The 71,107-nt window shown below is 33.9% G+C and overlaps 7 protein-coding genes and 2 non-coding genes across 10 annotated transcripts; 3 read left to right on the top strand and 6 right to left on the bottom strand.

Moving 5' to 3' along the window:
* Positions 1-1,154: 1,154 nt before the first annotated feature.
* On the bottom strand, positions 1,155-10,023 carry LOC107018025 (putative membrane-bound O-acyltransferase C24H6.01c). Its single transcript, XM_015218365.2, has 19 exons — positions 9,770-10,023; positions 9,621-9,676; positions 9,326-9,504; positions 9,186-9,234; positions 7,622-7,722; positions 7,444-7,508; positions 5,643-5,713; positions 4,625-4,684; positions 4,417-4,530; positions 3,889-4,013; positions 3,749-3,800; positions 3,199-3,261; positions 2,946-3,055; positions 2,773-2,865; positions 2,602-2,683; positions 2,400-2,477; positions 1,762-1,837; positions 1,638-1,687; positions 1,155-1,503 (listed from the first exon to the last, which is right to left on the bottom strand). Exons 1-19 carry the CDS (start codon positions 9,858-9,860, stop codon positions 1,453-1,455), a joined length of 1,566 nt encoding a protein of 521 aa, XP_015073851.1. The 5' UTR covers positions 9,861-10,023; the 3' UTR covers positions 1,155-1,452.
* A 2,046-nt stretch (positions 10,024-12,069) lies between these two features.
* LOC107018026 lies at positions 12,070-16,725 on the bottom strand. The gene is made up of 8 exons (XM_015218366.2): positions 16,346-16,725; positions 15,244-15,773; positions 15,057-15,129; positions 13,978-14,058; positions 13,828-13,891; positions 13,169-13,256; positions 12,681-12,765; positions 12,070-12,455 (listed from the first exon to the last, which is right to left on the bottom strand). Exons 1-8 carry the CDS (start codon positions 16,535-16,537, stop codon positions 12,372-12,374), a joined length of 1,197 nt encoding a protein of 398 aa, XP_015073852.1. The 5' UTR covers positions 16,538-16,725; the 3' UTR covers positions 12,070-12,371.
* Positions 16,726-16,814: 89 nt separating this feature from the next.
* TRNAR-ACG lies at positions 16,815-16,887 on the top strand. Its single transcript has one exon. It is a non-coding gene; the product is annotated as a tRNA-Arg (tRNA).
* Positions 16,888-20,230: 3,343 nt separating this feature from the next.
* LOC107018370 (annexin D2-like) lies at positions 20,231-24,122 on the top strand. Its single transcript, XM_015218834.2, has 5 exons — positions 20,231-20,515; positions 21,825-21,970; positions 22,180-22,398; positions 23,167-23,379; positions 23,610-24,122. Exons 1-5 carry the CDS (start codon positions 20,440-20,442, stop codon positions 23,904-23,906), a joined length of 951 nt encoding a protein of 316 aa, XP_015074320.1. The 5' UTR covers positions 20,231-20,439; the 3' UTR covers positions 23,907-24,122.
* A 745-nt stretch (positions 24,123-24,867) lies between these two features.
* On the bottom strand, positions 24,868-28,083 carry LOC107015613. The gene is made up of 5 exons (XM_015215940.2): positions 27,878-28,083; positions 27,729-27,802; positions 25,853-25,988; positions 25,415-25,729; positions 24,868-25,327 (listed from the first exon to the last, which is right to left on the bottom strand). The coding sequence occupies exons 1-5, from the start codon at positions 28,010-28,012 to the stop codon at positions 25,055-25,057; spliced, it is 933 nt and encodes a 310-aa protein (XP_015071426.1). The 5' UTR covers positions 28,013-28,083; the 3' UTR covers positions 24,868-25,054.
* A 4,034-nt stretch (positions 28,084-32,117) lies between these two features.
* Positions 32,118-32,981, bottom strand: LOC107017388. Its single transcript, XM_015217630.2, has one exon. It carries the CDS (start codon positions 32,872-32,874, stop codon positions 32,257-32,259), a length of 618 nt encoding a protein of 205 aa, XP_015073116.1. The 5' UTR covers positions 32,875-32,981; the 3' UTR covers positions 32,118-32,256.
* A 1,458-nt stretch (positions 32,982-34,439) lies between these two features.
* Positions 34,440-35,235, bottom strand: LOC107017409. Its single transcript, XM_015217648.2, has one exon. The coding sequence runs from the start codon at positions 35,203-35,205 to the stop codon at positions 34,597-34,599; it is 609 nt and encodes a 202-aa protein (XP_015073134.1). The 5' UTR covers positions 35,206-35,235; the 3' UTR covers positions 34,440-34,596.
* An 8,283-nt stretch (positions 35,236-43,518) lies between these two features.
* On the top strand, positions 43,519-43,590 carry TRNAW-CCA. Its single transcript has one exon. It is a non-coding gene; the product is annotated as a tRNA-Trp (tRNA).
* Positions 43,591-45,747: 2,157 nt separating this feature from the next.
* LOC107017707 (ABC transporter D family member 1) lies at positions 45,748-69,729 on the bottom strand. 2 transcript variants are annotated; one of them, XM_015217939.2, is made up of 27 exons: positions 69,579-69,729; positions 67,588-67,757; positions 66,529-66,645; positions 65,235-65,514; positions 63,090-63,314; positions 62,550-62,747; positions 61,938-62,392; positions 60,935-61,070; positions 60,777-60,855; positions 58,028-58,266; positions 57,594-57,898; positions 57,399-57,510; positions 57,155-57,313; positions 56,501-56,600; positions 56,299-56,407; positions 55,354-55,444; positions 54,632-54,756; positions 54,403-54,552; positions 54,254-54,326; positions 50,873-51,053; positions 50,621-50,779; positions 49,265-49,408; positions 48,963-49,190; positions 46,682-46,842; positions 46,525-46,577; positions 46,345-46,423; positions 45,748-46,248 (listed from the first exon to the last, which is right to left on the bottom strand). In XM_015217939.2, exons 3-27 carry the CDS (start codon positions 66,588-66,590, stop codon positions 46,117-46,119), a joined length of 4,035 nt encoding a protein of 1,344 aa, XP_015073425.1. In that variant the 5' UTR covers positions 66,591-66,645; positions 67,588-67,757; positions 69,579-69,729; the 3' UTR covers positions 45,748-46,116. The 2 variants fall into 2 exon arrangements, with proteins under 2 accessions (XP_015073425.1, XP_015073426.1); XM_015217940.2 differs by lacking the exon at positions 69,579-69,729 and adding an exon at positions 69,354-69,489.
* Between the last annotated feature and the right edge of the window lie 1,378 nt (positions 69,730-71,107).

The raw sequence follows: 71,107 nt of genomic DNA, 5'->3' as shown, positions 1-71,107 counted from the left end.
ATTAAGAAATCATAAATAAGAAGATAATTTTACTAACTCATTCCTAAAAAAATTCTTAAAAATTTTACAAACAAATCTGAACACTTTTAAAAAGAAATATTTGCAAGGGTAATATAGGAAAATTTGGATTAATGCTTTTTTGATTTAGTAATGTGGACAACTAATATGAGATAAGTATTTTTAATAAGATGATCAATTGATACGAGACGAAGGGAAGGATGGTATTGTACTATAAATTCAATTTAGGACAATGTACTCTGAGCAATATATTTATTACCCGTGAAAGCATTATGCCATGTAAATTTAAGTACTTATTCGAATTGAACAAGTTTTGTAGAGTCCCACAAAATTTCAATGTGACCTTGAAATATGACATTCAACTGATAACCCAAACCAGTCAAAATGATAGAGAGTAGGATTAGGCACTCCAGCCTAACCTACTCTACAAACTACAAGACACATGAAATTAACTCACAAAAAAAGTTAGCTTTAATTCTAATACTAGGAAGTTGCACTTTGTATAGTTGGTAAGGGCCTTGTGAATCTTTGGAAAGCTCTTGAAATGTAGACACACACACATTGTATGAAGAGGCATACTTAGGGTATCAGCAACTTAGTTAGCCTCTCTAAAGCAATGTCTAGCAGTATTGTTTCTGTCAGGTTGTTAGTGTTGCAGTTCACAGAAACTGTGTATGCTATTATTATATCCCCTTTCCAATGCCAGCTTCATGAATGTTAACTTCCATATGTGGAAAAGCTTATATATCTATTATATATTAGTAGCTCGCTTTGTTTAAGAGGGATTAAAAATGATGGTGGTGTTATTACTTGCTAGATCCATTTTGTTTACCAAAGTCGTGAGAGTGTCAATCTTTTGTGAATTTTCTTGCCATCCTAGTACATGTGTCTTTTCATTATTCTCAAGATTTTACCCTTTGACATTCTATATATGTTGGTTTTAACTGGCCAAGGATCTCTATTGAGTACTTCTCTATTGACACTTGTTGCAGTACGCGAGGCTAGAGGTCTATCTGAGATTGAAGAAGATGTTAATGACTTGTATATAGAAGACCTAGACAATGCACTTAAAACAAGGCCACACTTGCAGACGTGAATGTTTGAAGTTATCAAGTTTCATGTGCCAGTTTCTGACCTTTTGCCCAAAGCAAGTAAACATGGTGCACTTCTATTATTATACCAAATCCAACTACAAAGTAACCTTCCAAATGGGCTCATAGTCAACTGCAATTAGTGTGGGATAAAAAGAACAGGAACAAAAAAAACTCTTAACTAGTTATAGAGGTGTAGTTGGTTGAGGGATTAATTCAAGGTGAAAATGAATTCCTCAAAAGTGACCAACTACTATCTACTGATGGGGGTCTTCTCATGAGATGCTAATGGATTTTGTATCATGTTGTTTCTGTTGTGTTTGCCCAGGAATGAACCTGTGTGTCATCTGCTGTGGATGTGTTTTTTCTTGGCATCAGAGATATAAAACATGAGCTGCATTATCAGATTCAGATCATGATTAATACGCAGCCAGGATTCAAAACTACACTGCACTCTTAAATTCAAATCATAATTAACATGCATTGAGAAATTCAAAAGTAAATCATTGGAAATATCTAGAGAGTCACCTTAGTTCCAACGTAAAACGTAATAAACATGCCACCAAGAGTAGGTAGTCCTGAAAAAATGGAAAATTTCATCATTCTAGTGGTAATACGAATGTCCAGGAAAAAATTATAAACCATGCAGTACCTTCTTTCTGGAGAAATTTAGAGAGCAACCAATTGATCCCCGATGATCCAATGACAAAACCAACAAGATTGGCAACCTTATACAAGAAAAAAAGTGTTATTAAGAAATAAATCTATCTTCCACCTCAAGTGTTTCTAATTGTATTCAGCAACACACAGTCCAATGAAATTGCAGAGCGTTCAGCTGCTTTATTCTCCCACAATAGAATGATCAATCTGAAGTTTGAATTATCTCAGGACTTTCCAGAAGGCAACGTGTATCTTTGTTGCTAGGCATTCCATACCGAATGCACTTTATGCACAATAATCTCGTGATCATACGTGGGCACAGGACAAAAAGCGACTTAACAATATCTTCAGCTATTCAATTGATTGTATGCAGCAAAAGCCAAAAAGTTGGTCCTATTTCTTTTATTTAGTCTAAATTTAATCATCCATTGAAAAACTTTATCATTCTGAAGCACCAGTAATGTTTCTTCTATTTTTTTCTCTCTGTCATACATCAAGTTGACCCTCTTTTAGTACTTCAGAAACCTTAACTTACCATTGACTTGGTTAAATACATAATATAACGATAGGATAACTTTAGTATGATAAATACATAAAGATAAGCAATCCATTATTTTCTTAGCAGCATACCATGAGACAAGTGATGGTGACAGCCCCGGCAACAGCACTAAGTTCACGATACAGAAACTTCCCAAAGGAACTTTCCACCTAGTGAGTACAAATTAGGTCAGTAACATGACACAACAACAAAAGATAATTTACTTGTTGGGTAAAATTATTCAGTTAACTGTATAAAAGAAAATGAGTTGAATCAACACTCAAATGGAAGTACCTTCAAATTATTTGTTGTTGACTTTACAATCATTTCTGGTATAAAGAATATGCAGGTCAACCATGCCCAAGAAAGAAGTTTCCTGAAGCCAAATGACCAACAAGTACCCAAATGAGGACAAAGTTTGATACAATAGTACAAGTGGAGGTTGACGAAATTCAGGAGCAGTACCACTCTAGATCATGCCATACAGCAACAAATGTGAAGATAACCCACACATTTAACAGCTTCGTCTGAGTACCCCCAAGAGGAATATACATATATCTAAATGTAGAGACATCACATAAAAATTTTGGGTCAGTGCAAGATCACACAGATAAAGCTAGATGAGATTGAAAAAGCACCTAACAAGCCATTTGTTAAACGAGGCATGCCAGTTTCTCCAAAAGCTTTCCAAGTTGTGGCAATTATTTATACATCTAGGCATATTCTCAGGGGCCTCAATACCATTGATCTACAAACAAACACATATTAACACGCTAAGAAACCCAAACAAATAAAGCATCATCCTCTAAAAATGAAAGAGAACCAAAAGGAGCATAAGCTACAGAAAGTAATGAAAGTAATGGAGAAAAGGCACAATGTCAACAAAATTACCAGTGACCAGAAGCGAAAGTAGCGCCAAAGTAGAAAAAACTTGAGCCACATGAAGTTCAATACCTGTTTTGTCATGAAGATCATTACATGAATTGTGCATCCTATTTTCTGGAAAACAGCAATCCAAAGGATCGTCTTATATCAAGGAGAATGCAATAAATGGCAAAGAGTGGCATAACATAAAAGTTGTGTGGGATGGATGGTGTCTGAATTACAGAGACTCATTGAGCGGATAACACTTATTCAAACAAACATTGGCAAAGAATTGAACATACAGGATCTGAACTGTAAAAGTCAATGAAGCAACACATCACAAATTGAAGTTCTACATATCATGAGTTAGAGTAAGTCTATCCTTTCAGAGTATTACCACTCAATAGAGACTTTCTTCCTCACTTCAAGAGGGAACTGACACTAACTTCTCCATATGTACGAGAAATAATTTTAAGTGTTTTCATTTACATTTTCCTCTATGAATTAAACAGAATAAGCACTTACTAAGGCAGTCAAAGACTTAAGTAGCTTAAAAATTCTAAATACAAACACTTACTCCATACCCGATGATGAAGATGTCCAAAGGAGATAAGTATTTCCATGTGCCACTGCAAATTTACAGATAAATCAGTCACCCAGAAAAACATCATAGCTTAATTAAAGGCAACCAGAGTGGTCTAAATTACATAACCTCACCTAATGGCAAATGCATTGTAGTAAAAGAAATGTGTCATTGATTCCATAAGCATCAGGCTGAAAATCCAACGAAGTCCATACCACACCACTTTTTTCAATGAGTGCGTCTTCTGGGGAGTATCAAGCTGCAATGACAAGGCATCAAGTAACAATAAGATTTGTGCACAGTGGTGCTCTTTATAAAAGAAGGTTATAGTGCTGGAACAAAACAAGTGGCTGATTCAAAATTTTACTCAAAATATTGTCTGGGGCAAGCAGGTATTTGACAAATATCATAGACAGTAAGAAGTAAAAACAGATTCAAGATCTAGCAGAAAAGACCGTGACTGTAATCACAATATGTCAACAGTTCTTATCAGTTCCACCTTCTGCTATATCTCACTGATGAGAACTACCAATGACCCTTAATATAGAGGAGAATGAAGACGATGCAGTTTTTGCACATCTTATTAACACCGTAGAAGAGTATCTACAGCACAATTATAAAGACGTAAACAAGGAAAATTATAACTACAGAATCATGATTACCTGTGAAGCAAATGCGTTGAAGCTAACAATTGGTCCAGCAATATATAGAGGTGCATAAATCAGATAACACAAGTATATAGTGAAGGAGAATTTGTCATTCTCAAGACTTCTCTCCTGCCAAAGGAGGATGAGGAATGTAAGAAGACCATAAGAAGTTTGTAGAGATGTGACCAAATATTTGAATCCAGAATTCAAATCACCAACTAACCTGCAATAGCTGGTAGCATGTTCTACCTGAAGAACAATTATTGCAACGTTGGATGTGCTTCTGCAATTATCACAAGTACTAAATATCACAAGAGATGAACGAGATCTTTTTTTTTGGTGATTACTTGCATGAAGTGGTAATCTTGCTATAGAGCAATCAAGAAAATGAACTAAAACACAGAGAATCAATTACCAGATTTCACTACTTCACTTGACATGAATATTTATGAAGAGGTGCTTTCGGAATAAAGATTCTTCAATAAATGATGTCCAAGGATGCAGTACTAAAGGAAAGCATGATTCTTTAGCAACAAGGACACAAAGAAGTTAAGCATTTTCAGTAGATACCTAAGCATCTTTGTATTGTCAAGTGATACCTGGATTAAAGTTTCTCAGATCAGCAATTGCTAGTATTACTTGCCATAAGTTAGCACATATGAGTTCTTTTAAGCATACATGCCAAGCATACAGTAAGTTTGCGGTGTCTTTATTACTTATCAGAGTGTAAAGTACAGTTGGAGAAGGATTCATATGATAGTTCCGTAAAGTACATTCCACCAAAGAAAATGACTTCCTTTCCTGTATCAAATTATATATGGAGGGTGTCCAAGCAAAGTACCAAAAAGAAATCCTGATTCCCAAAGGCATCTAGAATGATCAACTGAAAGATGTTTTGAGAACAAAGTGCAACCAACTAAACTGACAAGGTACGATCCTACGTTTTGTACATATGAATTAGCCAGAGATTGACTCCCATCTAAATGATTAATGAGATCTAACTATATATCTTTTCCATTTCAAGGTAGAAAGGTATTGTCAACAGATGAGATCTAACTATATGTGCAGCTTTTCATTTATGAGAATCAACAGATGTTGGCCCATGAAAGAATGCCTTTGATTAGAGAAGTGTCTCAGAATAAAAAATGTTCGACTTCAAGGACTAGTGAATTTAGCCAAAGTGGAGGAGATCTCTAAGGTTGATATCAAAAAGATTAAAATAGTTCAGGTAGCAAACTTACCTCTTTGTCAAACCGATTCGAGTAATATGCCCAATGGTAGTCATATCCAAAGCTAATCATTCGCAGGATAACTGAAAAAGATAGATTTTGGTTAAAGAGCATAGTACATTCACTTGCTTTGTTTTCATGGTTGCAGTTGTAACCAACAGGTATAAAGTTCTACTGTTTAGAAGAAGAAAACAAACTTAAACTTGTTTCCGCAAAAACAAAATCAGATTTCAGTATGGACGTATGATCAACATCAACTTTGTCTTCAGAAGAGTGAGCATGCAGAGCACCTTGGTTTCTAAAGTAAAGCACATATGAGGTCCATCCTTTGGTAATTAACTAGGCAAAATCTTAAAATTCTGGCGAAGTAACAAAAAAATTCCACTTTGGCAGGCAATGAGATGTTGATCCAGTAGCTCTGATGTGGTAGGGGCCTAAGTTGCGCAAACTCTTCACTTTTGATGTCGCACCTGTGTCAAAATCTCAAAAAAAAATACTTTTTGAGAATTTGACACGCACCGGTTGACATTTTTGAAGAGTCTGAGCAACATAGGTTGGGCCCTATGGAAGGAGAAGAATAGGAGAGGTTTATGATGGTGTAGATATTGATTTTGTTCATATGAGGTATAGTTTCTAGTTTCATTTTAGCGCACCCACAAGGTCCCACATTATATTGAAGATTAGATGTACTTTGTAAAGAATCATATTTTACTGTAGGTTTTCTATCTTTTGGTACATAAATTGTACGTGAGGATTCCTCTTATTATTAAAAAGTTTATCTTATGTTTCAGTGGCAAAATGTTGCAACCAAGAGAACTGTGTAGCACAGATACTTCTAAAATGTTGTTTGTTCATGTGAAAGATGATGATGATTGATAATAAGTTCAACAGACAATAACTAGTTGTACTTCTCTCATTATTTTACTGTCAAATTTGTCTCTAAGCATGATATGCGTTAGTGACCTAGTATTTCCTTTTGGCTCTAGTTAGTGACCAAAATTGATCAAGATTTGACTTTTTGGCTATGTTGCTCAGACTCTCCGAAATGCAACCACACCCGTGTTGGATTCTCAAAACATCACTACTTTTGGAGAATCAACACGCAAACGCCGATACTTTTAGAAAGTCGGAGCAACATAGCTTTTTGGTGTACCCATGAGGTTCTTATGTGTATAGATGATTGAGTTTATTTTTGGGGAGAACCATAGTTTGGAATAGCTTACTCTACTTTTTGGGTATACCACTTGTATATGGGGCTTTCCCCATCATTAATTTCTCTCTACTCCATCAAAAAATTAAGAAGATCCTGACTCTTTATAAGTGGGCCCAAATATTGATATGAAGTAACCTTTTTAATGAATTTGTGCTTCGACTCGTTTTCCAATAACCAAGAGATCCCCAAGGTCCTGTGGGGCATGGTTTGGGCTTGCCCCTCTACTTTTCTCCACTTAAATACCAAGTTTTGTTTCATGAAAGGGTTCGAACCCATGATGTATGTGCCCATGCATCACACTTCACAGGCTGCGCACTTACAACTAGATCAATTTTCTGGGGGGAATGAATTTTTACTTCTACTAAAACAAGATAGGATTCATTCATAAAAGCTTCTCCTTCACTTGTACATTTCTTAGCGAATACCATACCAACACATAGATTCCAAATTCCACAAAAAAATCTCTTTTATAAAAATGGGCAATGTTTTAGTCAGCCCATTGATAGTTTATACTGAAAAAAAGGGGAAGAAACTAGTAGATTGGAATAAGACTCAAGGATTCAGCCAAGTTGAATCCCAATTACAAGACAGATTCTTTACCAAAATTGAAGCAGATGTGCCACCTAAAAGTGCCTCGGTAATTGTCCAAATATGCCCAATTTTGCCTACAACACAGACATAGAATCATGAAAACATTTGCCTGAATAAGGAACTCTGTAAGAAATAGAAATTTTTTTCACAATAGAATGCAACCTACAATTGAGGAAATACAACTTACCCAAAAAGGGAAAATGGATACCCTTCATAAACACGGTTACATATGAGGAATGTAAGATTAAAGATCCAAAGCAGAAAAACAAATTTTGTTCTCCCGCATATCTGCAGATACAGAAGCACGTATAAGACCAGAATCACAAAATTCTTTGGTTATGGAGAACCGTTTAGACACATTGTGAACAATGATGGCATACACAGTATAAAAAATACATCTGCAAGAATGACTTTTTACCCATTAAAGAGGGAAAGAGACAGGACCAATGAATAAACCTCGGTAATCTGCATACAGCACTCCAAATAACATAAACATCTTCGTCATTGTGAAAGCCTCAATTTAGCTTTATATATTCATCATAAAAGTAGTGGCATAACCATCTTACATTTTCCGTATCAAGATAAGATGTGATAGTCAGCTACCTCTTGTGAAAAGCTAAACCCAATCCAACCAAATAAAGTTAACTAGTTTCCTGATTTTAGAGAAGTTTCCATAATTCTATCTCCCCCTACTAAAATGAGAATTCACCTTCCTAACAATGTTAAGTTTACCTGAAACTGAAGTTAGATATCTATTGCATGTTCTGAAGTCATATAAGACCCAAATAAGCTTATGAATGCTAAGGTTTCCCCAAATTATTTTACAACAACAAATGCAATTCACATTTTCTTTCATTAACAGTTTAAATATTCATCTCAATAATTGGCTAACACCAATGCATATTCATGGCTGGAGCAAGTAACGATTTTACAAATTTATAGAGTATAGCTGCAATGCCACGTCTATACATCATTCAATATCAACTTTTGACTTGACCTCCTTTATACGTATATAAAATTATACCGCCACTACAAATATCTCCATCAAATTTATCAGTATATTGTTAAGCTGATCCACTAAAGAGATATCAGCTAACCTTGACACAGTGAAGCTCTCAAGAAAAAATATTGACATGGCATAACATTCCAGATCATTGAATGCAACAGAACTTCAATGATCACTTCAATAATTAAATCAAGCAACTGGAGCAGTTAACAACAAGAGCACGGACACCAGGAGAGTAAGAAAATACGTAGAACTTTATTACCCCTTAACCGCCTGATTAGTACTCTTGTTGTGTCACTTGTCTGAACTAAGAAATTGACCAAACAAGATTCCTCTAGCACAGCCTAGTCCTCTAATTTCCTTACCTTCCCTCCAGTTTTTTCTTTTTTAACCCCTTAATTCATGAGGTGGCAAAGTAGTTGGAGGAATTGGGTTTCGGAGAAACTATTCAGCATATATACATATTTCTAGCAACAAATGAAAACATCAGCAGTTTAATTCCAAATATCTTAGAGCAACTGTATTTGAAACCAAAAATGTCATTAGTGATATTTCATTCTACAAGTCTTAGATACAACAAAGCATGCCACTCATTATGCTGTTCTCATGCCGACATTTAGAATAGGAAAAGGTACGATTGCACACAAGCTACTTCATGATGTTCGAAATTTCATGGCATATTCTTGCAAAAGGACTGCAAAGGTAAACAAAAATAAGAACTCAACTAAAGTTCCATGATACCAACCTTTACTAGGAGAAAATTAGCTGAAGCTATAAACAAGATGTATAACACGCTGCACCCAAATCGAAGAGTGAGTAAGAAACCAGAGCTCCATAATTAAAAAGAAAATCACTTTCAACCTCTTAAATAATGGGGGTGCATACCAAGCTCCATGGAGATATGTCAAATAAACCAAAGAAACCATCAGCCAAACAACCGCCATTCCCTTTGCTTTTAGACCATATTTTCTACATGAGGTAGCTACTAGAGTGAAGATACCAAACACTAACGTAAGAATCATCAAATTCCCCCGAAAATTTCTCCACTGAGCATCAGATACATCCTAATAACAACCAAATGATGTTTTAGATTAACAGTCACAGGCGCAAATATATTGGTATTGAAGCAAAAAAAGAAAAGGGTTTCATATAAATTGGGAATTGAACAATTTAAGCATACATTGAATCGATGAAAGATCCAACCAGATCGAAGTCCATAAAGTTTGGGGTAATGATCTGCAAATATGTTACAAGTTAACAAATAACCCATAAATTAAAAAGCATAAACACATATAGACATGGGTGTAAAGAGAAGAAGAAGAAGAATACCGCGGGCAATTTGAAGAGATCGATGAATAATGAAAAGGTAAAATGAAAGGGCATAGACAATGAGAAGAGTAAGCTCCACCGAGCTTGTCATGATGACTTCACACACTCAACAATGGCGATGAACTTGTTTGTTGATGAAGTGGAAAACTAATTCACGCATTTTGACAAACAGTTAACTGCCTACAAAATTCACATCAAATCAACAAATGGCGTTGAAAGTAGGAACAATGCGGTGTTCAGATGAATTTGATGAGTATTTAGCTTATATCGACAAAAAAAAAACATTTTTTTTCAGAAATCAAAATAAAAAGAATTATAACTTTCACATATAACAAATAAAAAGTTTATATTTGTATGCTATATTAAAGTTTGCATAATTATGCTCCATAGCAAACATAGAAACTGTATAATTCACTATACATATACAGTTGAAGCAAATTGTATAAAACGAAGTGTATAAAACAAGAAAGAGAAAGACACTTGGGCAGAGAACTGTATAAAAACGAAGTGTATAAAACGAATTGTATTATTATAAGTGTATAGAACGATTATATGCAATTTGAATTTGTATAAAATGAGAAAGAGAGAAAGACAAAAAAGACTTGACAAGGAATATACAATTGAATCGAATTGTATAAAACGAGAAAGAGAGAAATTAGATACAATTTAAAAATTGTATAAAACGAAAAAGAGAGAAAGGCAAAAAAAATTGGGCAGGGGGAGTATTTTTATTGTATAATTATAAGTGTATAGGACGAAAATATATGTATTTGCATGTATATATATAATTTTCTCACGCTTTATACAAACAGAAACGCAATTCATACATTTTGCTCCTGTTTGTATAAGTGAGAAAGGCGAGGGTGACAAGCGAGATTTGAGAAAGTGGCGAGCGAGATCTGGAAGAGGGAAGAGAGGGGAACAAAAATATATGTATTTATACAATTTTCTCTGCTTTATACAATTAGAAACAATTTTTATACAGTTGTGTTTGTATAAAAAGTGAGAAAGCGAGCGAGAAATTGGAAGAGAGTGGCGAGCGAGATATTTGGGAGAGAGACGCCTGACAATTTTTTGCAAACATTCACTATGGAGCACAATTAAATCAAATCCTACCTACTCCATTTATTTTAGATTATTAGTTTGGTATTATATATAATTTTCCCTTATAAAAACTTGTTGCATTAAAATTTAATTTTAACTTGATATATAGCACTAAAAAAACAATGATTTGACAAAATTATTTAACTATATTATTTTCATTAATTAATGTTTAATATTAAATTTTAAAAAAATAAGTAATTAATATTTAAAATATAACATAAATAAATAAAATTATTTTTTTTAATATGTTAAAAGTAACAAATAAAAGTTTATTTTAAAATAAAAGATAGATAAAAATGAACATAAATATTATTCCTAATAGTAATTATTTTTTTGAAAATATATTGAATAAAATCTTTCAGAGAGAGATCATATTTAGAGTAAAGATCTTTTTACTTCAACGGATTGGTTCAAGAGTCATTAACGTAGTTAACCGGTAGGTTAGGATTTTATACGAATTAAGAATGTATGTTGATATTGAGGCTTGTACATTGCGCTGCTGCTATCCTGGGCACAGGATAAAACTCTCGCTCTCGTGCAATAGTTCGCAAACCAATAGAAGAGGTAATCCACACTAAGCAAGTCTGGTACGAGCTCGACCAAGAAGGCAAACCCTTTGCTTTCACTGATAAGGAATTTCGAACTTGAAACCTCCGAACATGGAAGTTCCAAGCTCAAATCACTGAGCCACCCCGAAGGGTTGAGGCTTGTAGACGTATATGGTGGATTTAGTAAGTCAAATTACATTGCCTACCTTGGTAATGGTGGTTGTTCCTGATTTTACCAAATTTCGTCCTACTGAATTGACTTCTGCATATTTGCAATGATCATATGTTATACATTTTACTCATCTCTCGTGTAGCATCATGGTTTGATCAGACATTCACACAGTTTACCCTGTTCTCACACCAAACTGTAGACCAAATTGGATTTGTTATGTAGCATCATGGTTGATCAACCATTCACACAGTTTAGCCCTGTTCTCACACCAAACTGTAAATCAAATTGGATTAGTCATGAGACGCGACATTTGAACCAACGCCAGGAGGTGGGTTTTGTCTCTACCAAAAATACGACTGTCGAAAAGAGGAAATCAAGGCATGAAATGGAAAGGTCAATGAGTCTTCGCAATGTAAATAGACAACACCAAACACCTGCTCAACAAGTCTACTGAAATCTTAATTTCACCAACAACGGAAAAAAAGTAATCATTAGCAGCATCAGAGCATGTTAAGCATCAGTTTCTGGAGAACAGTTTAATGAATATTTTCATTTAGCTCTCACGTTCATTCTCATTTACCGAAGCAAAGAGAATTTTATCAAGATGGTTCACTGTACATGTAAAGAAACACACATATACAAGTGTAAAATTGTTGCTGAACATGTGAAAACATATGTACAAAACCTATCCTGCATTCCATGTGGTGCTATGCGCAACCATGGGCACCAAACAGAAACAATCATTTAGACTGGAAGGCAAGCATCTTTAACACTGTGTTTACCAGCGGCAAATTCCAGGTGTCTCTGTTCGCAAAATCGAAACCATCTCTTCATACTTGGAAGCATATACAAAGCCCCATAACTGCATGTGATATGATAAATGGATATCACATTAAAAATTAATTTCTCATGTTAAATGCATATTGCACCCTTGAAAGGTAAATTTCATAGAGCTAAGTTCAAACAAACTGCCCTGACAGATACACACATGTAACTATAATATATAGAGAGAGTGAAGAGACAGACAAGGCAGACCACAAAACGTGCATGCGTGCGAACACATACAGAGATGCAGTTGCGAGACTACCTCAACTTCCTTAACTTCAAAGTCTTCAGTATGTGCCAAACAAGAATTTCCATAAGTTTCTGATGTTGCACTTGAACCTGTTAGCCTGGAAAAGTGAAGTTTGTTGAGCTAATTTATCCGAGTCAAAGATATCTTTAACATACTCAATAGAATTTGATTTCCCCTTGTTTTTTAATCTATGGGCAATAGAGGCAATAAATTGGAATCATAAGATCTGATTCTACAGAAAATATATTAAAAGGTGATATTCATGATGACGATGATGATAGCTGTGAACTTGAGATTAAGAAGATCTTTTTAAAATCCTGTCATGGCAACCAAAAATGGGACAGGAAAAAGGTAACCCCCAAGGCGGTGTGTGGCATCTGATTTTCCTCTTATTTCTCCTTTTATTGGAGGACATTATGATACTAGGAAGGAAGCAGTCAAAAGCATACACATATAAAGCAATGATAAAAGGATCATAATGAAGGGGAAAGAAATCTTACAGATCCCCGTCTAAGTAGAGAGCAAAATGGCCACCGCCTCCCAAAGCTAAATACTCCGTGGAACAGACAGTAAAATAGCGATTGACACCTACATAGGCGACAGTGTCAATGTCACGTCACAAGTAATTGATTTGAGTTCTAAACAGTTCCAAGGCTTATGGAAAACATTATCATAAAAGGCAAAAGGAACCGAAAAATCAAAGTCAGAAGCAGAAACAGTCAACAATCATGCCGGGATTGGAATAATAGTGATTTCAGAGAGAATAAATGACTAATTTCTGGAAAACAATAAATTCTTGATCATTATATCTTTGGTATCCACCACGAAATCTATTTTTCAAAGTTTGTATTGGTTATACTACTATCACCAGCTAAAATTTTCATCATCATAAGATGACAGTAAATCAGGTAAACAACAGGTAAACAACGTATTAAAAATGTTTCGAACCCAAGATTTCCCATAAGAGGACCACTGTTTTAATTCTCTTCCTGACCATCAATACCACAAATAGAAGAGGATATGGACATGCTGAACCAGACCACTCCCGTCCCCATGTATTAAAAAATAAATTTGTTAGCGACAGCAGAAAAAACAAAGAATGGAAATTTGTTCTACAAACTTTAAACGTCTGGTAGAAGTTCAAGGACAAGAGAGATACCTGTGGGACGAAATATGACAGGTTGGCCAGATACATTTGAGAAAACAAATGAATTGTTTGTACCCTGTTAAATACCAAAATCAAATCAAGATGACAAATGGAAACTCAAAGGCAGAGGTGACATGTTTTAAGTATTCTGCTCAGAATCACCTGATATCTTCTCTTCGTTGTTGGCTTTAAAGGTGCATCAACTAGCCCACCAAACACAGCACCATTATGGTCCCCCACAACCTATAAGATTTGGACAATATGAGAGAAACACAACTAGAGTCTCATGCCAGATCAAATAATCTGCAAGTCTCTAAGTCTTAATGACTGTCCACCACTCACATTGATAAAAAAACAAAAGACACCAGACACCGACACCAATGCTTTTAACTTCAATAATGCATAGAGATAGAGCACTTGGACTCATACAAAAAGAGCAACCAGCAAGAAATCAAAATCGAAAGTGACAATACTTTGACTTTATCAATGCCTCGCATCAAATTTCAGAGGCATTTCCATCTCAAGATCTATCATTTACTTTCTCAAATCATAACGAAGCCAGGAATCTTACGAGAACAACATACCTAGTGTGGGGAGGGTGGTGGGTACATTGTATGCAGCCTTGCCCCTACCTAGTGAAGATAGAAAGGCTGTTTCCATAGACACTCGGTTCAAGAAACGCATATCAAAAACAAGGGCAGAAAGGAAATACCAAACCCAGAAAACTTAGTTCCAGAAATATCAGAAGGAACAAATTACTATACAATGAGTTTATCAGCCAAGAGAAGCATTGGTTAGATCTGTTATGAAACGATGACAAATTGTCTTTTTAGTAAGAGGTATATAATATAGCTGACCTATACTCGGTTTCTGAAAATATGATTTGGACTGCAACAGCAACACTAATAAGTTAGGGCATCAAAAGATAGCAAAACTCTGAAGTATTTGAACATATATTAAAACAGCTGGGTCTTATTCCACATACAACAAAGCACAGGGATTCTACTCTTTTTTAAGTTCAACAGATACTGATAAAAGTGAAGGAGATTATCTGGTGGTTTCTTCAGGAAGTGATATACACACACATACAGACAACAAAATAATAGTTCTTATTCATCTAGACCATAAGCAATCAAAGAATTGTTCAAAATGTAAATTAAAACAGCTCTTCAATGTGGAACTCCTGTTACATAATTCTTAATGAGCAATGCATATCTCTTTACAAGTCTTCAGTTAATTACCAGCAGACTGATGCCAGGCCAGAGTAGGCTTCTCCTGTATAAAGTCGAGAGTGATATTCCATTCTTCCATGTACTGGCAAAACAGAATTGAGAAGTTAGAATCCACTATAAAATTGGAAATAGGAGAGAAAATAAGCATAGAGCTGCTCAGAGAGCATTCAAATTTAATAAAACTCAGGATCCCTGCCTGTATAACAAGACCCACTTCCTGTCCTGCACAAGCACAGGCAGTGCAGCATAAAGAGAAATTCGCGCCTTCTCAGTGAGGAGAACTGAAGGCTCAGAAGTTCCTGGAAGATTGTTCAGAAGAGGTTTCTTATTCATATCTTCCAAAGGTATTTGATTATCTCCGGAAACTTTAGAATTACTTCCATCATCAAACACCATTTCAGAGCTGCCCTTTGCCGAACCCTGATTCCTAAAGCCGCCTAGTCTAGCAACTTGGTGAAGAGCTCTGCCGAGGGAATGTTTACCCCTGGAAAGTATACCTTTTCTTCTGCTAGGTTCCCTCATTGTAAGTTCAGGTATTGACTCATCACGATCATCTTGCTTATCATATTTTCCAATAGTGTTAGGCTTACTCTCGGATCCTGTGGTCGACAACAGTGAATATAGGAACGCTGAGAAAGAAGATGTATCAGGACCGTCAACTAAATCCGTGGCATCTCCTTCTGCATTTGACTCGTGCTTACTTCCGTCAGAATCAGATCCATCTTCCTAAAGAAATATAAGAAAAACTATTAACATACAATCTGTAGGGAATATAACAGAACCTCTCTTCTGCTTTGCTTTCAGAGTATAATGTATATCAAATGCCCCAACATTAAGGATGTTATCCACACTGCATCTTCAGTAAAAGGGGCAGTGAATACTAAGAAGTGCTTATGATGCTGCAATCCTATTCATATCTTGTTCTTCCTCCAAGACTAGACGACCCAACAATTACCTTATTGTGGAAAAATCAAGGGAGACAAGCAAGCTAGGATTTGACCTGAATTGACTCCCTCGAAAATCAACAAAAACATACAAAGTTGGGAGGCCTAGCTAGAAACTACGTTAGACAAAAATTGACAACTTACCAAGTTCAGCTAAAGATCACAGATTATATGCTCATAGGCTACACTATAATAGTCAACCTAAACCCTCATTTCTGATCAATTCCAAATTGGGTATTCAAAAGCTGAAATTATCATCAGAAAATCATACTACAAACCCCAACAAGATCAAATATTTATTTAGAATAACAAAACATATACATATTTCAATTATCAAGAACCCCCAAAACTTACAGGCAAAGGTGGTGGTCTGGGCTTTAAGGGTTTATCAGATATGGGGTTAAGAATAACAGTAGCAACATCAGATACAAAGTGCGCAGCTTTACTCCTTAAAGAACGGTTCTTCCTCTGCTGCTGCTGCTGCTCCTGATGATTATGATTATGAAGAAGATTCTCTTGAAATTGCTGTTGGTTTTCACTACCCATTACTTCTAAAAAGCTATAAGTAGTATTCTCCTTTATGACAACAACAAATTCCACTACTTTTTTGGAGTTTGTGATGCTCTAATACGCCATTAATGGCGAAAAAGAGTTGAGAATATACCTAAATAGGAAAAGGAAAAGGAAAGTGGGTGGAATATTAGGAGAAAGTAGAAAAGGAGTGTGTTGGAAGGGACAGTCGTTAGACATGGATAATCATCAAATTCTGCAAAATAAAAATCAAATGATTTATTAATAAATTATAAACAGGTTCAAACGTAAAGACTTCATGGCCCAATGGATAAGGCGCTGGTCTACGAAACCAGAGATTCTGGGTTCGATCCCCAGTGAAGTCGTTGTTGATGTTGCTTTTTTTTTTTCATTTTAAATGTGTTTTTATATTTCCATCGGTTCCTAGTACTTGCATATTCAAATTGTACGTTTGTATTTCATTTTAAGTTATTTTTTTATTTCTCATCTGATGTAAAATATCAGGTGCTTCCATATTAGAATCGCATATTACAGGGCTCATTTGGAGTGGCGCTCACAATCAAATTTTTTTCATATTCGAAATAATATATGTACCCACAAAATTTGTTTGGAAAAATAGATATAAACAAATTAGATGTTCTATGGACTGACTTGGGAGTATTTCTTTTTTAGTCATTGTTATGCCTCGGTTGTTAGGCCTATAATTAGCCATAAGGAGTAAAAATGTTCAAGAGGTTTAGGTAGATGGATCCTCCACAGATTAAAGATGGATAATTGGAGAAAAGATTTTGTTGAAAGTATCACTTGTTAAGGGTTTTATGAGGTTTGAAAAGATAGAAAAATTTTGAAATTATGGTTTCGTTTGAGGTACTTCGACATATTAAGAAAGTGACTATGAGCTAGTTATGACACCAGACTTATCATGTGTTTATCTAGTATTCTATGTTTTGATGTTAAATAAATATTGTTATGCGCAGGAAAAAGTTATGCGGATAATGAAAAAAAAGAAGAGAAAAAGTTAAAAAGGGAGAGGAGGAAAAATCGAATTTTCATTCCAAAACACCAAGGTAATTGTTTTTGTCTTTTTCATGTATGTATTTATGAACAAAATTTTTAGGATAGAAATTATGTAGAATTAAGAAAATATAGCCTTAAAATTTCTAGAACAAAATCTTGATGAAGATTGAATAGAGGTTCATTGTTTAAAATTTGACATGCAAGTTTATTCTATTATCGGTAAATATATCTTTAAAAAAGATCTAATTTACATTCAAAGGCTCAATGTAACTTTCTATACAATTTTTTTTTTGGTAAATTAAAATATTTATTTACCAAAGAGCTTTACAAAATAAAATCCCAGCCAACTTAGTCAATCAGCCCCAAGTTTAACATATCATCCCTATCTAACTATTACTCTTTCTATACAAGTTAAAGATACATATAGCAATACCGATATTATTGAATTCATATTCTTAAGAAAATTACGTTTTTGAACGATTTTTGATCAACGAAAAATATCATAGAAGAAAATATTTTGACACTTAAACTTTATTTTGAGATAAATAAAAAATTTTATTTTGTAAAGTGTTAATTAAGCGATACAGAATGAGAAAAATAAAGAATTTAATTTTTATAAAAAAAATGTTAAAAGACATCAAAAAAATAAAAGATCAGAAAAGGCTAGAAGACCAAATACTATTAAAAGTGAACCAAAATTATTGGAAAAACACTTCAATTGTGTAATCATTAGTTCTTGTTTGGTCAATATATACCAAAAAGAAAAACAAACTGAAGCATTTATATTCCAAATAAATACCGCATTTAATATACATTAAATTATTGTTTAAAAAATGAGGGAGAGATAATGCAAGAGTAACGAAGGGTTAAAACTGCTAAAAAGGGCTTATATTCCGAAACATTTTTTAAAAGTAGTTTTTCAGAAAAAATGTTTTGAAAAAAAACAATATTTGTTGGGTTAATTATTTGAAAAGTATTTTAAATAAGGGAAAATTGCATGAATTAGTATATTTTAATAAATAATTACTGATTTTAGCAAATTTTTATTTATTACCATTTATAGCAATACTATGTTAGCTCTGCAATATGAATTAAAAGTGAATTATGTATGGCATATATATGAATTATAATTATTTTTTGAAATATATAATGTTTTTTGGTAAGAATTTGTCACATTGTTTATAAGTGAATTAAAATGTGTGATAAATGTATTATCTATCATTAAAACTTGTATTATATGTGAATAATAAATTATTCTTTGTAATATGTATTAAATTTGTATTATAAATGAATTAAAAGTGATCAAGTGAAAAAAAATATTATTGCTATAAATGGTAAATATTTTTTTATTATAGTACATTTACGTAAGTTTCCCTTTAAATAAATATATTATGTTTGATTAATCTTTTTTTAAAAAAATTTTAAGAATCAAATTACGATTAAGGGCAAATATTAATTTACTTTTATATTAAAATTATTTTATAGAGCGAAACTAATTTAAACATCTATTATAAAAAAATAAATTAAATTTATTTTTATTAAATTAATATGTTCATATCCAATTTTTCAAAATATTATAATTTTTTTGAAGGAATGTAATCTTTAACTGTTTTTTTTTTTTGTGATCTTATAAAAAAAGTATTATTGTTACTTTTTTTTTCTAATTCTGCAAAATAATATATAAAATAATAAACAAAATTATTAAATGAAACTTTACCAAACATAAAAGATATATATATATATGTATACCTTATTTATGTTTCTGGAAGAAAGATTAGGAAAATATTATTTACACCCTTTATCCATCAATAGTTATTATTTATAAACGTGACACAAACACAATAAGAGAAAATAAATAGAAAAAACCTCGTTAAATTATTATTGAAAAATTAGTAATTTTTTTAAGATAATATTTCTTTTTGATTTTAATGTGGACTAATGAAAAAAGTTACTAGTCTTAATAAAATAATATAATTTCAGAAGACCCTTATTAAATATATGATTCCATAATATTATAAATTAATAATTCTTTAAAATTACAAAAATATATCAATGACAATTTAGTGAAATATAATTTGAATATTTTTGTTTATTTTATGTTAAAATTTAAATCTAGTCGAAACACATCTCTAACTTTTCTTATTGTATCTTAAAATTTATATTGTCATTTCGAACTGCACCATAAAATTGCAAATAAGTTCAAGATTTGATAAGTATTGTCTTACGCGTAACTGGTTTCAAAAGTATTGTTTCATCGTCAACATTGATTTTTGATATCCACATTTCCTCTAAACTCGGAACCTCATGAACATGAACCTCAAAACATTTTTTTAATTAATAAATATTAATTTATCGATTAAATATACTTCTCTATAATAATATTACTTCACGGTCTCAACTATATTAATTTAATAAAATTTTACTATAATCGGCCCTTTGAATATTTAATTTAATAATTTTAAAAATATATTAGATATTGAATAGTAAAGATAAAATTAATCTAAAATAATAATTTATTTTTTATTTCTGTAAACTTAAAAAATATTACTAAAAATTATTTTTTTTAAAATATAATAGACAAGTAAAGATGAACGGCGTGACAATATATAGTTGGTGAGGTTACAGGTTACCTAATCCTCCCAAGTCCTAATACTCTCCGCCACTACAAGCCAAAATTTGGGTACATGGCAGGCAGTGGCGTTACAATGGTGTAGTCATAAAAGTCATGTTACGTTACAAAAATAATAAAATCGTGTATCCCAATGACTTTTGCGATGGCCAAAAATGTCTGAATCCACTTTTTATGTTCCCACGTATATTCTTGAAATTGTACATATACTATAGTTTTGACTCATAAATAATTCAAGAACACACAGCACATTCTCAAGAAAGGAAAAAAAATGTCTAGTCTTAAAGTTCCAGCATCAGTTCCAGATCCTTATGAAGATGCTGAGCAACTCAAAAAAGCTTTTAAAGGTTTCACCTATTTTTTTTTCCAGATCCCCTTTGGTTGGATTTTGTATGCCTGATTTTAGTGCAAGATTTCTTTTTTATATTTGCATTTGCTATTTTCTTGAATGATCAGTTGATTTTTACTTTTCCTTACTGTTTTTTCTTAGTTTAGTTTAGTTTTAGTTCTTGATGGGGTTCTTGTGATCTGAATGATCTATTCAAAATTGTTTCGAAATGTAACATAGACCATCTACTGACTCTAAATCTTGAATCCGCCTCGGTAAGGTAAAATGCTGTGTGATTTTTTATTTGATTCATAGTTGGAGGAAATTAGTGATCTTCGACTGTAGGCATATGTAGAAGACATTTTTCTTTATGATTCTGTGTAGGCATTTCCCAAACATATGATTGGTCTAGATTATTAATTTGTTGACAAAAATGATTAACTCCAATTATTTGGTTGGTTAAAAGAGGTTTTTTGTTAGACATTGCTTATTTTGATTTCTCCGTGGTGGTTAGGCTGATTATGATGTATGGGGCGAGTGGAGTGTTGGTTAGTTAAAATTCTCATGTCAAAAGATATGAGGTGGCGAAAATGAGGACGCTGAGGTGGATGTGGATATGTAGGAGAGAGAAAGATTAAGAATGAAGATATCCAACATAAAGTGGGAGTGGCTTCCGTGATGGACAAGATGAGGGAAGTGAGACTGAGATGGTTTAGACATGATATGTAAAGAGGAGGTGCACAGCGACCTAGGGAGAAATGTTAGAGGTTGGCCGTAGTGAGTTTTAGGAGACGTAGAGGAAAACCAAAAAAGTGTTGGGAGGGGTGATTAGACAAAACATGACGCAACTTCAGTTTTCCAATGATATGATTCTAGATTGAAGGTTATGGAGGTCACGGATTAGGGCAGAAGGTTAGTAAATAGTTGAATGTTGTCTCGTTTCCAAGGGGGATAGCTTGGTGGTAGTTTTGTTTCATTGTACCTATTTCCCCAGTAATACAAGTAGTAGTAGCATTTTCTCATAGTTGTCTGTCTTGCAATTTTTGTTGCTCGTTATTTACCGTGCTTCTGTTATCACATTAGTTGGTTATTGTTATTGCTCTTGTTTTTTGAATGCTCTAGGTTATGCTTTCCCTATAATTTTCAATGTCCTGTTACTCTGTTGTGTGTGTTTTGGAAACAGCCTATCTACCTCCACGAGGTAGGGTTTAGGTTCCTCCTCAGACCCCGACTATGGGACTACATCGAGTTTGCTGTTGTTGTTTGGGCTTGCAAAGCGCAAGCTGAATTTTGTTTTCCACAGAAGACTCATGGTTAAACGTTTGCAGGATGGGGCACAAATGAGGAACTTATTATTCAGATTCTGGCTCATAGGAATGCAGCACAACGCAAGTTAATCCGAGATTCTTATGCTGCTGCTTATGGAGAGGATCTTCTCAAGGACTTGGATTCTGAACTGACAAGTGATTTTCAGGTTAATTAATCTCAATTTTCCATTCTTGTTCCAAATTGTGTTGGAGTACACCCCGTTTAATCAATCATTGTGGTGTATTGAATGTTTTTCTTTTTGTTCATTTATACTTTCTTAGATTTGTCTAGTCCATATCTACATTATTAATCACAGGTAACATTAGCCAAGGATTGCTTTGACTAATATATAATTTGATTCACATGATATTGCAGCGTGTGGTGCTTCTCTGGACTTTGAGTCCTGCTGAGCGCGACGCCTACTTGGTTAATGAGGCTACCAAACGTCTGACTGCTAGCAATTGGGTTATCATGGAAATTGCTTGTACCAGGTCTTCTGATGATCTTTTTAAGGCGAGGCAGGCCTACCATGCTCGATACAAGAAATCACTTGAAGAAGATGTTGCTTATCATACAAGTGGGGATTTCCGTAAGGTACTTTGCATATAAGATCTACTGTGCCACATTTAATTCATTGTTATTCTAGTGCCAGTCAACTTTGTCATTAGATCAGCTGTAGAGAAAAACCTATAGTCAGCCGAAGTTTGCTAAAGAATCTGCCACTTTGTTGTTTTCTGTAAATCTATAGACGATTCGGAAATTACTAGCCGAGAATTTGGATGAAATGAAGCTCCACCATGAGTCTAGGTATCGGCAATTCTTGGGGCTTCTTTATTTTCATTGAAGCGATTATTTGACTGTGTAGTGATTCTAGGACCAGAAGATCATTTTGCTTAGTAAAGCTCATCAACTTTTCTTTTTGCTTGTTGTGATTTCTTAAGGATGATTCTTTCTACCATGTAAGCTGTTGCACTTGCGCCTATTTGCCACCTTTGGGGTGTTTAAGATGAATGATAAAGGGTGACAAGGGATGGATAGTCTCGGTTACGACCATCCACCTCCAGCCATAACGTTGGGGGTTAACCTCACCAAGGGAGCGAAGTGGAGAAGGATCACTGTTGTTGGGCTCTTGAGCCAGGGGAAACTGAGGTTACGGTTTACTGTGTCCAAAAAATAAAATAAAAGGTTTAAGGATGATAGTGTCTGAGATAACAGTGTAAATAGTTAGATAAGCACCTTAAAGTTAGATTTTTGTGTTGTCTGTCTTTGTCTCCAGTGAATACTGAGAATACATGCAACAAATAAATCTTGCAATCACCATCGTTAAGCTGGTCATATTGTATTAAACTAATTCCCGAACAGCTTTTGGTTCCTCTTATAACTGCATTCAGATATGAAGGAGATGAGGTGAACATGACATTAGCAAGAAAGGAAGCAAATATACTGCATGAGAAGATCTCTGACAAGGCTTACAATGACGAGGAGATCATCCGAATCATTTCTACTAGGAGTAAAGCACAGCTGAGTGCTACGTTCAACCACTACAATGATCACCATGGCCATGAAATCATCAAGGTAAAACTCAAACATTAGAAAGACTTGAAATTATGTTAGTTACCATTGTTTAAAAGGGATCTATTTGCGATTCCGTCTTTGAAATTCTATACAAGATTTCACGTTTATTCTACAGAAAGCAACTCTTAACTAAGTGCCCATTTGAATCATTGCTTCTATATCTTCATATTGATTATTACTTGGCACCTCATCCCAAATATAACTATTCATTGTACTGTGTGATGATGCAGGATCTGGAAGCTGATGATGACGATGAGTACCTTAAACTACTCAGAGCAGCAATAGAATGCTTGAAAACCCCAGAGAAACACTTTGAGAAAGTTCTTCGATTGGCTATCAAGAAGCTGGGCACAGACGAATGGGATCTTACTAGAGTTGTTGCCACTCGGGCTGAAGTTGACATGGAGCGTATCAAAGAAGAGTACCATAGGAGGAACAGTGTTACATTGGACCGTGCAATTGCTGGAGACACTTCAGGAGACTATGAAAAAATGCTTCTGGCTCTGATTGGGCATGGAGATGCTTGAATTACATGTGTTGAAACCTTAAGATAATAAAAACTCTCTACTTATTTTCTGAAGTTTGTATTTGCTTTTATGATGTATGGTGTGTACTCTCAGAGTTTGGTTTTGTGTTATATTAACTAAAAACACTCGGGAGTTGAGTTGTGTTTTGTTTTCGCCTTCACTTTTCATTTCGGACTTCTACTGGTTTTGCCTGCTAAATAAGCATAGCTTCAACTATGGATCGAGCGCAATCACACAAGCTTTTCATACTTTTCCTCTCCCTCTCTCCCTTACAATTACTGTTCAATCATTAAATTTTGCTCTTTCATTCTTGCTCAAGCCAAATTCAGTCAACTAACTGCAAATGGGAACATATTGATGAGAAGGAGATTCCTAGCTAAGTAGCTGCTTTTGTAGTCAAGTGTAATGTGTGGCATAATTATAAAATATGCTACATGTAATGAAATATATGTGTCCACTACGAGTAAATGTATGAAGTCCCTTGACTAAGCAAGAACTATGCGTAAAGTAAGAGCTTAAAATAAGTAACACGAGTTTATGTAGGAAAACCTTTGCTTGCTCAAGGGAGGAGAAAATCACGACCTGTCTCATTGAATTTCAACACGACTCCATTAACTTCAAATAGCTAAGATTTAGATTACAAACGCTTGTAACCTAGGAATTAAACACTTAATACCTTCCAAACTCTGTTACTGAAGACAAGACCCCGACATAGCTAACTCTAGTTACAACACAGAATTAATGAAGAAAGACTTGAACGGATCTTATTTCTTTATAACTCAAGAAATAGATTATGTTTCTTGGTTGGTATCTCATTTAGTACCTCCTAATTGGAATGTGACGCGTTGCCGTATCATTTATACACCTAAACAGGACCATTTTCGCCCAGACACCCATAGTCACAGTGACCAGTTTTATGTGCGATGTGCTATGCCACATTAGTACAAACATAAAAGACCAATGTCTTAAAAACACTATGTTAGGCAAATCCTCCAAGTTTATGTAAATTATAGTTTAGAAGTTGTCCGTACAACATGGTTAAACACATATCATCTACAACCCTCAATTCTAAAACCCATGAAACATTAGAAGTGAAATGTTGCAGGAACACTACAGGTCAAACATAGCAGCAGTCTGATGGCATTTATCTAAACCAGCGCGATGCTGCTTTCTCCGCCTGGTGGTTTACGAACGCCACCAAAATAATCTCTGGATTCAACTTTTCCATCAGAAAAAATATCATTTCCACTCATTTCTCTCAGCTTTGCTCTGCTCAGTGGCTTTTCTGCAGATCCAGGAGGAATATCTCCCTTGAAAATGTCGTTGCCGGTCAACTCTGCAAACTTCTGGTTATGTATTTTCTTTACTGTGTTGACAACAGGTTCATCACCAAACAAAATATTGCTTTGACCACCAGCAGGCTACAAAGTAGGACAGCCACATGAGAACACATAACAAGTCTGTAGACAGAAATAAGAATAAGAAAACAAGTCTAGTACTCAACTCACATTAGAAACCTTGACAGACGTACGTACAAGTCGTGGAGCAGGTTCACCCATGTCTTTGCTTTCTTTTGACTCTATGGATCGGGCAGCAGCCAAAGATCTAGGAGGAATTTCTGCGGGAGGGCCAAATATGTCATTTCCACTGAGTTCCTTGCTCTTTGCATCTGAAAGCTGCTTCTTCATGTTGCTATCTGAATCACTTTCTAGTGTTCCGCTCAACTCTCTCTGTTTTGCCACTTCTGTAAGCGTGATAGGTTTCTTTGGAGAGATCCTTTCTTCAGTACTGAATGATATCTGGCTTATTCCATTTGCAGCTTGCTGCAATGAATTACAAATCATTAGACGGTCATGTTGCCAGTTACTAGTTTCCTGACTTTGTAGCATGCTCACACAGCAAGTCCCGTAAAACATAATTTTACCGTATAATGAAATAAATAGTACCTGAACAATGCGGACAGATGTCCTGTTGTTGAAGTTACCATTAACAGCTCCTGATTCAGATGCATCATCTTCGCCATCAGCAGAAAAGATTTTGCTGCCATTCATCTCCTTCAGTTTGTACCCTGAACATGGTTTCCTGGAGACAGCATGTCTCAAGCAGAATAAGGACCAGATAACATTTACTTCAAAACCATTAAGGTCACTGGACTCTTTCTTTTCTTTTCCAAACATTAGAACCTCTCGATATCAATGAAAAGTACGAGTTAAAACCCCAAAAATGTATTCCACATGTCCAAACATTGGAAGCTCTCAACTTTCTGAGTCTTTTGATAGAGAAGCTTCACTTAACTTGCATGCTACATTTCAAATCAGCTAAATTTGCGCCCGTCTAAAAGCAAGAATGTATATAGCATAGAGCTAATTTTCTAGAATGGCTGCAATGTTTCGGGTGACCATATAAGAAAATAGCATGTCTTCAGTTTCTTAAATTAATGGGATTACTTCCATTCGTCGGAACTCCACAACAGTACCTCACCACAGGTCTCTGAATACTAAATCATGATAAGCAAAGAATCGAAAGAAAGGACATGGAGATCGTGATATCCAATATGCAGAATGCAGAGTAGGTGCATATTTTTACCAGTCTACCAAAAATATTAGTAGCAGCCATGTAACTCTTACATATCAGAAAAAAAGTCTGATTTTTAGTTTTGGAATTGGAATGTGGAAGAGAGTGATAATAAATATGACAGTCCGGCTTCAAGAAACTCAATAAAAAAAGAAGAAGAGGATAATCAATATGATTATAACAAAAATAAGTCTAAGGTGCACTTTTCACCAAGAAATGTTTCCATTTTAACACTTTAATGATGTCAATCACAGTTTCTTTATAAACCTTAAACAGAATCAAATGAAATTGATCTATAGAAAAGAATGCTTCTCTCATCACTTATTAGTGAAACCATTTTAATTGATATACTCATCAATAGATTTCAGATGTGCTATCCAAATGCCAGAGCAGCTCAACAAGGAAACGCAACAGACTATAACAAGAAAGTTAAGGGTGTGTTTGGTACGAAGGAAAATATTTTTCAATTTTAATAAAATTTAATTTTATGTTTAATTTGTTAAATGTTTTCGAAACGAATTCACTTTTCTTCTATTTTAGGAAAATGACTTGTTTATACAAAGTAAGAAAAATATTTTTCAGAACTCTATCTAGACCTCAACCCAAGACTTGATCCCAACCCCGAAAAAGACTTAAGGCCTCAACCTAAGACCAAACACTTGACCCCACTCAGGATCCAACCCCAACTCTTGATCCATACAAGAGACCCCACCCCAACCTGGAATCCCAAGTCAAGAGCAACCTTGACCCAAATGGGGTCAGGATCCTGTCTCCAATCTCGATTTGAATCAGGTCGGGGTTAGTTATCGAGTCAACAACGGGTCCCAGATCATGACTGGGATTGGTTGTCAGGTTCAGAGTGGGGTTTAGATCATGTCTATGTTGGGACAAGGGTCCAGTGTCATAGTATATATGCTCAGATCTTTTCTTTCCTCCTTTTATACATAAATGTTCTTTAGACAGTATTTACCAAACTCCAGCAAACAAGTGAAAACATTTTCCTCTCTACCAAACACACCAAAAAAGAAATTGCATTACTAGATCTAAGAAATTATAGAAGCTTCAGAAACAAAATAGAAAATTTAGGAGAACTCGGGGGAAGATCTGAACTTTGTAATCCAAGCATCAGGATGAATCACATTTTAGAAAAGCACACTAGTTATAAAAAAAATGATTAAATTCCAAGCAAAATGTGACGATAAATTAAACAAATGAAAAAATCATTTAGCTTTTCAGATCAGTACATACCGTTTGTTCAAGCTCTCAGCTTCCTCTTCAGTAATTTGACCTCCAAACAGAACCTTACTGATTCCATCAGAAGGCTACAATATAATAGCATATAAATTAAACTCTAGCAAATCATAAAAGTAAACAACACACGTCACAATATAATTCACCTGATGAGAACGAGCGCCGGAGCGAGATGCATTGCCGGAGGCAGAAGCTGAGTTGTTCGCCGGCGGAACTTCAGACCAGGTGAGCAGATCGGCGGCAGAGGTGTTAGGCTTCCGTACAGGTGTTGCTCTCTCCATTTTAGCTGAAAGAGTAGAGTTTTTTTTTTTTTGAAAATGGGAAGTCTTTGCTTTATCTTATAAAACAAAATTCATTTCAAATTTGAATAAAAAGAGCAAAGTTTGGTTTTTAGAGATTTGAAATTGTGGATTGTGGGGCCCTTTGTGTTATGCTAAAGTATGGCACGTGCATAGTAACAGCTCACAAAAATTTATTGAGAAAATGACATAAATGATTCTATTAAGAGGTGTTTGGCAATAAAGTCTAACGTCTCATTTGTTTTCGTTAAGATTAAAAGGTTCTGATTAAAATGTGATCAATAAATCTAAAATTTGAATAATTAAAATTATTTGTTTTCAATAACTAAATATGCATATGATCAATATTATATTAATAAAATATTATAAAAATTTCATTTCAATAAAAAAATGTTACGTATTAAAAAAACAGCATAATCATCCAATATAACATAAAAAAAATTACGGATGACAAATATTTTATAGACACAATATAATATCAATCAGTTCAATAAGTATGATAGATACTAGTTGAAAAATAATAAATAAGGTATTACATTATTAGTGCCTAACATATATTTTAGCTAATTAGAAAAACTAAAGAATTCCTATATTTTTTTCAATAACCTTAATTCAATTCACTAACTTGTGAACCTCTACCGTTATTTATGTTTTTTTGATAGCTATGACTCTTTTCACAACATATGTATTGTATAATGACTCTTTCTATCCAAATCCATCTAATTTTTTTTTATATATTTTTCAAAATGTGGGTGCACTATTTTTTTAATCCACAACTCTAAAGTAATAATCATCTTCTCATCAATTTCCAATTGAAATGAGTAAGTTTTTTTTTTCCCAAAACTTTTTTCCAGCTGAAACAAAAGATTGAGATGAAAAATTATTAGGAGCTCTATTATCATGTCAACTAGTTCAACAACAAGAATATATTAGTGTTCTCTCACAAATATGTTTGAGTATCGAAGAGTCTCAGTGAAATTATTGGCCTAATTCAAAATTCTAATAAGAAACATCAAATATGTATACATGGTCATTATTTTTAATTATGGATAGTATTTTTTCACTCAAAAATCTTGATCAACATCAATACACTAAAGTATTATTGCAATAATTGTTCTTGACAAACATCAATACTCTCTAAGAAAATTATTAATATAAAAAATTACTTGTAAAGATTATGAAAATTTGAAAATTATTAATATAAAAAATTACTTGTAAATATTACGAAAATTTATTCGTTCAAGAGGAAAAAATTGATATTTGATTGAAAAAGAAAAGAAGAAAGTTTGTAGTTGTGAGAGCTAAAGTTATGCAAAGATCGAGGGACGCGATACCGATATTAATTTATAACTTATTAAATAAGTCTAGATGTTGTTATGATTCTCCTACGGGTCTTATCAGTTCAGACCTTTTCAGATCCATTAAGAGATTTTTTGAAAAAGAAACAAACGGGCTTAATGGGCTGAATCTGAATCATTCATATTCAGACTTAAAAATCACACACACTTAATTGATTGAATCTGAATGATTAAGATTTAGATTTTCATTAAGTGCAAACAAATGAGGTCTAAATACTTTTTTTCCATTTAATTTGAAAGTTATATAATAGGGGTTGATAATTAAATTGTGTTTTAAAGAAAAAGACTAGATATATTTAATAATATCTATTTAAATTGGTCTCATTAAAAATCTTAATAAGAAAAATTTGGTGGGACGAAATCTTGTAAAGGTAAAACAGTACAATTCGTATAAACTTTCCCTAAGGAAAAAATCGGCGTGACAAAACCTTGAAGTTTTGAATTTTAATCGTGCATTATCTTCTCCAAAATTGCACTTGATTGAGGTTTGATGAATAAATAAGTTATATTATCATTGGAACAAAATTATTGCACGTTTATATCAACATTCTTTTGAAATCATGTGAAGAGAAAAGTTTTGGTGAAGTGTGTTGCGTCTTATTTCTTTTTATTAATTCTCACTTTACTTGGATTATGCATGTTGCATTATCTTCGTATAAGTCTAGAGTATTTTGTCACATTTCAAAATGCATTTTTCTCAAATGAGATGTATTCAAATTGCTTCATGAATAGCTATTTCAACATGATTTGATGAAGTAGTAATGATAGACTATTGACTATTTTATAAATCACCAAGATATAACAGTATCCCCGTATGAATATGTAGCTTATTTGAGATTGAACTTTGTGCGAATCAAATATATTTTACATCAATGTAACCAACAAAATTGGTTTCTTTGATTCCATTTCAGTGTCCCTTGGGAGGAGTGATAACGCCAGTACTTTCAACAAAATGGCATGCGACTAGAAAATAAATAAAACCTTAGAGACTGATAATAATTGAACGAAACAAGCAATTTGTAGAATCAATAAATTTGTTTCATTAGTTAGATTGTAATCATAATATAAAACAAACTACATCATATAAAATCACAGTATATGATTCTACCTTGTTTTAAAATATCATTCTCAATGTTTGGTGGTTGAATCTTCTTAAATTTTTTTATTTTTCTTGACTACTTCAAGAAGAAGATGGGGGTGGGGGTCTTTTGTTTTTTAATAAAGAGAAAAATCTCATTGGACGGCCCTATTTGGTAAGTGCAATAAAATCATATGAGATAAAGTTAAAGTTTTATTTGGACTATAAACTAATAGGCCAATTTTTGTATTTGAAAAATATAAATCATAATATGAAATTCTCAAATCAAGATTTTTGAACAATTGAAAATTTCATCTCATAATTTACAATCACGAAATAAAATCATATGTCCGAATATTGATTTTATCTCAACTCCAAACACTTGCTTAAGGTCTAAAGTGTACATTATAGTCCTATCAATTGTGTTCCTTTTTTATTTTATATAAGAATATATCACTTATTTGATTTACATAAATCTCTCTCGATTTAATCACATAAATAATTTAATTTAATCTTCTTTAAATTATTTTTCTTATTCACCAATCAAACGATCTAGAGTTAGTATTAAGGTTTGGCCACAACTTTATTCTACCAAACTATAGTATGGTTCAATTCAAGAATCAATGAAAAATGGGGACCAAATTAATGTGTGGGCAAATAATAGTATATAATTGCTAACTGCAACTTGGGAGATGATTTATTGTCCCTTTTGACACTACACTATGCTTAATCTTGTCACACTATTATAAAGTTTTGAACAATTGTTGTTTTTTTCTTTTTACAATTCAAATAATCAATTGTTGTTTTTTTCTTTTTACAATTCAAGTAATCTACCAAAGATGATTAAAAATGCTTTTAATTCTGGAAATTACATAAGGTGCCCCTTAAATGTAGTGAGCTTAATTTTTTTGTCTTTAGTAAAAAAATTATTAAAGAATGATCTTCCTTCCACTTTAAGCAGAGTAAAGATACATTTCAAAGAGAAATGCATACTTTATATAAGGAGATTGTCCGTATTATATAAGAGGAGTACATTATAATTCGTGTTTAATTTTATTTTTTATTGAATTAAAAAAGTTTGATCGATAAGTGTTATATCTTTTTAGGATAACTTTATGATAGTGTATTATATTTTGTTATGAACATATGCTTATTTTGGGATATTGTGTAAATGATTGAGACAATTTTGATAGATTTTACAACTTATGAAAATTTATCTTTATGAGCAAAAAATGCAACTTAAAATTTCAAATTGAATGTCCAAACAAAAGCTTTAATTTCATTACATATTTCATCTTGTATACTATGTATTATACATTATATATTTCATATAAATTATACATATATATTTGTTCTTATTTGGTTTTACATGTACTCTTTTTAAAATTAATTTAGACACCTTCTTTTCAGTTCTCATTAGGACCTACAATTTGCAGTAATGTGGGTCACTTTGGCCATTGCAATTGCTTTTAAAAAAATAATGTTAAAATGAGCAGGGTTAGAGGAAAAAAGAATTATAACATATGCAATATGCATAATACTTGCCTTGAACATTTAATTTATATCATTTAATTATTATCAGTTAATATATATTCTTATCTCAAATGACAAATTAGCTCATGAAAATATAATCTACTTATATTACAAGACGTTTAAAAGATATATAAGTCGCTTTTACCTATATCAATTACTTTTAACAAATGGAATGACACCTATTTATATATGAGTAAAAAATTAATCTAATCCTAGAGAGGACATAGCTTAGTGCTTTGTCCATTTTTGGCCTTGAATTAAAGGGAATCTAAAGCAACTCCAAGTGCAAATATATCATAATCATCAAGACTAAAAATACTACTTTTGCACTCACAATAACCCTTGCAACTACATGACTCATCCCATGATCTTCTCAACTTATTAATTTTTGTAGTTGTCTCATTTACTTTAACCTTCATTGCTATCTTCACTGCTGGAGGTTTCACATCTTCATTAATATTCTTTGAAGTAGTCATGAATATTGCCCACTCCTCTATCTCCATTCTTGTTGACTCAAATACTCTTCTCCATGGAATTTCAACTTTTCCCAAGAGTTGTGAGCCACCAATATTCTTCCTAAGAAGAGGAACATATCTTCTTGATCGTAGCTCGAAATTGATTGTTCCTTGCTTCATCATGTTAATGGAGTCTTGAGTTCCCATGCAATCTAATGAGAAAGATTCATCCCAAAACAAGTTTGATTTTGATGAGATCTCTTGAGTGTTTAGCTTAAATCTTTGGTTGTTGTTTCCTGTTGGAAGATAACATCTAACAAACAAGTTGTTTTTTCCTAATGAACTTATTTGTTCTATGTTTCTTGCTCTTATGATTTGTATTTCACAACTTATAGATGAAAAATCATGAGTATTCTCCATGAAAAATTAATTAAATTAGAATCTTTGTTTGATGGGGTTGTTTTGTTTACTTGAAAGAATATGGTTTAGTTTAATTTGTTTTTGTGATGGGAGACATTTAGTAATTAGTGGGGGTATTTATAGTTTGGAAAATGCTTATTTAATAAATTTGGACAGTGGAAGGAAAGTTTTAGGAAAGTGGAATTACTTTATGAAGAAATTAAGGTGCAAGTAGCTAGCTAAAACTAGGATTATGTTTTTTATAAAACAAGTTAAAAAGAAAACCACCCACCCAATGAGAATTAGTGCTAATCTATGAAAGATTTGATGAGATTGCCTTTGTAAAAAATTTACAAAAAACTCTTCAATATCTTGAAAGGATAAAAAAAAAGCATGAAACAACTCTTTGGATAAGTATTAATTAATGAGGTTGAATGCAAGTTGATGTGTCAATTAGGAGCTTAGTGGGTTGATTGAATCTCCAAAATGTTGTTAGAATATGACATTACTACTTAATATGTGACTTAATTATATTATGTATAACAAAATATAAGATAAGAATATTTGATGGAGATAAAGTAAATCTTTTGAGAATCATGTAAAAGATTGCCTTTGTGAAAATTTCTTAAAAGAATCTTTTGGACTCTTGAAAGGTAGGGCTTTAGGGGTTGATATGGAAGTAGGGGTGGTATCAAGGATAAGTTTAACCTTAAAATTTTTTGTGCATTTAATAAGAAATACTCCTAGTTATTAAAGAGCTTAGGATAGGGTTTTCGTTTGCATAGTTTGGTAGTCATTTCATAGACAAAACTATTTATCATTCTCATTGATCATCATTCTATGATATTAATATTAATTTGCATAATTTCATTTATTAATTAATTTGCAAAATCAATTTAAAATTCGGGAAAAATATTTAGAAAATACTTGTTTCTTTCAAACAGATATTTCTTCTCAACATACATGAACCTTTCTGAAAGTTTAGTTTGCACCTCTTCAATCCAGATCGTTGGCTATAAATAGTTATCTTCTTATGTGTATATTTTCTTACGAATACAAATATCGAGTCTTCGTGTGATTAGTTACCGACTTTTGAATTCACTGAAGTTATTGAGGTTTGAGGTAGCACTTCTTCTTTAACATGTATATTCATTTTATCTTGGGAGGAAGCTAAGTATTCCATAGCCTTATATATCGAGGGATAAAATTTCTCAAGGAGTCATAGTGAATTTTGTTGTGTTGAATATTTTCTACTTTCTAGATTACTTTGATTTTTCTTGTATAATATTTTGAACATCAACTAACAACACCCTTAATTACCCCTTTATCATCCCACCTCCTCCTACTCATATAATATTTTGTTAGATTACGTATAAATATTTTTGAAATAGATTTTTTAGCTCACTTGTCAAATACTAGAAAACTAAGAAACAAAACTTTTTTTTTCAAGAAAACCTTTTGTAGGGAAATACTTTAATTTATTTGAAAATATTCTCCACCCTACCAAACAGACCCTCAATCATGTGTTGCTTAAATTGAAAAAGTAAAGTCTAAGATTCACTTTAAGGAAACTCATGAAAACAATATCTCTAAAAACATTTGTATTTTATCAAAACCATGAATTATGAAATATAAACTACAAAACATTCAAGAATCTAACTAATTCATCGAAGAATGTCACTCAAAAAAATTAATCTCATCTAGGGCAACACCTTAGTGCTTTGCCCCTTTTGTCCCTTAAAACTAAAGGACATCTAAAGCAGCTCCAAGTGCAAATATTTCACAATCATCAGCACTAAAAATACTATTACTATTACATCCACAATAACCCTTGCAACCACATGACTCATCCCATGATCTTCTCAACTTATTAATTTTTTTAATTGTCTCATTTACTTTAACCTTCATTCCTATCTTTACTTCTTGTGGTTTCACATCTTCATTAATATTCTTTGAAGTAGGCATAAATATTGCCCACTCCTCTATCTCCATTCTTGTTGACTCAAATACTCTTTTCCATGGAATTTCAAATCTCCCCAAGACTTGTGAGCCACCAATATATCTTCTTGATCGTAGCTCGAAAACGATTGTTCCTTGCTTCATCATGTTAATGGAGTCTTGAGTTCCCATGCAATCCAATGAGAAAGATTCATCCCAAAACAAATTGGATTTTGATGAGATTTCTTGAGTGTTTAGCTTAACTCTTTGATTGTTGTTTCCTGTTGGAAGATAACATCTAACAAACAAGTTGTTTTTCCCTAATGAACTTTGGTTTATGTTTCTTAATCTTATGATTTTTATTTCACACTTAATAGATGAAACATTATCTTGAGTAGTAATAAATTTCTCCATAGAAAAATATGGTTGTACTTTTGATGGGGTTATTTTGGATGGTTTGTTTTGATGATGGGAAGCATTTAATTAGTGAGGTATTTATAGTTGGAAATTGTGCTAGCTTAGCTTCACCTTGGTTTAGTGGAAAGTGGTGTAATTAGCTAGCTAGCTAGGATTATAGTTATATATAATAATAATAATAATAATAATAATAAAATGGAGTGATAAAATATAAAAGAAAGAAAACCACCCAAGTCCCAACAATATTAGATGGAGCTAAAGTAAATCCTTTAATTTGAGAAAAATTCTTTAAATAACTCTTTGGACTCTTGAATGGTTAAAAAAAATGTGTGAAAGGATTTTTAGGATAAGTATTAATGATGTGGAATGCATTTAGATGAAATTTTAAACTAGGGTAGTGGGTTTGATATTGAAATTAGGAGCGGTATTAAGTTATTTAACCCATAAAATTATAACTCACTAAAATTTAAAGGCTATTAAATTCCTTTTAAAATGAGAAAAATAACTAATGAACGTTGAAAAATAAACACTTTTAAATCATAAACAGCCCTCTAAACTTATCTGTTTCCTTAGCTTTCACACCTAATCTTTGACTTGTGTTTAGAGCACTTAAATTGCTCAAAAAACGTATCAATTAAACATTTTTTTAATAATCAACCAAAAATATGAAGGTAATGGCATGTCAAATTGATAAATTAATTAATGATATGTAACAAAAATTAATTGATCACTACGAGAAAACTGTGAATTACTTAGGAATTTTTCTGGGATTAGTATGAAAATTCGCAGTGACTTATTTTTCTGCAAATTTTCATACTAATTTCTGAGAAAATCCCTATGTAATTCGCGGTTTTCTTGTAGTGGATATAGTGTGTTAACTTTACGCTGTAGATTTAGTCAAAAAAATCACAGATTATTTTAGTCACTTCTCAGTTTTCACACATCATTTAGGTTTCAGACTCAATTAAAAGAGTGTTAAAAGGTGTCTATCAAAACTTATTCGATAAAAATTACGCAGTTTTTACGAGAATTCTTAATTTTTTTTTTATTAGATCCCCTCAACGCAAAAATTGACCCCATATTCCCCACACTCCTACGTACTCTCCATTATATTTCACCTCATAATACTTGCCGAACTTATAGAAAATATTTTTGCTAATTTATCGAACATATATATATATATATATATATATATTATCAACTTATATTTTAAAAAAATATTTTTCTTCCTAACAAACCCACCCTAATTTTCAGTTTTTCACTATTAATGTGGTCCAAATAATTAACATTTACTAGAAGCATATAATGCAATCTGACTGCTGTTTAGTTTTTTTTTTCTCACTAATGTGCTTAGATGTCATTACCCACAGAAATTAAATGGTGATCCATGATAAATGGCTTGTAAAAATGTATTCCACTTTTGTAAAGCTAACCCCAACACCAAAAAGTTATATTTGAATATTTACAATGCAGAAGAAAAATATAGTTTTAATAGTAGGCATTTGACAATGTAATTTGGAGTTTAATTTTAATTTAAAATTAGTATTGTTTGTTTAGAATATTTGAACAAAACAATTATATTTAAAAAAATTCGATTCAAATCTCATATCCCACTAAAAGGTAGAATTTCAATTTCAAGTTTGTGATTTCAATTTTTAAAAATAAATTTGAATCATGAATTTATATTTTATACATTAAAAAAAAAGATCAACAATGTGAATAGATTGTTTGTACCATGTTGGAGAATTATATTAAAGAATAGCTAGTAGCTGTTATTGTCGATTTATTGGACTAACGGATGCTTGTAAAATTATGTGTATATGAAAGTTTGTAAGAATATGTGTTGGGCTTTGTGGAGGCTTGTGAGCCGGCCCGACCCATTACTGACACCCTAGGTTAACCATTTGGCTTTCCTATAAATATGATCCTTGTATTTGTAATTCCATAGCAGCACAAGTGAAATAAAAATCCTCCTGTTACAGTCGTGGAGTAGGGAAACCGAACCACGTTAAATTCTTGTGTGTCCCGTTTGTGTTCCGTTTCTCTTTTCTCTAGATTATTTGTGTGTGTTGTGTGTTTAATTCCCAACAATTGGTATCAGAGCGAGGTTTCAACAACATTGTAACACAAACTGTGAGAAATTGTCACCTAGGGTTCTTGTGTGAAGAACTGTGTGCAGGGAGGAGTAGCCGCCGTTACCGTGTGGGTAACCTCAAGCAGCAGCCGGCTAGGAGAACCGCGCAGGGTGCGAACAGCCGTCGTCCGTGTGCTGTCCGTCGCGCCGTTCCGTTGGCCGCCGCGTCGAGGAGCCTCAGATCCAGCCGCGAGCGTCCAGATCGTGAGCATCGTCCAAATCGCCGCCCGCTGTCTGTAGACGCCGTTAAGGGAATTGCCGAAGTCCTTTGAGATGGCAGAAGATGGGAAGTTCCGAATTGAGAAGTTCGATGGTACAGATTTCAGTTGGTGGAAGATGCAGATTGAAGATTTGCTGGTTCAGAAAGATTTGGACGTAGTGTTGGGTGACAAGCAAGGAAAATTGTCTGATGCAGAGTGGGCAGTTTTGGATCGGAAAGCTATGTCAGTTATCCGACTCTCGTTGACCAAGAATGTTGCGTTCAACATTCTTAAGGAGAAGACAGCGAAAGGCATCTTGGAAGCCTTGTCTAACATGTACGAGAAGCCATCTGCAGCAAACAAAATTTTTCTGATTAGAGAGTTGGTGAACACAAAGATGAAGGAAGGCAGTTCAGTTACCGAGCACATCAACTCATTGAATTCGATCTTAGCCAGACTTTTGTCAGTTGGCATTAAGTTCGATGATGAAGTTCAAGCTTTACTACTGTTATCATCATTGCCTGACAGTTGGTCCGGAACGGTTACAGCAGTTGCCAGTTCAGTGGGACCTAATGGATTCACCTTTGAGAAGATTCGTGATCTCGTTCTTGGCGAGGATGTCAGAAGAAGGAGTTCTGGAGAATCATCAGGTGATATGCTAAACGTCGTCAGAGGCAGAGGAAATAACAGAGGTAGTGGGAGCAGGAACCGAAGAAGGAGTCAGTCAAAGGCTCGGGATGGCTCAGGTGTAACATGTTGGAACTGCAAGGAGGTGGGGCATTTCAGGAATCAATGCCAGAAAGACAAACAAGTCAACATTGCAGAAGACAGCGTCAACGAGGATTTGTTTATCTGTTGCGCGGAGAGCAATGTGGATTCCTGGGTCATGGATTCTGGTGCTTCTTTTCACGCTACCCACAGCAGTGAAGCATTGCAGAATCTGGTTATTGGAGACTTTGGAAAGGTAAGGCTTGCAGACGATAGAGCTCTTGATGTTACGGGCATGGGTGACATGGTGCTGAAGACGCCAGTCGGTTTCTGGACCTTGAAGGATGTCAGAGTTGTTCCAAGCTTGACGAAAAGTTTGATTTCTGTTAGGCAGTTGGATGAACAGGGACATCATGTGAAGTTCGGAAATGGGCAGTGGAAGGTCGTGAGGGGCAATCTTGTCATGGCTCGTGGAACAAAAAGAGGATCGTTGTATATTGTCGGATTACCGTCTGAGGGAGTGACCGTCCCAGTTCAGAAGAAAAACAAAGTCCGGTTCACAGAATCTCGTGGGCAGAAGAAGGTTGTCTTTGCAAGAAAGAAACCCAGAGCCACAGGTCAGATTCAGGATGAACGAGCAAGGAAAGGTTCAGGAAGACCAGTCAGAGGCGTTTGTGGCAGTGGGAGCACCGGCCGTGCTTCAGCCAAGGCTCCTAGAAGACAGTGGGTCAAGAGAACCAGTATTCCAGCTGTTGATACGTCTCCAGAAAATTTCTTGCTGAGTATGGAGAGTGTTTGTTCTCAGGGAGTTCTAGGATCCGGCAGTTCGTGTCTCAAGTGGGAGCCGGTAGGGACCGAGGACGAGTCAAGGGCAGTTTCAGCCGTGACTGATGTGTTGAAGCTTCGGGGAGCTTCAACGGGCCTTTCAGTTGACTGATGAGAAGGCCGCTGTAGCAGGAGAGAGTTGAAAAAGATTACTAGACATACAAGTGTTCTAAGTGGATGACAGTTGAAATTCTTCAAGCCTCCAAGTGGGAGATTGTTGGGCTTTGTGGAGGCTTGTGAGCCGGCCCGACCCATTACTGAAACCCTAGGTTAACCATTTGGCTTTCCTATAAATATGATCCTTGTATTTGTAATTCCAGAGTAGCACAAGTGAAATAAAATCCTCCTGTTACAGTCGTGGAGTAGGGAAACCGAACCACGTTAAATTCTTGTGTGTCCCGTTTGTGTTCCGTTTCTCTTTTCTCTAGATTATTTGTGTGTGTTGTGTGTTTAATTCCCAACAATATGTAATTTTAAATATTCATTTATGAAAAAGATATGTGATTTACGATACCTTAAAATATTTCGATACTTTTGTTAGGATCGAATATAAGTAGGTGTGTAAATGCAGAAGCTAGCAAAGCAAACTTCGAAAGATCACGAGTAAGAAGACAACGAGAAATATTCTAAAAGACACAAAGATTTAATGTGGTTCGGTCAATCGACCTACGTCCACAAAGGAGATGAACAATCCACAATAAATATGAGAGTACAATATACAGAGAGAAACAACCTCAACCAATTCACTCGTAATACTTGGGAGGTTCACACAAGTGATAACGTATCAAGCTTGTGACCCATAAATTCTCTCCCTAACCAAAACTCTCAAAGCCTTTAAGACTACATTGTGAATGCTGATTAAGTTAGAAGGAACATGCCTCTATCTATAGAGTCCTAAACTTTTTTTTTACCAGAAAAAAGATTAGTCAATCCAAAACCTTTTCCTAAAAGAAAAATCTATTTTTGGTAAGAAGTTTAGGGCAAATAAAACCTAATAACTTTTTGTGAACTATGATATACCTATTTCATAAGATTATAAAAAGGAAAAACTTTAATAATTTTTGCGAATCATAGAATTTTTATATTTGTGAAAAAAATGACTTTTGAAATTAAATTTATGATTAAACAAATTACAATTTCAGATTAACGTGATTTGAAATTATGGCCAAACGGGCCCAAATATGGCATAAACAAATGTATACTTATTAATGGGATGTTTATTAAAATAATAAAAATAGAAACATTGAGAATATCCTAAAACACTATCATAGAACCATTGATAAGATTCTGACTCATTTAAATGCATAAAACTGATTTGCATAGATTTACATCTTCATGTGTTGAGAAATCAACTAGTTGGCAAGTAGATCAATGATCTTAAATCTAATATTAAATAAAAATCACTATATTACTTTTTAAAAAGGAGAAAGCAGACTATAGAGTCATATATATAAAACTAATACATAAATTTAACACCACTGTGGATTTGTATTGGTGGCAAAGGCGGATCTAGGATTTGAAGGTCGAGGGTGTCATAATGTTTAAGTAAGATAAAAAGACTGGTTGTTTTAATTTTGAATTAAAATTCAGGTTATTAATTTTATTTTATTTTATAAACAAATTGATCAAATGTGCATATAGTAATATTTTCTTTTAGATATTATGTGATCAGAGATAACTAAACAATTCAATTTTTATTTTATTTTGGAAATTAAATGTCTTATTCGCTGAAACTTTGAGAGAAAAAAAAGTCATGTTGAAATTTGATCTTGTACAAACCATCTAATAATACTAACATAATATATTTATCTTCCATTGACTTTTTGTGTTGTTGGAGATATATAGTTGGGAAATAATAAAAATTGTAGTTCAGCCTATTCATTTTACTTAGTAAAAACGTCGGTGGAAATTGAAAGAACCTAAATTTAAAAAAAAAACATTTTTGAAACTTATATTTTTTCTAAAAACTATTATTCAAATATATTCTTAATAATATTTATTTGACGCTCATAATTCAGTACTCACTAATTGATAAAATAAAATAAATACGTTACACTCAAATCAATAGTTTAATAATTAGTGCAAGAGAAAGTAAAAAAAAAACAAAAATAAATTATGAAAAGGGGTCAATTTGAATTAATAAAGAATTATAAATAAATATGAATGAATGGAGAAAAAGAAAAGAAAAGAAAAAACGGAGCAAGTAAAAAAATTAAATATTGTTGCTGGGGGGAGGGGGGGGGAGGGGGGCAGACTTTCTCCTTTGCCAGTTGGGTTATTTCATTTTATAGTCACTGGATGGCAACAGTATTATATATTTAATTATTATACATATATACATGTGTATACAACGTTTTTTCCGAAAACACTGGATGCCGTGGCACCCCATCCGTACACCTAAATCCGACCCTGATTTGTGGTGCAATAGGACTGTTTTATCTTTAACCAGAGATCTCGAAAACATGTTTTGGATATGAAGAAAATCTTATTAGAAGTGTCATCTCTAAATGAACCTTGCGGTGCGTAATTTAAATTTTATCAAGACTTGGATATACTCCAAACATCGAATAAAAGAAAATAATCTAAATTTAACAATGGTTGAACTTACTATCTTAAAGGATATTGGATACTAGACTTTGTGAATTCCTTAACCACTATTATCAAGTGATTAGAATATTTGCTTGGCACTCATTTATTAGACAAGAGGGTGAGATATAGTCCTTTACAAATTTGTTTTAGTTTTATGATATTTTTATTTTTATACATAAGAAAATTGAAAATACTATTTTCTTCTATTTAATTTGTACGTAATTGTAAAGAGTTGTATTCATGGCCATAAAAAATAAGAGAAAAGAATATGTTATCCAAGACCACATTTTATTTAAGTTTAAAGATGTTATTGCATAAGGCAAAAAAGAAATAAAGAATTTGGCTTGATAGCTCAGATTTTGTCCATCAATTTTTTTTAGCCATTCCTAAAAACTCCGTTAGATAATCTCAATATTCTGCCTATGAAAAGGTCTATGAGGGCTAGGGTGGCTTGGGTGAAGTCATGACAGAACATGACGTTTGCTTATTGTTCTTAATTAAGAAATAAAATTATATTTTTACTATCAGTTATTTCTTTTGACATAATGATAAACGTTTAATTCTAACAAAATATTATCTTTTTTACTTTATTAATGTTCAAACCCCTAATTTTAAAATTAAAAAATACAAAATATTTATCATCTGAACAACTCCTTCAATAGCATTATAGATTTGTTAGAATCACTTAGAAAAAAGTTGTTGAAATAGTAATAAAAATAGGCCGTGTAGCAATCCAAACTCTTTGGACTCAACAAAGAAAGATTATTGTATATGATAATTAATAGCCGTAAAAATAAGGGAAAATTATATAAAATAGCAAACTAATAATCTAAATTAAATGGAATAGCTAGGGTTTGATTTAATTGTGCTCCATAGCAAACATTATCTAAAATTTGCCAGCGTCTCTCTCCCAGGAATCTCGCTCGCCACTCTCCATTCTCGCTCGCCTCTCTCGCTTTATACACAGAAGTGTATAATTCTGTTTCTGTTTTGTATAAAGCGAGAGAAAATTGTATATACACATGCAAAAATGTATATCTTCGTGTTATACACTTAATTATACAATTTACAAACATTTTACTTCAAAAATTGTAGAGAAAAAGGCCAACGAATTATACAATTTAGGCCAGCGAATTATACACTTTTATATGTATAGCGAATTATACAGTTTTTATATTTGCTATGGAGCGCAATTATGCAAAGTTTGCTATATTATACAAATATGAATTTTTTATTTGCTATATGTGAAAGTTGCCCTAAAAATAAAGTGCAAAAAGAAAATATTAATTAATTAGCCTTAATGCATATCCTGTTTGTCAACTTATTCTCCAAAACAACGTTGCCCATACGTTAATTTAATTTTAAATACTTAATTAGTTAGGCACTTCATTTTGTAGTCAAGGTAACAATTTTCTTATTGATTTTTATTTTTAAGTACTTAAGAATTATTTTATAAAATTTTCCACATCACTTCTCCTTTTAATTTAAAGGGAAAAGAATCGGAACTCCTAAATCAAAGGCAGCCTAGGTATCGTTCGATTCTTGTTGTAAGTAAATAATATTGTGATTATATTTATATTTTAATGAAGCTCTAACATAAAATAAGTGAATTTTATTTATCCAGATTTATCAATAAAAAAAAGATTTGATATTCAAATAAGATCAAAAGTTTTACATCAAAAAGTTCATTAATTTCAAATAATATATAGTAAAATTTTGACCATACTTACATTAATAGAATTTTCTTATGTTTGAGTATTTAATATTTTCAAAAGATGAGCCAATTATATTTATAAAATATATGCTTAGAATTTGAAAAATAATTAAATTAACCGTGATAGGAATTCACATCAAGGATCCGTGGCGCAATGGTAGCGCGTCTGACTCCAGATCAGAAGGTTGCGTGTTCGATTCACGTCGGGTTCAATTCCCCGATTCATAATATGATCCAATTTTTTTTTTTTAAATAGGAGTTTTTTTTAGATATTTTGGAGACTTGTCTTTCATTATTTAATTTTAACGTGGGCGTTCAATCCTTTTTCTCCCCCGAAATATTAGGAGATTTTTAGATATTTTGGAGACTAGTCTTTAATTTGTCTAATTTTAATGCGGGCGTTCAATCCTTCTTTTTTTAAAAAAAAAATACATCAGGAGTTTTTCTAGATATTTTGGAGACTTATTCTAAATCTATCTTTTGTTTAATGCGGAATTCTTACGTAAATGTATAGACAAAAAAAAAAGAGAAATTTTCACAAGTAACCACTATAATAAACTTAATTATGTTCCATCGATATAACTTGCATATTTATTCCCCAATTCATAACGGTCCAATCCTTTTTCTTTTTTTTCTTTCAACATTGGGAACTTTTTAGATATTTTAAAGACTTTGTCTTTAATTAACTAGCTTTAATGTCTTTTTCCCTTAAATATTAGGAGCTTTTTAGATACTTTGAAGACTTGTTTTTAATTTATTTAATTTTAACACTGGCGTCTAATCCTTTTTTCTTTATATAAAAAAATAAGAGCTCTTTAGATATTTTGATGATCTATCTTTAATTGTTCTTTCTATTTTTTTTTAATTCGGACTTCCTACATAGATATATAGATTTTAAAAAATGAGGATTTTTCGCAAGTAGCCACTATAATAAACTCAATTATGTTTCATAAATACAGTTTGCATATTTATTCCCTAATCGGTAACGGTCTAATCCTTTTTCTTTTCTTTTTTTTCAACATTGGCAGCTTTTTAGATATTTTGGAGACTTGTTTTTAAATTATCCAATCTTAATGCGGGTGTCCAATCCTTTTTTTTCTTAAAATATTAAGAGCTTTTTAGACATTTTCAAAGACTTATCTTGAATTTTTCTATTTTTAATGAGCGTTTCTTACATGGATGTACAGACAAAAAAGAATAGAATACTTTTCATAGATAATCACTGTAAGAAACTTAATTATGTTTCATAAATATAATTTGCATATTTATTCCCTGATCCATGACGGTCCAACCCTTTTTCCTTTTTTAAACAATTGGAACTATTAAGATATTTTGAAAACTTATCTTTAATTTATCTAATTTTAATGCAGCATCCAACCCTTTTTTTTCGTTAAATATTGGGAGCTCTTTAGATATCGTGGATAATTTGTCTTTAATTTATCTATTTTTAACGCAGGCTTCTTACATAAATGTATAAGCAAAAAAAAATGAGAAATTTTCACAAACAGCCACTATAATAGACATTATGTTTCAATCCCTTTTAAAGCAATTTTTCCCTGGTGTGACCTATAAACGAAAGGGAAAAGGGTCTGATATACCCCTCAACTTTGTCATTTGGAGCTGATATACCCCTCGTTATAAAAGTGGTTCATATATGCCCTTACCGTTATACAAACGGCTCACATATACCCCTGCTGTTACAAAATGGCTCACATATACCCTTCATTTAACGGAAGTTAAAAAATTAGTTTTAAATTAGTTTTAAATTTATATTTATTACTTCTAATTCATTTTTAAAAAATTATTTAGGGATATATATGATTCTTCTATCAAAGTTCAAGGTATATTTTAATTTTTTTCATACATAAATTATTTTTTGACTTCTTTTATTATAATTATTTGAGTTTCTTATTCTTATTTTATTTTCTTCTTTCATTCCTTAGTTTAAAGGAAAAAAATTTAAACTATTATTTTTATGTGTATTGTAATTTAATTTCGTATTTGAAGAAAAAATTTGGTTATTTACAATAAGTTTTACGAGAATATTAGTGAAACATAAATAAATTTGATTATCAAAATAATAATTATAAATTAGTCATTGAAACAAAAAAAAGTCAAAAAAATATGTTTGACGAGGATTAAATTTAATCATATGAGATTATATTTTTTAGAAAAAAAAGAAATTTAGATTAAAATTATTATTTTTTCATTTCCGTTAGAGGAAAAAGGTATATGTGAGCCATTTGTTTACAAGTAAGGATATATATGAGCCACTTTCATAACAAGGGGTATATCAGCTCTAAATGACAAAGTTGAGGGGTATATCAGACCCTTTTCCCTAAACTAAATAACAGAGAGATATTCATAGAGAGGGCAAAAAAGTACACTCCATTAAATTTTTGGTATATGTAAACAGAAAAAATATCATCAAAATACATAATGTAAAATGTAGAAGATAATATAAGTAAATTAATCTGTCAGCCTCCTTCTACCTGCCATTTTTATTCACGGAGGGCTGACCGGAAAGATTATGCCTAAACCTTTTACAACGACGGGAACAAGGCGCTATACACAGTTAACTATATGAAATATTACAAGAAACAACTTAAAATAGTTTTTGTATACCCTAACTATATAGTTTCCTACCCTCAATCTAACTGCAAAGTATTACATTCATAATTCATTAATTATTTTTGGCTCTATGAACGTTTTCACAACATTGGAATACATCCTCGTAGTCACAACTGTTGTGTGTATTCATTTGGTTCGTCTTCCCCCTCCTCATCCATCTTAATTGAACGCAGCTGCCACTTGCCTTCACCATCAATCAACCGTAATTCCACAGAATGGAAAGGTATTAAAGCAGGGCGCTGAGGAAAAACATAGCAAGAAAAAAGTTGGATAAGAGATGGGTTGATGGCCATAAGAAATGCCGATTACAATATGAGACATGGTTGGATGCAAACCTGTGAGGATGTAACAACAGTAATGCCAGCATCCTTAGCAAGCCTATAAAGGTGTTCTTCAACATCAACACTAGTAGCACTGCAAATAGAAGAGGAAATAGCAGGGTCAGGTATACGAGGTCATAGAAAAGCTTCCATATGCTAATTGGAAAACACTGAGATCTGAGCTTGTTTACTTACTTTGTACATTCGTCAAGGATTCCAAACCGTGGCTTGTGAAAAAATAAGCGTGCCTTGTAGAAATGCCAAATCAGTTAGCAGCAAAGAAACAAAATATGAAATATATTTCTAAACAAAGTTTTTGGGTCAGAAAATAATCAGCACTTTTTGAGCTCACCATTCCTAATCGTTGTTGTTCTCCAAGAGATAGGATGTCCTCCCAGTTCTGGTTGGCATCCCAGCCACCTTCTCTTTCTAAAAGGTAGACTAATTTAACATCCTCGAGAATTGATTGCAGATGAGAATCCAAAATGTTAGAAGACCCTAGATGTCTCAGACCTGGTATTCAAAAGATAAGTCACTGAGAGGACAATTATGTTGGCATCAACACCTGCGACTGCTAAATCAATGAATACTTGAACACTAGCAAAAGCCATTAAACAGACATCATAAAAGATTTGCCAAGTATTAAAATTCTTACTGGTACAGGAATATGTTTTACAGAAACGTGTGCTTTTTGTCCCTCTCACCTTTCTGTTGATCAACTTTTTATTATTTGCATTATCTATGAAGCAGAGACGCCAGATATATGGCCTGATACCAGAAGCTTATGTCAAAATAGTCATGATTTATGTTCTGTTAAAGATCAGTTGCATGCCATCCTTAGATATTTTGGTGATTCTGTTTAAAGCTTCATATTTCTGGACTAGTGCCTTCAGGACTTGAACTCCTAAAAGGACAACAGAATGATAGACATACCAAACTTTGCTGCCCAATTGAATAAATTTGGAGTTCAAAAGAGTAACATTTAAGTCCCAGCATCAAAATGCAGGACTTAGTAAAGAGGATCATACTTGATACTACCACTCAATCTAAACCCAAGAAAAGCTGAAGGCAAAGGGTCTACCTTATGCATGGGTCAACATGTTTACATTTACTATCTTAGTCATGTTATAATTGGCTTTTCGTTTACTTATGAAATTTCTCTTGCGATTATGCAGCTTATAACCAACCAAGCAACAATTAAAAAAAAAAGAGTAATGCTGGCTAAATTGATGAATTAATTTGTTATAATTATCTGCTAGGCAAATTTGACTTCATATAAGATTGTATTTATGGTGTCATGCCCATAGATCTCAAAGTTTCCATGTCTCAGTTTGACTCTACATTGAAATACTGGTGTCTTTGTGCTTGTGCAACATAGCCTGTAACAATAATATAAGATTTCTGAATATTATATATTTGGCACGAGGGTTCGTGATGATTATATTAACTTGATTTTCAATTAGACCTTGCACTCTTTTCTTAAGAGTTGCTTACTTCACTGGTAACTCACCAACGTATTCTTCCCAGACAGATTTTTCAAACAATGTCATGACTCATGAAGAGGAAAACCTTCGAATGATTGGGAGATCCCAATATTGACTGAATTTACAAGTTTTTGGAGACATTTCAAGGATTAAAAATTGAAGTGGACTGCTTATAGTGGAAGGGACATAGCAAAGGAGTGTTGTACACGTTCTAGATATTTTTTGTTTCTACATTGTCCGGTAACTGATCAGCAGTGGAAGATTTTTTTCAATCTCAGAGGTATCTCATGGACCCTAGTAATTGATGACACTCTTTTCAGCTGGGAGGAAACTGGAGTTGATCCAAGAAATAGGGATAGATGGAGGACTATTCCACCATGTATTTAGTGGACAATATGGAAAGAAAGTAATGCCACATGTTTTGGAAATAGGAGTAGTAATATACAGAAAGTTGAGCAAATTGTATATATTTATTCTGCTTTTGGTGTACAAAGGCTTTTTCTGATGATACTGCTACAATCCTAGATGTTTTGGGGTCTGTATAGGATTTTAAGTTCAGTCTAAATTTTGTTCTTACTTTTCGTAAATATGGTTTTCCAGGTAGTACTGATATTTGTACAAAATGTTACCAGATTCCAAAAAAAAAAAAAAAAAAAAACAACGAACAAGCTTGGATGGTTCAGAATAATCTCCATTTCAGAAGGTTTTGCACATGATAATATAACCTCTGACTGTGAACACTTACCAACCATAGTTCTTTCAACTGCTAAAGTAAAGCTAAGTATGACATCTGTATCTTCTAATCTTCCTCTTTAAGGAAGTAACTTTATATCCTTTCGGAAAGAGCTCACTACAAATTTGTATTCATAAACCTGGAGTAGCCCTCGGCACTTGGATTTTCATTTTTAATATAAAATAGGTAATATCAGTGGTTCAAAGAAACTACAACTCAAAATAAATTACTGTATCACCCTTCATAGGGAAAAGTAAATCTAATAATCACTCACAACCGGCGCCCGTTAGAAAGCTCTATTTCCTGATAAAGCTATATGATTTTTAACTATCTCACCTCAAATATAAATTGTAACAGTCTACAAGCACGCCAACTCATAAAAAAAATGAGGAATATTCTATAGCCAGAAAATTTACCTTCTCGCATAGCCTGTACCCTTTTCTCAGCCACTTCATGTGAGAGAGGATATGTAATTTGATCCCTTAGAGTTCCTAAGCACGTATATGGTCGTTGGGGTACATAGAAGATGCCACTGCCTAATTCTGAGTTAAGCGGTTGGCCTGGTTTAACTAGTTTTCCACTCACAACTGGCCATAAACCACGAAGGACTCTGAAGATTGAACTCTTTCCACTTCCATTAGGGCCTTCACGAAGGAAGTAGTTAGCATGTAATATCACTATATAATTAAGTATAAGTAGAGGTGATCTGGCCACTAACCAGTTACAAGAAGGCTTTTCCCCTTCACTATATCACATGTTAGCTTCCTAGCCAAGACTTTTTGTCCTGGTGTAATGATGTCCACTTCAGAGAAAGAAATTACATCCTCAGAGGATGGCGATGAACTAACACCTACAGGTACATCTGCATGCATACAAGAAACATCAGTTCCAAACAATGATACTAACATCTGCAGACTAGTATTAAACAAAACAGCCAAAACCAATTTGATAAGGAAAGACCACACTATGTGTGATGCCAGAACTGAATGGTTTTAGGCAGTTTTCCGCACTGGTAGATATCAGGAATTTTGTCGGAAACAAATTTAGCTTTAGCTATTCCAATACAACAAACATACCTATTGTAATCCCACAAGTAGGCTCTGGGAAGGTAATGTGTACGCAGACCTTGCCCCTACCTTGTGAAGGTAGAGAGGTGGTTGCCAGTATTATAGCTAAATGTCAACCTACTTTATACCAAATTTCCCATATATATAAGCAGAAATTCCGAACAATTTCTGGTAAATGTGAAGTTCTAACCGTTCAAAATCAAAATTGACCCTAGAATTTGAGTCATAGTTCCTTTGCGTGCTAGATATAATAATTACAGATGCACACTTGTTCCCTCTAATTTTTCTGGCAATGCTAGCGATTATCCTCAGCGATGTTATAATCTTTTTCTCAAGAATCAAGAAGAAAAGATAATTAGATGGCGTTGACAGAAAGAGAGGATCATAGAAGAACTGGGAAACATGAATGTTGTTCAAAGGAAAAAGAAAAGAAAGATGGTAAAATATTCAGACAAATAATTATGATTGGTAACAATTCTTATTTACTGGAGATACATATTTCTGGTGTGGCTAGAAAGAGCTCTATTTATTAATAAAAGATGGTTCCCATGGAATCCATGTTACGTAGTCTAGCAACTATGTACGCCACTATATCAAAAGCCTCAGAACAAGTTGGCTTGGTCATTCATTAGCATAACCTAGTTGTGGCATCTTCAAGATGAACAGTTACGTCCCAAGAATTTATCAGCCAAAACTAAGAATTTTCTGCATATTCACTAGCATTAACCATCCAAATAAGCTTTTAACAAAAGAAAAAACTTCCCATTGGATTTATCTATCTTTAATTTCTTCACCAAGTTCATGCTCGCCTCTTCTTCACACTCAAAACCAGGACATCTAGAATACTATTGCAATTGACTCAAACGGCCCTATCAACTCAAAGGTTTACAGCATAATGCTTGGAGCTTAACCATTAAGTGTTGCACAAATTTTTATAACCAGGGAAGAGCATTTGAGAGTGGGAAGTGACAAAAACAAGAGAAAATTAAAAGTCAAATCACACCCACCATATTGAGCAGCATCTAGAAACTCTTCCAGCTCAAAAATTCTATTGATACCACCAGAAAGCTCAACAAATTTTTTGTGGAGCTCAAGAATGTCACCAAAAGCTAAAAAGCTTTGAGACACAACAGATGCTAAAAATCGCAGTGCATGAGCGAGTTCACCTAAAAAAAAGGGACAGTAAAAAGAATAGGTAATTTTTCACAAAAATATTAACAGCATAAAAATACACAAATTCATAGTTAGTTGGGAATCACCTTGAGTTGAAGTCAAAGCCCGGTCGCCCTTGTGCTCCATAGCATACAACAAACTCAATCCCCAAGTAACATTGTGAGGAAGCTGCTTTGTGATGAACTCATCTATTATGCCAAATAACCATTTCTTTTTAAGAAGCAAAGAAGAGTGGTGAAGAAGTTCTTTAAACCTTGCTTCAACCATCTGTCATGCATAACATGTATCAGTATCGTGCAAGAGATAACTGGATAAGCAAGAAAACAGTAAAGGACGTAACAAAATCAAGAATCTTCTACTAATCCTTAACAGTATGAGCTAAAGAAAGATATTCCAAGAACAACATGTGTTATTAAAAGAGGTCATTTCATTGCTTAAAAGCAATCGAGAGATGCAAAGCAAGAGGTTGTTGCTTCTCATGGGTGAAGCAATGCAACTCCATAGAAGACCAAAGCTTCAGGCAGCAGGTGAAAAGAAATACAAGTGAGAAGCAGGTCTTTTATTTGGTATTGACTTTAAACGACGGTAAAAAGAGAAATAAGTTCCATCCCATCAGGTAAGCTTCTTTGTTCTCTTTAGCATCTTTCTTCAATGATTCTTCTTCTATTAATCCTACTTCACTACTGTAATCAAGCCTATTCTACTACTGTTTTGGAGCTTTCCTTCTTTTCCTCTCTCTCTCTTTTCTTATTTCTCGGGATAGTTCTTTCTCTCCTAATCTCTCTTGCTGCAATTTTATATTCTTCTTTCCTTGTCTGTCTCTGATCATTTATCAAAAGCAAAAAAGCACAAAAAAGTCTAAGGCCTGTTGGGGTTTTAAGCGCAAATAAAGTGTGGGCTAATGAAAAAGGGTGAAGAGGGAGAAACAAATACAAGTATATATGTTTAGTCCAAGACAAATAATTAAAAACATGAATGACATATATATGAACAAAGAAGGTGAGAAAAAATATATGATAAAATGAAATATCAATTGTTTAGTATCACCCCTTAAAGAGGCTCATTGATGAAGAAAAGTATGTCTTAGAACTTCAACGACAACATTAGAGCACACATTAAGCGAGGCCAAGTGCTCAACACGTTTTGAGACTCGCTTCAAGGCCTATGCGTGCTTTTGACAACAGTGTCTCTATATCTTTAATTTCTCCATTTCGATTCAAATGTTGATTATTTTAAAAATAAAAAATGGCTAACAAATTAAGGCTAATGATTAGTGTAAAGAATAGATCTTACGCTTAAAGTCAATCCCAAAAGCTGACTCCTAGGGTGAGGATTACTTAAAACAATATGAGGGGACAACCATTAATTGCCTCAATGTCACCCCCTCCCCCTCTGTACGTCTAGATTTGGACATCTAGAACTTGGAAAATATAACATTGGGGGCCAATATTAGGTAAACCAAGAAAAGTGATGAGACTGACCATGACAATAAGTGAAGAAGAAGGATCTTACACTTAATTCAACCCAGTGAATGCAAAAAAAAAAAACACTGTTAAGGTCAGTTAAGGCTTCAAGCGCAAAGCACAGTTAAAGAGTGAGTTTTAATTGAGAAAAGGCGAAAGCAAGAAAAAATACAAATAAATATACTCAGTCCAAGAAATATAATTATATGCATGAATGACAAATATATGAACAAAGAAATGGAAATGCATTTTCCACAGCCAATTACAAGAAAAGGCCAGTAAACACATGTGATTATCTACAAAAACAACCTTTTTCGATATACGGCTTACACATAGAGGCCAAGTAATGAAGGAAATTGACTGGTTTAGGCTGTTACATATGCAAAATTAGGAGGCAGTAAAGCTATTACCCTTTGTTATCCATCTCAAAGACCATTAATTGCAGATTTTGCTTATACATATGATTAAGTCAACATCTCTTTTCTCAAGGTTCATTAAGCTGCTATCTATTGTCCATGAATTTACATGTAGAGTAGGTAGTAGTTAAACAATGGGATAACAGAAGATACAAATATCCCAATATACAGTCTTAAATTATGCAGAAGCAAAAGAAGAGAAGATTATGGGCCGGAACTGAGATACCCAAGCATGCTTCAAGATAGGTACTCAATATATTATAAGAATCACGTTTTCTATGACATAACAGAGGTGACTGGATTCATGCGCATCTCGACTATTCTATCAAGTACCAGCTACATCCCACCAACACGCAGTGGCGGAGCCAAGAATTTCACAAAGGGTGTCCAAAAATAGCACAATAAAAACTCTTAGCAAAAAGTAGAACTAGTGAGATTCAAACACACGAGTACTTCCTCATTCTAAGGAAGTGAAACCACTGGGCTATAACAGCTTGTTATGTTAAGGGTGTCCAAAATATGTTATTTAATCATTTCGTGTATCATTTTACTTGTATATACGGTATTTTTTCCCGATGATGTGACTACACCACTGCCAACACGGGCAGCTATAAAGGGATTGTAATGCAGAGATTACTCCCTGTTAAATGTGCAGTTTGATATACTACGAAATAGTAATCCATACATAATTGTTTTTGATAAGAACGTACCATAATTTGAATGTACTTTAATTTTTAAATGTTTATTTTGCTTACGTTAATGAAGGACATTTTGTCGTTTTAAGTTTTTTTAAAATCCTTAAATTACTAAAAGTACTCGCGTTCTTATTCCATATTCCATCTGGCAAAAAGTAAGAACCAAACATTGCATTAGTAAATTTTGAATTGCATGCAGAAATCACATCTCCTCACTAGCCAATAAAACGACCACTAGATTTACTTGAAAAGGTACAGATTATCAACCAAACTTTTAGAAGAAAAAACCTTTTTCTTGGACAAAACAAAGATGTCTTGAAGGTCACGTCGATTAGATTTGGCATATTCTTTTGTTTTGGACTTTGTAAGTCTAGAGAAAAAAACAACGTAATACTACAATCTCCAAGATAGGTACTGGATAGATACCCAAAGGCCAAGGCCAATACATGTCTTGTACACTTCAATGCCTGTGGCAAATTTCTCTATTAAAAAGAAAAAAATTCTATTGAATAGAAAAAGCATTCTTCTTGTATTACCCATAAATCCAGACACATCAAACGTCATCCTTAAATGTAACATCTCAGCCCCACTTTTGGGCCAACAATTAACTTCTTAAAGTACAGCGAGCTCTTGATGTAAATATGTAGCAATAGATACAAAGAGATGAAAACAGCTTAAAACAGTCCAGCTTATTACCCGCTTTTTTTTTTCAAATAGGAGGCATAAACAGGAACAAAATTTACTATACCAGCAAATCTCTAGCATGTCGCAGGGGAAAACGATCACCTCAATGTATATGCATATATACAAATATCAGACAAACACACCTATATATCTTATTTCTGAACGGTCCCACTGCTGAAAAAAATATTGTTGCAAAAAAATATTACTACCTCTTTTTCACGAGCACCACCTCCAAAGAAAGCAACAGATTCAGCATGTGTTCGCAACCTTTCATGCATGAACCTGACAACAGATACTCAAGTGTAACATAGCCTATCTAAACACAATAAGATAAGCAGTAACTAAAATATCAGGTAACCTGAAAGTTCCTTCAAGCTGTTGTTCTCGACTTGCCAGTTCACCAAAGTCAGGAGTAACACATCTCAGGAAACCCAAACCTAATAACATGTAAGCATACAATATAGCGACTCCCCTCTGGCCAGTTAGCAGTTTCATTCTCCATGTGAACCTGCATTTCAGTACTACCTCTATAAAACCAGAAATCATACTGTTTAAACATTAGCTTAACAGCCACAAAAGAAACTTACCATAGAATGTCAACAGTTGGCTTCACCATTCCAGTTACCAGACTAGACAAGTCAGCGGTTAGCTTCTCCAGATCTTGAGTTAATCTCTGATCAGCATCCAAGTTGACACCCGACATGTTAAATACCTACAAACAATCCTTCAACATTACATTTGCAAGATATTTGAACAGTACATCAGACTTCTACTGAAAAGTGAAGGAACTGCAGCATTAGTTTTTCTTGAATCAAGGATGACGGACAAGGGATTATGAACAAAGAAGTTGTCCTACTACTCGACCAAACGGAAGACTGCAACAGGGCCAAAATGGATGATAAATTTACCAAAAGCTTTTGTCCATGTTGAATTTTCATTAGTCAAATTGGATTTCCAAATGCATTTTAAGATTAATTCATAATAAACTAATGAAACCTAGTAATGGAAATACTTTGGTCAAAGCTCCATTTGACCTCTAAAAGTATAATTTACACCAAAATTTAGGATGAATAGGAGTAGCATAAAAACTAATCCATTTGTTTGATCAAGCTGGTGCTCGGAAATACGAGAGGACCAAAACAATTCGAATGGTTAAACTTTCGCAATGTCAAGGGTGACCATGGGATTTTCTGAACAACACATCTAGAAAAATACTTATGACTTGTGGATATTCAAGTAACAGTGTAACTCGACAGAACTGAAAAGGGGATCTTTAGTAAATATTCATCTTGTTGAATAATATAGGTACCTTATAGTATGCATTATTTCTCAAGTAGTTCTTCAACAAGTGCTTGGTCAAACGAATCCTCCATCCAAGTGCCAATGTCTGCGTCAAGTGCCTGTATGGAAGCAGGAACACAATTTTATTGATATCAAAAAAGAAAAGACATAGGTCAACAAAGAAAACACATTTAAATTCCAATATGAAATACAACAGTCTAACACGACAAGACTCATTAGGGGATAATAAACAATAACCATGCTAAATAAAATGGTAGTACACAGTTTGCCCACCCGATAAGAAGCCAAAGCAGCAGCCTCGTGAAACTTAATCCTACCCAACCACAAAAGTTCCTTTAAGAGGCCCCTATCATACCTAGAGATATACAGACTTCTAACTTTCTAGACAAACAGATCTTACTGTCAATGGCTATGGACTATGGTGGTATTAGTTGTCCACAACTATTAACTCAGAGTCAAGAAAAGAAGGTATATGTAAAACCTTATCAAAGAAATGTCACTAGCAAACATACTACAGAACAAAAGGTAGACATAAGTTACTATAGCATTTGAATCTAGCAGTGTAGTACGTTCAAGACGTACTCTGTTTGAACCTCATAATAAGTGTCTGTGTGTTCGTTTTGTGCAATCATTCATCAAAATGAACATTGAAAGTCAATCCTACTGGCTGAAAAAGTATATGTTTTAATCTTGTTGACAAAAATTGATGCCCATGTATACAATATACATATCCAAGATAACTTTCCTCTGTGTGTCACTTCGAAGGGTGCCTATTCGCTCTTTGTAATAAGTGAATACAGAATTGTGTTTTTTTCCAATCAGGGAAGAGAAACCGAGTTACCTAAGTAAGACTTAGTCTCTTTTTTCCAAGTATATATTATTTTAAAATTTGCAGATGCTAAGCATGTTTAAAGTAAGGAAAGGCATATACTCTTTCCACATATAAATTCACCTCAGAGACGGAGCAATAAAGGAGGATGCAGCACTCTGAAGGACACTAATAAAAATCAACCGTAGGAATGCTGCCTTATCTTGCTCCAGGACAAATTTCACAGTTGTTCCTACGCAAGCAGATGTCTTTGTTATAAATAGTGCAATAAAATCTTCATTCCAGATGAAGAAGAATAACATTTAAAAGAACAGATAAGAAGTACCATTTAAAGAGGCAATGCGATCGGAAACCCACGTTCTGGACACCACAAGTAAAGCGACTGCAAGGAACTGTGCCCCCTGCTTATCCAGCAGTCTGGGTACCTAAAACAAGCACTAGAGCTATATGAAGCAAGCCAAAAGATGGTTCTCAATAATATTAACTCCCTCCACACAGATTTGGTGATCAGCTCCTCATCAAAAAGAAAATGATGATCCATGATGATCCACTTCACATGTTACAGCCAAAAGCTCTTCATTTTCACAATACCAAACAATGGATATTCCTAATTTTCAAGATTCGATTTTTTTCAAAATATCCTATCTTGACTTTCGGACCCAGACAAGAGTAAATATAGTAACATCTATATTGAGACAGAATATATAGCTATCTACCTATCACTATGCCAAATTGTTTTTCAGTTCAAACCTTCCTTACCATTTTTCAACCATACAATTTCTTTTCCCATGTTTTTTAAGTCTAAACCAGTAAATGTTACATGTAAGTCACATTGAATAAGATATGTGGTCTTTAAAGTATATAGAATTTCCTTTGTTACAATTTCACAAGCAAAGGAAAAAAAAACCACTGTGAGAGGAAATTAGAAACTAACCAACTAAAAGGACCAAGTTTGATGTCATAGCACTACAACACTCACCAGAACTTTAGACATGGCAGCAATTCTCTGTGGAAGTTTCCTTGGAACACTCTTAAGATGTGGGAAGACATGCAAGGGGGACTCATCAGCTTCAGATGGAGATGCCGATATCAACTCTGAAAAATACAATTCAGCCTCTGACTTGGAGAATTTTGTGCTCTGTGGATGATGCCAAAGAGAAGAGTTAGTTGGAACAACAGAAGACATCTCTTAGAACAAGTTTGAACAGCATGAGTATCCAAACCTTTTTTGCAGTAGCAAATGCACGCTGCACAGTCATTGCATCACTTTGACGATCGGTCTCATTATGCTGGTTCTTATTGAACTCTGAGTCAGTGAGACTGGGAGCCTCTGCCCTGGAGATTTTGTTGAACGACAACTAATAAGTATCTGCATTAGCAGAGTGTGTGTGGAACAGTTATTTACTTTAGCTTTGTACCTCTTATAGTGAACCCTCCAGCCTCCTTCACCATCCAAGGACAAGACGACATCATGAAATGCAACCAATGCAGGGCGGTGAGAAATAGTGATACATGATGTTCCCATCGCTCTTACTTTTGAACAAAAGCGTTCCTCCATATCAGTTGTCACAGCACTTGTACATTCATCCAGAATGGCAAATTTTGGTTTATGGTAGAAAAGTCTAGCCATCCCCAGTCTTTGCTGCTCTCCCAGAGATAATTCTTCACCCCAGTTTACCTCCTTTTCAGGAGGATAGCGATCCAGAAGATACTCAAGATCAACCTAGTATGACAATGCAGAATTCAAAATGTCACACAAAATGAATGACATCATAAATTCCAAGCCATAAATACATGAGATTGGTTATAGAACAAGATGCAGGGTTTTCAGGGATTAATTATAGAAACTTACATTTTTAAGAAGTTCAACCATGCCAATTCGTGTGAGCGGTTCAACCTCTTGATCAGCAGTCAAAGGATATATAATCTGGTCACGTAGTGTTCCAATAGCTGTATATGGACGTTGGGGCACATAAAAGATCTCCTTATTCAGATCAGAACCAATTCCAGGTTTTACAATATGGCCAGAAACAAGTGGCCAAAGACCTCCAAGGACTCGAAAAAGTGAGCTTTTGCCGCTACCATTTGGACCTTCAAAATGAACCAATGAGAATTATATTCTGTGTTCCCATATATCCAAACAAAATTATAGTGAAGAACCAGATGTCAATATTTTGTTCACTGTGCTACAGCGTAACACTTGAACAACTAAAGGGTCGTTCAGTCGATGGTTTGAAATAAGTAATGCAAGCATAACATCTCGTAGAAGATAATATAGAGTCTAGTTGACTGCATAAGGGAAAAATAATTGATGCATAACCAATGCGACTTTTATCTAACAGTATAAAACATCATCCGCGGTAAGCTATGTAGAAAACTTGTTACCTTCACAAAAGAAAAGTTATGTGGAAAACTATGTATAATTTTATGCAAAGAATAGAATATGAAATTATAACATGTGTATTAGCTATGCGGGGAATTGAACTATTTAAAGACGAAAAATGCCTTTTGAAAGTAAATCAAAAATTTATGTGTAACAATATCCTCATTGTTAATCACCGCGTAATAACTCCTACATTATTAATCCCCGGCATAAACAATCGATGCATTATTTTATTTTATTTTTGTAACCGAAAAATCCATTTATGACCTGCCCTTTGGACCAATTACAGCCTTCTAAACTCGGTGGATAATTGGCCCGCACTCTACCCTTCTCCACTTAAATACCGAACTTCGCTTTGCATGGTGTGGGGCTTAAACCTGAGACCTAAGCCACAAATCCTCCACCTTTTGCCAATTGAGCTAGGCCTTGGGGGCAACCATCCATGCACTATAATCCCCACATAACTAGTATATGAACCATAGGAACAGCTAGAAGTTTGCTCAACCTATTCCAACATGAAAAGTAGAATCTCTATTCCCTATATTTATGCATAAGATTAGAACTATATGCTTGTAATTATGCAGTTCTCCTATTTAGGGAACTTCGTTGACTTCAATTAATCCCCCCAAACTTGAGAACATACTCGAGCACAATAAATATTCCCCAAATAAATCATTTTTTCTTTTCTTATGGTTATGGTTTTACTTCCACTCAGGTATAGCACGTCTATAAAGGTTGACGAGCTAAAGTTTGTTATTCGTACGATGAGTAGGGGGAAGAGCGACCGAACCAGGCAAGACTACAGGAACGTAGGCAGGGAAGGTTCGGATTGGCTATCTGGGTAGTTTAATGTCATTTTTTGGACAGTGAAAATGTTTTGAAGAATAGAGGTGGAGTATGATGATTCCATTGTACAAGAACAAGGGTGATATTCAGAATTACAAAAATTACAGAGGTATCAAGTTGTTAAGTCATTCAATGGAAATGAAAGATAGGGTGGTGGAGATTAGGGTGAAAAGGAGTGTGTCTATTTTTGTGAACTAGTTCAGATTCATGTCGGGACGATCTACCGCAGAAGCCATCCACGTAGTGAGGAGACTAGTGGAGTAGCATAGGGAGGCAAAGGAATTTATATATGGTATCCATCGACCTAAAGAGGGCTTTTGACAAAGTCCAAAAGGAGGTTTTACGGTTACGTTAGGGTGAGTGACTACATGTAAGATGAAGCCAAGACTAGGGTGATGACAATGAGAGGAGACTCGAAGTACTTCCAAATCATGATGGGGTTGCAATGGGGGTCAACTCTTAGCTCGTTTCTTTTCACACAAGTTATGGATGCACAGACGCGGCATATCCAAGGTGAGGGGCCATAGTGTATGTTATTCACACATGATATAGTACTGATGACCGTTGACGAGACTAGCACCGGAGTTAATGATAGGTGAAGTTTGGAGACAAAACCTGGAGTCTAAAGGGTTGAGGTTGAGCAAGACCAAGACTAAAAGTGTGAGTTCAATGAGGCTACGCATGATCTCGATGTGGAAATGAGGCTTGATGCTTAAGTCATCTCCAAGAGGCGATGTTTCAAGTACATGGAGTCTTTAATTCAAGGTAATGGAGATCGACAATGATTTCATACATCATATTAGTGTGGGGTAGGCGAAATGAGGCTTGCTTTCAATTCATGTTTCTCCCTAGGAATAAATCTTGTATTAAAATGTTATTAGTTGGTACCGAGTCCTTTTACTTGTTAGGAGTAATTTGCATCAGCTACTTGATTTCTCCCTTCCTTCTTGACAATCTAGTTGAAGGCTATAAAATAGTAATCTCAAGGAATCAACCATTCTAATTCTATTACTTGATTTTTGTATCATCACTTATCTACATGGTCTTGTCCTCTATTCCAGGCTTTCAACATATTCATGTGTGTGTTCTCCATCAATTTGCTTGAAACTAATGGAATTTCTTGCCGTGGCCTGTCCACATTTAGATAGTTGAAAAAAAGACATGGAGGAATGGATAGCCATCCATTTTTATTTCCTGACAAAACAGATACTTGATGCTTCACTTCCAGCTACAGCTGAGGATATTTCAGAATACAGCCTAATGACTACATGAGAACCTTTAGTAAATCTGATACAACTGAACCAAAAGCACCATTCCAGCTCAGAAAAACAAAGACAGGTCAATCAAAAGAAAATATAAAAATTTAATGTACCTGTTATCAAAAGATTAGACCCTGATTCAACCCTTAGGCTCAAGTCCTCTACCAACACATTACCAGTTGGAGTAACAACCTGAAAGCACCAAAGACCTAGGGGATCAGAACCCAAATACAGATGGTGGTAAAATCAAAACAGATAGATTGTTTATCACCTTAACCCCATCGAACTCAATGTAATTTGCCTCAGTGACATAATTACCACTCCCATTAGATTGTATGGAAGATGCATTCCTTCCACCTAAATCTCTAGAAATAATCATGAGCTCATGAATACGATCTGCATACCCACTGCAAGTGCCAAACCGATTTAGAAAATGCAACAGGAATATTTCGAGTATACAGTAGAAATGCAAGTGAAAACTTTTTATAATCTAACATATCGTTGAATGTATGAACCTAGACCCGTATAAGATCTTCTACGGTCCTCACCACTTAGCTAGTTTTTGGGGTTCAGTCAAACCCATCCCTTGTGTTAGGTCGCCCAATATAGGATATTACTTCACGCTCCAAGTGTCCATTCTTAGGCATGGACAGGAGAGGAAGAGCTGCTATAATCCCACATGGGATCAGTTATAGGCTATAGTCTTCTTATTAACCTTGGATCTGCACCACTTTAACTAGTATTTGGGTTGATTCAAGCAGCAAGGTCAATTTTCTTAACAAAAATAATGAAACAAAACTAGTATGTTTTATTAATTACTGCCAAAGACTTGCAGCCAAGAGATAATATTCACAAATTGATATCTAGTAAATCTCCATCGAATCGTTGGAAACAAATCTAGCCAATTCATTCATTGATCTGTTGTTCAGTTTATTGCTGATGAGAATTTCACTTCTTATATAAGTTCCGTGTTATCAATGTATCACAAATGAGTACTTAAAGAGCTGGAAAGTTATCTTAGCCGTGTCCCTATTGTTCTGTCTTTAGTTTACTGGGTTATAGCCATGCCTGGTTCTGTAACCACTGTTAATTTCAAGAAACACACAGAACCATCGGCCTCCTTCAGATAATTTTGCGGTTACGGTAGCTACATCCTGGATGAAGCGATACAGTAGCAACAGATGCAGAAGTGTTTATCTAGACCCAGGCTAGATCTAATGAGGAGCATGCGCGAGGTATACCAATCCTTCATATTTAAGGCAATAAAGCAATACCTTAGACGATTGAGCCGTCTTGAACTTATCGCAAGGGTTCCCAATGCCTGGAATAAAGATATTATGACACTGGTGTGATATCTCAAGTTACTCAACATCTCTGCTCGTCCCAATGTGGACGCATCAGGTCTCAAATTGCCAGAGAAGAAGGGCTCAATAATCAAGACAACAGCAACTGTAGCACCAAGATACTTGTGCAAGAAATCCTGAATCATCCCAAACCACCAGTGCTCATGAAGAACGGCCTTCATGTGCCGAACTAGAGTCTTAAACTTCTGTTGAATGTGAAAATCTTCTCTGGTTTCACCACCATAAAATGCTATGCTTTCTGCATGGGTCCTTAATCTTGAGTGAAGCTGCCTGTATTCCCCTTCCAGTTGCTGTTCTTTTGACATTAGTTTCCCAAATGGAGGTGAGAAATTTCTAATAGTAAGCCCTGCTCCCAGTACATATGCCTGGAAAATAACACCAAATAAGACAACCCACTAGACAAAGAGTTCCGAATTGAAACTTTGGAGTGAAAACTAGGAAGTAAACATAAATAGGCATTTGAAGAGCTCAGCCATCATAAGTAAAGGTTGAAGAGTTGGAACAATTTATAAAAACAATTACCAAAATCCAGAAAAGATACTTTGGACTTGCATACGAACACAGGCGCCAAGTATATAGAAGCCCATCAGTGACAGCAATGAGATCCTCTTGTACAAGATCACTTAGCTCTCTAGAGAACCTGGGAACATCACTTGCAATTCTCTGTTCTGGATTTGCTATCCGGCCGTCAACATGGGACAGTTTATAGTACACCATATCCTAATAGCCATCATAAAGATTTGTTAAACTATAATAGTAGACAAACTTTCATCATTTAGTTCCTATCTAGACACATCATCACAAGTGTTTGGTAAACCAAATTCCTGAAAATTTTGTATGACCATTGTGCAATTATACATATGTGCAATAGGAAGCCATCAAGGTGGGTTTGACTACAAACTGTGCAATGCTATACTTAATTGTGATGTATAAACTAGGGTTTCTGTCAAGGCTGCTCTGACGCAAGCTCATTTGAAATGAATGATAGCATCTCGGTGACCCAAAGACCACCATGATACACAAAAGAAGGGTTGTCGGAAGATGTCACGAGTTAATCTCTACCTGAAAATACTGTGCATGAATAAGCCTTGTTAAAATACTCCGGAAGCGTAAACTCAAGGTCCCAGTTATATATTTAGAGGTCGAGTGCAAGGCTGACTGGAGGAAACACAACAAAATATTTTCAAGTATGAGGCGGAAAAACATTGGCACACGCCGGAGGAAGGCAGAACGAAAAAGAAACCCCTGTACTTTTGCCAATCGGTTGCTTACAGCAGTTCGTAACACCTGCAAACAAAGCAAAAAAACAAGAGTTTTGGTTACTGACAATGCAAGCCTGGCCAAATAGAGAAAAATATTGAACAGCTTTTACTAGGAACGCTTATACAATCCCACTTCTCGGTGGTTCTTGTAGGATCCTGCATAACAGCATTATTGGTTGTCCTCATGTTATGACCACCAAAACACTCAAATTTCACATACATCATTCACATGCAATGACAGAAACCACTCAATTTGCCACCTTTAATTGCAATTGAAAAAAACATGGAACACACATTTGCATTGAGAAACTAGAGATTTGATGCCAGAAGATCCTCAACTTCTAAACAAGGATACCCAACATTCAGCCATCCAAGCTCACATTGAATTTCAAGTGCAGGTAGCTCCATGTGCAGATCTGATTCCTTCTATTATATCAAGTTGATTTTTATATGATCTAATAATATGAATAATTCAGGATACTGAGGCAAGATCTCTTTCAATCTCTTCATCACTGTAGAAATATATCCTTTCATAAATGTTCTTATTTATCAGGAAGATCACAAGATAAATGTTTTAGACCCATGCAATTCAACTCAAGACACAAATAAATTGTTCAATCCATATCCACTCACATAAAAACATACATATATAAAAATAGTGCACCTCCCCCCCCACCTCCCCCCCCCCCAAATTAAATTTTCTGTTTAATTAGAAATTTCTCAACTGAAGCCAGTTCCACCGGCTTCCTTGGCAGCTATTACCAATTATGTGAGGCAAAATAGCGATTTTGCTGATATACATAATTTGTTAAGATGCCCAAAAGAAATCGCAAGCCAACCATGTAAGCTTTACAGATGCTTAATAATTGGTATATCTATAAGAGAGCCAATCATAAAGATTTTAGTAGTTCTTTATAAACATTGTAAAGCACTCTTTTGGATGTATTCTTGCCACAGCATTTCCTTAGTCATTTACATCAATAATATTTTTAGTTACTTGTTAAAATAAGTTGATATATACGAGAAATGGTAGATGGAATAATCCACAAAGATTGCATGCCAACCAAATATAAGAAAATGAACTAATTTACGTAAATTAAACATGCCTACACTCAGAAAGTAAAGAAATAAATGGTAAGCGGTAAACATCAAGCGTTTTTTAGAGATCAGGTCAATTATCTGATCTTGATTGCTGAATTCAAATGGCCAAGGAAGTAATACAACCATCATTCAGTTGGCATTTTGAAAATTCTAAGCCACTTTACCACCCAGCTCACTTAACATCAATTTTCAGATCTTAAATCCTATATAAGAAGCAGCTTGAATAGAAATTCACCAAGCACATTTGCACAGAATTAGCGTTTGTACAAAGATATGTATTTCTGAGAACTGTTGTCCCAACTTTCACCTATAGACCAAAACGCAAATTAAAAGCAAGAAAAGAGGTCAGATGTTAATGATTTCACAATCCAAGATCCTTCTGATTCTAAAGCCAAAACTCAACAACAACAGCATACCCACTATAGTCCCACAAGTGGAGTCTGGGAAGGGTGGGAAGGGTAGACAGTATACAGACCTTGTCTCTCTACCTGACAAGGTAAAGACACTGCTTCTGAAAGACCCTCGGCTCAAAGAAAGCAAAAACACAACATTTAAGAGGGCATAAGCAATAGCAGGACAATAAGAAAGTAGAGGCTCTAAAGCCAAACCTCCAAAGCATAAATATCAAAATCAAGCAGTAGTTTCCGCATATGCTATTAACCATTGAAATCTTTAAAATGCTCGAGCTTTTTATTATGTTTCCTTTTTGATAAGTCTCAATGTTATGTCTTTCTCTCCACTGGAAACTACAGCATACCTCCTACACATTTCTACAAACTCCAAATTATCAGATCCTAGAGCAGTTGAACAGTAACACCTATATGTTTTGAATAAAGAATCTCACCACTGTGGCTACCAGAGCCAACAGATCTCTCGTACCCATTCTGCCCATTCGAGATAGAAGAATAGCTGCTAAAACTTTTACAGACTTCAAACCTCCTTTCTTTTGCCTGCTTTTCTTCACATTATTACCCTTTCCGGTCTGCTTATTTGGCTCTATTATACCATCATTCACTCCATCGCACTGCAAAGAATCATGGCCCTTATAGGTTCTCCGTGACTGCATGTACGCGGCAGCTGTTCCACCAGCAACGATTATACCTGTCGTAAGCAGCAGAGCTTTCCTGTAAATTAAGAAAAACATTTGAGATTACCATTGCAGGTAGGGGCAAAGAATTAATTGATTGATCCACAGTTCTCAAAATGATGCATACAAGAATATATGAACATGATATTGCATCACATGTCACTTGGAGTTCAGAGGTATAGTTACAAGCACAAATAGATAACGTACACTCTCACCCTTTCAGTGTAGTAACATACATTCACTTAATCCTCATCAGTTTCACGATTGACTCTTCTGTTCATTAGTTTGGGTGATAAATATATTTTTTGTAGATCCCTCTAAATCTTTGGTGATAGATATATCTCTTGTAGATCTTTCTAACTCTTGTAGTTTTCTCTTTCACTTTTTGGCACTCCTGAGTGTCTTTCTTCAAATTTATAGCATCTCTCGTTCCATTAATAAAACATTGAATGTTCATAAGTGAATCCTTTTAGGCTATGCTTTTTCTCCTTCCCAGAATGTTTCCTCTATCTGCATTTCTATTTCTTTAAACTACATGTTACTATAAACTCCAAAAGGCCTTCGCCAGGACTTGCACTTTTGCCTTCTAAAACATTAGTTATTGAAGTTTGATCCACAGCAGCCATGAAGATCAGGACATTCTGTTCTGAACTCTGCCAAAAACTCTCTCCCAAGGAAAGAATGTCTGGGAGATTTTGCTTAAGAAATTTCTGTAATACTAATATTCTACCATAATCAATCAGATAAAATGCTAAAGTACTATGTAGAATGCAAAACGTTGTCATTAACCAGAGATTACCTTCTCTTTGCAGAAATAGATCTGATTGATTATGGTAGAATATTAGCATTACAGAAATTTCATTTTACTTGTAGGATCACAGATTGAACTTCGTTGGAAGAAAATTTGTAGAGTTCTATTATGTACAAATCTGTTTTGCGAAAGTAAAGTTTTATTACTAATCAAAAGAAAAGAGAGAACAGTGCGCTAGTCTCAGAAATGTTTTGGTAACATTCTTTTCTTTTGGCTATTAATGGAGAAAATATTTTATACCTTTTAGAAGCCAAGAGGCCTCGCCCATGTTCAGTCAACTGCAGAAGCTGAAGAGAAGGCATGTCTGAAAATAGACCTTCCAAACCAACAGATTTTAGCAGCTAAAACTCTTGATATCTGTAGGAATCGGGCTTGTATATTAGTAACATGGGACATGAAGAAAATATATACATAAGAACAACAGAGCGAAAAGTAAATATATCACTGTTTCAGCGCATCACTGTCATTATACAGGAATGGAACCACCGCGGCATGAAAATGATAACATATCAAGGAGTAAGTTTAACACCTATTCACTAATAATGAACCTTTCCTACCAAAAGAAACACATATTCACTAATACTTGGTCTTTCCTACCAAAAGTAACACCTATTCACAAATTCTTCCAGCAGCTCCCCCACCCCCTAGAAAAATTCTAAAAGGATGGAGGGGAAGAAGAAGATAAGAAAGCAAAAGGGATGCAAAAGGTAATCCAAAGATCTCCAAATACAGAAATTTGCATGTTTTGATATCCACCATCCTCTTACTAGCTATTTATGACTAAGCAGCATTACATTTGCTTGCTTTTTGACATTCATGAGTATCTTACTGTGCCAAGGTGGCTAACATATCAAGCCTTACACATCAGGGACATGGCTTTCAATTACTTAAATCAGAAAAGTTACCCGCGACAACATTATTTTAAGATAATCTATACAAAGAATATTCTTTACCTATATTTTCAACATAGGTAACTCCAACCTAGCTACTTATAACCTAAACAAGTATTAACAAGTACACTGGTAAAAAGCAATAATTTCGACCCAATTACCCTATACAGAAAGAAAATAGAAAAGCATATCATATACTTGAGCTCACTAAACCATTCATTGCAAGAGTATGTGGTGATCCATAGAGTTAAGATGCATGTATTTCCAAGATAATCAAAGTCCTGATCATGTAACTCATGAAATCTATATGGGACTTCATTCATATTTACAAAATGGTTCAATTAGCTAGTTGTAGACGTTAATGCACTGCGGGAAAAAAAATCACTCAGAGATGGTGATAGAAAGCTACCTTTGGAAGTGGCGAAAAATCTAACCAACCCCATCAACTAAAGAAATCGGTACAAAAACATACTCCGTTTAAGTGGATTTGCTGGATGAACTTCAGCTCATTGCACAAGATACCATGCGTAAATGTAGCGCAAAACTTCTCTAGCAGAGTTCACAGTCTCAAAGCAACAGCTGTAGTTGTAAATTAAAAGGCATGATTTAGTCGAATGATTTGATTCACCTAGAACATAACATATAGAACATAGAAGTCCAGACATGGAACGCTGATGGTAACCACGCAGTGCTGAAGTAGTGGATAACTTGATGGTTAATACCAAGATCATACCAGCTTGATCTCAATACAAGATCACAATTCATAGTTTTCAGATCACACATACATTGACAAAATAATATTTGTAAATTGTTTTTTTGTGCATGTCTTGACTCAGTGTGAGGACCGAATTCCTAAGCGGATAAGCTCAGGTGAACAGCTCCTGATAAGATGATCAACATCATCCCCCCATTCCTGCACTATTTTCCACGGTAATTCACCCATCATACTTGGCATCATCATATAGGGTAGGTCTTAGAAACTACCTCCGTCCAAGAATGACCCAACAATATCATTATATTTGAGTTGACATTTGACGACAAAACAAAAATGCAGCTCGTATCAAAAGCAAAAGAACTTTGAGAGTTCTTATTACAAAAATGATGAGATTTAACTGGCATTAAGCTGATGGTGACATTGGTATCAAAATTGAGTTGTCGAGACTTGCTAGATCTAAAGAAAACACCACTTAATTCAATTAATTGAATAGAAAAAAACAGCTGTTTGTTTCATTCTTGACGCAACTCAAGTCTCAATCAATAGTTTTAAAAGAGAATGATGTGAATCAATAGTACTTGGTTTCAAAATCTTCTTGCCTCTCCATCATTGATGTTGTCTCGACTTTGAGACTCCCGATTTCTATGTATCTAAAGATTTTTTTCTCAATGCCAAGAAACACATAACACTTTGGGAAACAATCTAAGCTTTCACTATCAACTCCTATCCCAATCCTTGTTGACACCATCAAAGAAATACTGAAATTGAAAAGTTTAGTGTGCAGTTTCCACACTTATTAGCAACTTTCTTGCTATAAGAAAGCACTGATATATAAATGAAGGTACAGTCTTTCACGTAACGACAAATTACTTATCAAGGTCGAGTAAACAAAACAAACAAATAAATTATCAACAATGCATCGCATTAATTATATTGTCGACAAAGTTCGACAAAACAAAGATCCTATATTACAACATTACTCTTTTAAATCTCAATTATCAACAACGCATCGCATTAATCCTACTGTTTATTTCGCTCTCAACTTCCACAAAAAGATTGAACTCCAAACAGTTAAAAAGAAAATCCTACAAAATTTGAATTCTCAGAGCAAGAGGAATCATAAAAAGAAAATCCTACAAAATTTTAATTCTCAGAGCAAGAGGAATCATAACAAAGGAAATCAATAACTTTTTTTATACATCAGAAATATGCTTACCTCACTATACACAAAGAGTTGTCTTTTTTTGAAAAGGAAAGGGTCACTTAAAATCAAAATCAAACACTAACCCACATTTAATTATATTAAAATAAAACAGAATCAAGAACACCAACTTCATAAATTCACATGTACTTATCAAATTGACCATTCTTAAACTATCTATTGATATGTAATCATAGATTTGCTATACTCCAAGAAACTATAAACCCACATCTAGAAAAGAAGGTAGCAAATAGATGACCTGAAATCTTGAACTCTGGTTATCTAATTTTCGATTTGCAATACCGCTAAAAACCCATTAGACTACTGGTCAAGCCCTAGAATTTTTATACACCAAAAAAAATCTAGTTTTTTTTTTTAATTTGTTGCAACAAACAGAAGAACAGTAACAAACTTGCTGAAAAGTTGGAGAGTGAGAAAAAAAATGGAGAAGAGAAATAGTATTGTGCAAGTAATAAATACTTACTAGATTGGAGAAACGTAGATGATGATGATGAAGATGAAGATGGTGAAAAATGATGGAGACAAAAAGTGAGGATACTGATGGTTGTTACCTATTTCTCTTCTTTTCTTAATTAACCAAGAGAGCTCCTATTTTAAGGAGGATTGATTTGGTGTGTTTCTTATTATCAACTTTTTTGTCCATTATTCTTATAATTTTATTTAATTTTATTTTAACCTATTTATAAAATCATATTTAAAATTCATTTATCATTAAAATTAAAACACTATATTATCTTACACACGCAGTAACAAACATAAATAATATAAATTATAACGTCTTATTATTTATCTTACAATCAAACATCTTTAGTTTGATTTTATAATTTATTCTTTTGCTTTCACGAAGTGTTACTAATTAATATATTTTTGGAGAATCAAATGAACATCAACTGGAAATATTATATTTTATAAATAAATAAATAATCGTTGGTGAAGGGATAAATAAATTTTAAAAGATTGAAAAAAGTGAACAAATAGTCTAATTTTAACGTGTAGAAAGTTTCACCCTACCTTTAATTTTACATCGATCATTTTAAATTTCCTCATTTAAATGTATCAAAAGTAATTATTAAAATAAAAAAAATAAAGGAGGAAATATATCATATTGGACAACAATTTAACTTATTGTATATATTTGAAAGAGAAAAATATTACACAAAATTATTCAGTTTGTTTTGCGTTTTTTAAAGATCAACATACCAGAGTGATAAAGTTCAGTTTGAAACTACACTTCTATTCCAATCGTAGTGTCGAGAAACACATCTATTACTTCAAGAAAAGTATTTACAACTTGCAATAAACTTGAGAGTTTATCCATATTTTGTAGTGAATAGAAGCAATTAATTTATCGTATAGTAATTTATGTCTTTGGGATTAAAAGAGGTTGTAGTTTAGTCATATTCTTCTATAGGTCATTCGGCACAAACTCATGATAAAGTTTATTAATTCGTGCATAAGATTCTCTTTATATATATATATATATATATATATATATAATTTATTCATATATTCTATTTGCTTTGGAGAAAAATAAGTTTATATTGACTATGTATCTTTATTCCTATTCTGAATTAAAGGTAGGGAAATATTATTCGATAAATTTGGCTTGACGAAAATGTGATAACAAACATGAAGAAGTCATGACTCATGACAAATCAATCTAAATAGAAAGATACAAAATACAATAATCGAAGTATCATCAAATCAATACAGACACAGGAGATTTGATCTTATAAAACTTCATAAATTTGTTTTTAGTTTATCAGTCATTTTTTACGAGAGATATTTATTTTTACACATAAGAAATCTGAATAAAAATATTCTATTCAACTATTTTATTGAATACTTATTATTATTTTTTTTGTAATTATAGTGTTTGAATCAATTTATGCACACCTCTACTAATTTTGGAAGATATCTATTCCTTTTCGTCAATAATGAGTCTCACATAACTCTTTTCTCTGAGGCTAGAACATGTAAAAAAAATAATTT

The sequence above is a fragment of the Solanum pennellii genome, chromosome 4 (assembly GCF_001406875.1).
Source record: "Solanum pennellii chromosome 4, SPENNV200".
Taxonomy (NCBI): Eukaryota; Viridiplantae; Streptophyta; class Magnoliopsida; order Solanales; family Solanaceae; genus Solanum; species Solanum pennellii.
This window is presented reverse-complemented; position numbering and strand designations above follow the sequence as displayed.

Coding starts and splice junctions, on each gene's coding strand:
- LOC107018025 (XM_015218365.2), bottom strand. CDS start 9,860: ATGACAAGCTCGGTGGAGCTTACTCTTCTCATTGTCTATGCCCTTTCA. Junction 9,677..9,769: donor ATCTCTTCAAATTGCCCGCG/GTATTCTTCTTC, acceptor ACATATTTGCAG/ATCATTACCCCAAACTTTAT. Junction 3,801..3,888: donor TACAATGCATTTGCCATTAG/GTGAGGTTATGT, acceptor GTAAATTTGCAG/TGGCACATGGAAATACTTAT.
- LOC107018026 (XM_015218366.2), bottom strand. CDS start 16,537: ATGGGTAGTGAAAACCAACAGCAATTTCAAGAGAATCTTCTTCATAAT. Junction 13,892..13,977: donor CAACGAAGAGAAGATATCAG/GTGATTCTGAGC, acceptor GGTATTTAACAG/GGTACAAACAATTCATTTGT. Junction 12,456..12,680: donor TTGAAGTTAAGGAAGTTGAG/GTAGTCTCGCAA, acceptor TATCACATGCAG/TTATGGGGCTTTGTATATGC.
- LOC107018370 (XM_015218834.2), top strand. CDS start 20,440: ATGTCTAGTCTTAAAGTTCCAGCATCAGTTCCAGATCCTTATGAAGAT. Junction 20,516..21,824: donor ACTCAAAAAAGCTTTTAAAG/GTTTCACCTATT, acceptor AAACGTTTGCAG/GATGGGGCACAAATGAGGAA. Junction 21,971..22,179: donor AACTGACAAGTGATTTTCAG/GTTAATTAATCT, acceptor ATGATATTGCAG/CGTGTGGTGCTTCTCTGGAC.
- LOC107015613 (XM_015215940.2), bottom strand. CDS start 28,012: ATGGAGAGAGCAACACCTGTACGGAAGCCTAACACCTCTGCCGCCGAT. Junction 25,730..25,852: donor CATCTGTCCGCATTGTTCAG/GTACTATTTATT, acceptor AATTCATTGCAG/CAAGCTGCAAATGGAATAAG. Junction 25,328..25,414: donor CGTCTGTCAAGGTTTCTAAT/GTGAGTTGAGTA, acceptor CCTACTTTGTAG/CCTGCTGGTGGTCAAAGCAA.
- LOC107017388 (XM_015217630.2), bottom strand. CDS start 32,874: ATGGAGAATACTCATGATTTTTCATCTATAAGTTGTGAAATACAAATC.
- LOC107017409 (XM_015217648.2), bottom strand. CDS start 35,205: ATGGAGAAATTTATTACTACTCAAGATAATGTTTCATCTATTAAGTGT.
- LOC107017707 (XM_015217939.2), bottom strand. CDS start 66,590: ATGCCTTCTCTTCAGCTTCTGCAGTTGACTGAACATGGGCGAGGCCTC. Junction 57,511..57,593: donor TGGAGGGTTCACTATAAGAG/GTACAAAGCTAA, acceptor CAAAATCTCCAG/GGCAGAGGCTCCCAGTCTCA. Junction 54,553..54,631: donor CCAACTGTTGACATTCTATG/GTAAGTTTCTTT, acceptor ACTGAAATGCAG/GTTCACATGGAGAATGAAAC.